This window comes from Balaenoptera borealis (genome assembly GCF_965194805.1).
Source record: "Balaenoptera borealis genome assembly, chromosome: 1".
Lineage (NCBI taxonomy): Eukaryota > Metazoa > Chordata > Mammalia > Artiodactyla > Balaenopteridae > Balaenoptera > Balaenoptera borealis.
Genome location: NC_138860.1, coordinates 6934322 through 7006410, shown reverse-complemented (window position 1 = coordinate 7006410; position 72089 = coordinate 6934322). Strand labels below are relative to the sequence as shown.

Below are 72089 nucleotides of genomic sequence, written 5' to 3'. Positions count from 1 at the left end.
ATGGCTATCAGTGCGGACCACAGAGACAGGCATGAAATGCTAAGGCTGCTGCTGCAGCCTCCAAGAAGCCTGTGTGCGAGCACAGGTCACTCTCCACACCTCCTCTCCCAGGAGCCTGTGCAGCCTGCCACTGCCGGGGTCCCGTGATCCAGGGACAACTTCCCCTGGAGAATACACAGCACACCTCAGGCTGTTGCAACATCACATCGGCCTCTGCCATTGCAGGCTCACCCTGTATTCCAATTATGACTACTATACCCCTCCCTCCCCACGGCCTGAGTGAGCAAGAGTGCCCTAATCAGCCACTGCTTTATCCCCGTCCTGTCTGGGCAGGGAACAGACACCCTCAGGCGACCTACAAGCCGACGTGGGGCCAAAACCAAAGCTGAACCCCGGAAGCTGTGTGAACAAAGAAGTGAAAGGGAAATCTCTCCCAGCAGCCTCAGGAGCAGTGGATTAAATCTCCACAATCAACTTGATGTACCCTGCATCTCTGGAATACCCGAATAGACAACAAATCATCCCAAAATTGAGGCAGTGAACTTTGGAAGCAACTGTAGACTTGGGGCTTGCTGTCTGTGACTGATTTGATTCTGATTTTTATATTTATCTTAGTTTATTTTTAGTGCTTGTAATCATTGGTGGATTTGTTTATTGGTTTGGTTGCTCTTTTTAATTTTTAAAAGTTATTTATTTATTTATTTATTTTGTAAATTTATCTTTCTTTTTTTTCCTCCCTTTTCTTCCAGCTGTTTGACTGACAGGGTCTTGATGCTACGGTCTGGTGTCAGGCCTGAGACTCCAAGGTGGCAGAGCCAAGCTCAGGACATTGGACCACCAGACACCTCCTGGCCCCACGTAACATCAGTCAGTGAGAGCTCTTCCAGAGATCTCCGTCTCAATGCTAAGACCCAGCAATCTCCAGTGCTGGATACCCCATGCCAAACAACTAGCAAGACAGGAACACAACCCCACCCATTAGCAGAGAGGCTGCCTAAATCATAATAAGGTCACAGACACCCCAAAACACACCACCAAACGTGGTCCTGCCCACCAGAAAGACAAGATACAGCTTCATCCATCAGAACACAGGCACCAGTCCCCTCCACCAGGAAGCCTACACAACCCACTGAACCAACCTTAGCCACTGGGGGCAGACACCAAAAACAACGGGAAGTATGAACTTGCAGCCTGCGAAAAGGAGACCCCAAACACAGTAAGTTAACCAAAATGAGAAAACAGAGAAATACAAAGCAGATGAAGGAGCAAGGTAAAAACTCACCAGACCAAACAAATGAAGAGGAAATAGGCAGTCTACCTGAAAAAGAATTTAGAGTAATGATAGTAAAGATGATCCAAAATCTTGGAAATAGAATGGAGAAAATACAAGAAATGTTTAACAAGGACCTAGAAGAACTAAAGAGTAAACAAACAATGATGAACAACACAATAAACGAAATTAAAAATTCTCTAGAAGGAATCAATAGCAGAATAACTGAGGCAGAAGACGGATAAGTGACCTGGAAGATAAAATAGTGGAAATAACTACCACAGAGCAGAAAAAAGAAAAAAGATGAAAAGAATGGAGGACAGTTCCAGAGACCTCTGGAACAACATTCACGCACCAACATTTGAATTATAGGGGTCCCAGAAGAAGAAGAGAAAAAGAAAGGGTCTGAGAAAACATTTGAAGAGATTATAGTTGAAAACTTCCGTTACATGGGAAAGGAAATAATCAAGTCCAGGAAGCGCAGAGAGACCCATATAGGATAAATCCAAGGAGAAACACACCAAGACACATTAAAATCGAACTATCAAAAATTAAATACAAAGAAAAAATATTAAAAGCAGCAAGGGAAAAGCAACAAATAATATACAAGGGAATCCCCATAAGGTTAACAGCTGATCTTTCAGCAGAAACTCTGCAAGCCAGAAGGGAGTGGCAGGACATATTTAAAGTAATGAAAGGGAAAAACCTACAACCAAGATTACTCTATCCAGCAAGGATCTCACTGAGATTCGACAGAGAAATTAAAACCATTACAGACAAGCAAAAGTTAAGAGAATTCAGCACCACCAAACCAGCATTACAACAAATGCTAAAGGAACTTCTCTCGGCAGGAAACACAAGAGGAGGAAAAGACTTACAAAAACAAAGCCAAAATAATTAAGAAAATGGTAATACAAAATTAATGCACAGAAATCTCTTGCATTCCTATACACTAATGATGAAAAATCTGAAAGAGAAATTAAGGAAACACTCCCATTTACCACTGCAACAAAAAGAATAAAATATCTAGTAATAAAACTCCCTAAGGGGTCAAAAGAGCTGTATGCAGAAAAATATGACACTGATGAAAGAAATTAAAGATGATACAAACAGATGCAGAGATATAACAATGTTCTTGGATTGGAAGAATCAACATTGTGAAAGTGACTATACTACCCAAAGCAATCTACACATTCAGTGAAATCCCTATCAAACTACCAATGGCATTTTTCACACAACTAGAACAAAAAATTTCACAGTTTGTATGGAAACACAAAAGAACCTGAATAGTCAAAGCAATCTTGAGAAAGAAAAATGGAGCTGGAGGAATCAGTTTCCCTGACTTCAGACTATACTACAAAGTTATAGTAATCAAGACAGTATGGTACTGGCACAAAAACAGAAATATAGATCAATGGAACAGGATAGAAAGCACAGAGATAAACCCACACACATATGGTCACCTTATCTTTGATAAAGGAGGCAAGAATATACAATGGAGAAAAGACAGCCTCTTCAATAAGCGGTGCTGGGAGAACTGGACAGCTACATGTAAAAGAATGAATTTAGAACACTCCCTTACACAATACACGAAAATAAACTCAAAATGAATTGAAGACCTAAATGTAAGACCAGACACTATAAAACTCGTAGAGGAAAACACGGACAGAACACTCTGTGACATACATCACAGCAAGATCCTTTTTGACCCACCTCCAAGAGAAATGGAAATAAAAACAAAACAAACAAAAGGACCTAATGAAACTTAAAAGCTTTTGCACAGCAAAGGAAACCATAAGCAGGACGGAAAAGACAACCCTCAGAATGGGAGAAAATATTCGCAAATGAAGCAACTGACAAAGGGTTAACCTCCAAAATATACAAGCAGCTCATGCAGCTCAATGTCAAAAAAACAAACAACCCAATCCAAAAATGGGCAGAAGACCTAAATAGACATTTCTCCAAAGAAGATATACAGATTGCCAGCAAACACATGAAAGGATGCTCAACATCACTAATCATTAGAGAAATGCAAATCAAAACTACACTGAGATATCACCTCACAGATGGAATGAGTTGAATTTAAAAAGGTTTTGGCATTTAGATGGTTACCCGCATAATACATTAATGAGTTAATTACATTTTCCTGAATCACACAAAGGGATTTGCACAGGTGAGTCAATATTAATTTTGGAGAGTGGACACATTATTGCTGAGTATTAGAATCTCACCTGAGTGTATCTGTGAGAATTATTTGTGGATATGGAGATGCAAATCATGAAAATACTTCAAAATGTCATATCAAAGAATAAACAGACTGATCGAAGAGAATACAGAGCTCAGAGACAAATCCAAGAAACTTATAAAATCTGTCTTGCAAGTGCATTATATTCATAAAGCAAAATTATCTAACTATTATAAATATTATATTTCACTCAGGAAGGTTATCAAATTTAAAAATTAGTTTCAGGTCAGCTCCCCTACCTTATCACTGGCACAAAAGTTATGTTCCCCTATTATGTAAATAATATCATCATTTATACTCAAGATAATGTTTGTTGCTTTTAATTCTGTTTGTCCATCCCCTAAGAAGTTCACCTTACTGTGTAAATTCCCAGTAACAAGACATTTTATATGATTAAAATTTTAACTGTACTTTAATGGGGAGAACTTCAACACTATCTAATCCCCCATCTTGGCAGGAACAAAACCCTAATTTAGGCTCTTTGTGTATCCCATTCTCTTATTAGAGGAAGAACCAGAAGAAATCCAGAGATGAGACTTTCTAGCTTAAGTTGAAGGATTGGCTTTCCAACAAGACACTATTGTCTTTTTTAACATTAAATTACAAATAATGAGAGTAGAAACAGCATGTTTATCATGATCACATATTGTACTATATAAATAATTTAAATAATATCAAAATACCTTATTTTTATCATAATTGAAAGAATTACAACTTGTTAAAAACCAGTAGGTATCTGGGCGAAAAAATTGCTGTCCTTTTCAAAAGCCCATGACAGGAGGTAATGCACATCAAAAATTGCATTTAGAACCTTTTGTTTTTTAAGTAATAGATTAGAAATATTCATGATTTATCACGATGTTGCTTTTACTCTTTATTTATATTGTGTGTGTATATATGTGTGTGTGTGTGTATATATATATATATAGTATATTAGTATATACCATTAAATTAGGCATTGTAATTTGTTGGGGGTTGTTATTGTTGTTGATAAAAAGGAACAATCTACCTATATGTTATATTTAAATTATTGTCCTCTATTTCTGATTCTAACACATTCTTCTTGCTAGTTTTCTTATCATTCAATAACAGGTCAGGGTGAATTTGGCAATATATTACCTCTGTTATATAGAGTTAATGACTACTTTCCTAGAGGAATATTTTCATATATACTTATTTAATTTATTTATATATTTCTGTTTTTAATTTATTTTTAACTATTATTTTTAAAACATATGAATACTTCTTCAATTTAGATAAACATTGAGATCTTCAAGCATTATACCAAAATATTCTTCTTAGAATCTAAATTTAGGCTCCCCTTTAAAATACAATTTCATAAATTCCTCTTACTTGATATATCCTCAAAAGCTGTTTTAAAAGTATAGAGTGTTCAAGTTCATTTTTTTACTCATTATGTCTTAAGACCTCTTCTCCTCCTTATATCATATAAATCAAAGATTAATCTGGCACATTCCACCAGTAGCTTCAATAACACTATGCAGTGTTTAAAACTTATTAACATGATGTACCATCTGTTCCCAATTTAAATATCACACATTGAAATTTCTAAATTTGTACATCTTAAGATATTCTTATTTTTAAAATGTTTCTAGAATTTTCTTCATGTTCTTACAATCGCCTAAACACAATTTTATTTTTCAGATCTGAGCTGTAATCTGAGTGAAATTATATTACAAATATGGGACAATGTGAATGAGGTGTTGAGTAAAAAGGGCAGAGATAGAGTCAGGCAGAATTCAAACTTGAATCTTGACTCTCTCATTTATTTCCACGGCAGTGTGTATAAATTCTTTTAATATCAGGTAGAGGTATTTCCTCCACTGCACAATATTTACAAGGAGAAAATAAATACCAAACTGGCAAACTTGTAAAAATTAATACTAATAAAATAATAATTAACAGTATTGTTATCACTATCAATCTAATGTTTTATATTTTTTAACTTTCCTCATAACAAGTCAGTGAGGTGGAAAACAATTGGCATTTCCATTTTACAGATGATAAAACTAAAGTAAAGAGAGGTAACTGCCTGATGTGATACAGTAAGTGATAAAGGGCATTCCAATTCGGATAGCCTGGCCCAATTATCTCATTGCCACTAAGCTTAAAGAAGATAACACATGCCAATGCATGTCTGATCAGTGCTTTGCACACTTTTCAATGTTTCATAGTTAATATTATTTATATTACTTCTCATGAATTATAAAAAATATATTAATTTCAACATTATGAAAATGTGGGTTCTGTAATAATAAGATTTTTACGTTTACATTCTAAAAAGGACTTTACATGTATTACAGTTTTGGTTCGCTTCTCTGCCATCACATAATTCTTCTCATGTTTCCAAGTTAATGGCAAAAAAAAAAAATGTATTTTGGACTTAAGATTCTAAGTTTAAATGAAAAATTTTAAGTGGAAAACTATTCTGTAAAAGCAAAAATGTAAAAGATAAAAGGAAGAAATTTCGGAAATGCAAACCAAAGGGTCATTTTAGTCAGAAATTCTGGCACAGAATCCTTCCTATCCCTTGTTTCCATTTTCACTAAACATTTTGCTGGGTTTTAACTTTCTGGAGAAACTATAACAAATGAAAAATTAATTCTATGTAACAACAACAACAAAATCAAAGAACTTCACAATTCTTCCATGTGTGTTTATCTGTATCTGTATGTGTGACATTAAATAGGTTTGTCTTGAAACTACATCCATCACCCAAATTTTGTTGATTGATTCAAAAGAATTCAGCAATTGTTATAGAAGTATGTACACTAGAATGCTGTTGGCTTACATATTAATCATTTAAGATACATATTAAAATGGTAAATTCTCATTTTCCACCTCCAGAAAAATGTATAATTTGTAATATTAATTATACCATACTTCTGTAATATAATTATATGCAAAGCATATAATCAACAACCTGTTACTTGAACATTTTATATTCCAGATCTCAAAACATTTTTTTCCCATCTTTGGTGGTTTCAATATTTACTCTTTATGTACTCTTATCCAATAATTATGTTTTCTGTCCGACTTAGCCAACACTCTGTTGTCATACGTGAAGTCTTGTTATTATCCATAACTGTACCATCTCCATAATATTGATTTCTAGTATCTCTCCTTTTGACCACTATCATCTGTCTTTCCAGATCATCCCTCTCTTCCTCTTACTTCAAAAATTACTTGAGAGTATGGGGACAACCAAGTCTATTGATTCAATCATCTTTGACCTTTTTTCTCTACCTCCACTTGAATCCTTTCTCTCTTATTTACCTACTTTATCTCCTCTGGTCCATCATTATAATTGAGAGCTACTCTCCCTATTTAGTTACAGTTGTTAAATTACTGTCTCCAATATATTCTTCCCCCTGAAATGTACCTTAAATTTACCCCCTCCTGTTCACCAATATAATCTTTTAAAGGTTACCTGTTATCATAATATTACTAAATTCAGTGGTCAATCATCAGGAGACTTCTTACTGGACTTATCAGAATCATTTATCACAGTTGATCACTCCTGCCATCTTAAAATATCTTCTTCATTAGTTTCCACCTTGTTTTGATTTTTTTTCTTTTACTTTAATGCCACTTCTTATATTATTTTTATTGGTTTCTTTTCACCTCTCTGAAGTTGGAATTCAGATCTGCCTTCTGTAGCTATACTTCTACCATATATGTTATTACACATTTGGACAGCTTAAAACACCATCTTATGCCCATGGGTCTCAAATATTTGTCTTTAGGCCATACTTCTCCTGCAAACTACCAATCAACATATGAAAATACCCATGGACGTCTCCACTCAGATCTAAGTGAGGCATCTCATTCAACATCTCTAAATTATTAGATAAATGCAACTCAAAATTATAATGAGGTATCACCTCACTCCAGTCAGAATGACCATCATTAAAAACTCTACAAATAATCAGTGCTGGAGAGGATGGGGAGAAAAAGAAACGCTTCTACACTGTTGGTGGGAATGTAATTTGAAATGGTGCAACTGCTATGGAAAACAGTATGGAGATTCCTTAAAGAATTAAAAGAGAGTTGCCATATGAGCCATAGATCCCATTCCTGGGCATATATTGGGAGAATACTCTAATTTGAAAAGATATATACACCCCAGTGTTCATAGCAGCACTATTTGCTATAGCCAACAAATGAAAGCAACCTTAGTGTCCACTGACAGAGGAATAGACAAAGAAGATGTGGTATACATATACAATGGGATTTTACTCAGCTATAAAAAAGAATGAAATAATACCATTTGCAACAACATGGGTGGACCTATAAATTATCATATTAAGTGAAGTAAGTCAGACAAAGACAAATGTCATATGATATCATTATATGTGTAATCTAAAAAAGATACAAATTAACTTATTTACAAAACAGAAATAGATTCACAGACAAACTTATAGTTACTAAAGGAGGGAAGGGATAAATTAGGAGTTTGGGATTAAAGTATACACACTACTATATATAAAATAGATAACCAACAAGGACCTACTGCATAGCACAGGGAACTCTGCTCAATATATTGTAATAACCTATAAAGGAAGATAATATGAAAAAAAAATAGGTATATATGTATGTATAACTGAGTCACTTTGCTGTACACCTGAAACTAAAAGCTCATCGACCAGCAATCGTGAGAAAAGGAGAGTACAAATGCAGAATATTGGAAATGCATTTGAAATTAAAAGACCAGCAACTTAAAACAACCTTGTTTATGTATAGACTGCTATATCAAAACCTCACAGTAACTGCAAACCAAAAATCTACAATAGATACACACACAAAAAAGAAAAAGCAATCCAAACACAATGCTAAAGTTAGTCATCAAATCACAAGATAAGGAAAAAAAGAAGAAAGGGGAGAAAAAAGACCTACAAAAACAAATCTAAAACAATTAACAAAAGGCAATGAGAACATACATATAATTACCTTAAATGTAAACAGATTAAATGCTCCAACCAAAACACATAGACTGGCTGAATGGATACAAAACCAAGACCCATATATATGTTGTCTACAAAAGACCCACTTCAGATCTAGGGACACATACAGACTGAAAGTGAGGGGATCTAAAAAGCTATTCCATGCAAATGGAAATCAAAAAAAAAAAGCTTGAGTGGGAATACTCATATCAGACAAAATAGACCTTCAAATAAAGACTGTTACAAGTGACAAAGAAGGACACTACAAAATGATTAAGGGATCATTTGAAGGAAAAGCTATAATTGTAAATATATATGCACCCAACATAAGACCACCTCAATATATAAAGCAAATGCTAACAGCCATAAAAGAAGAAATTGACAGTAGCACAATCATAGTGGGGGACTTTAACACCCCACTCTCATCAACAGATAGATGATCAAAGGCCCTAAATGACACATTAGACCAGATGGACTTGACTGATATTTATAAAGAATTCCATCCAAAAGCAGCAGAATACACATTCTTTTCAAATGCACATGGCATATTCTCTAGGATTGATCACATGCTAGGCCACAAAGCAAGCCTCGGTAAATTTAAGAAAATTGAAATCATATCAAGTATCTTTTCTTACCACAGTGTGAGATTACAAATCAACTACAAGGAAAAACATAAACCACAAACACTTGGAGGTAAACAGTATGCTACTAAACAATCAATGGATCACTGAAGAAATCAAAAAGGAAATTTAAAAATACCTAGAGACAAATGAAAATGAAAGCACGATAATCCAAAACCTATGGGATGCAGTAAAAGCAGTCTAAGAGGGAAATTTTTAACAATACAATCTTATCTCAGAAAACAAGAAAAATTTCAAATAACTTAACCTTTCACCTAAAGCAACTAGAGAAACAAGAGCAAACAAAACCCAAAGTTAGTAGAAGGAAAGAAATCACAAAGATCAGAGTGGAAATAAATGAAATAGATATGAACAAAACAATAGAAAAGATCAATGAAACTAAAAGGTGGTTCTTTGAAAAGATAAACAAAACTGGTAAACCTTTAGCCAGACTCATCAAGAAAGAAAGGGAGAGGGCTCAAATCAATAAAATTAGAAATGAAAAAGGAGAAGTTACGACAGCACAGAAATACAAATGATCATAACAGACTACTACAAGCAACTGTATGCCAATAAAATAGACAATCTAGAAGAAATGAACAAAATTATAGAAAGCTACACTCTCCCAAGACTGAACCAGGAAGAAACAGAAAATATGAACAGACCAATCACAAGTACTGAGTTGAAACAGTGATTAAAAAACTCCCAACAGACAAAAGTTCAGGACCAGATGGCTTCACAGACAAATTCTATCAAACATTTCGAGTAGAGTTAACACCTTTCCTTCTGAAACTATTCCAAAAATTGCAGAGGAAGGAACACTCCCAAACTCATTCTATGAGGCCACCATCACCCTGATATCAAAACCAGACAATGACAGCACTAAAAAAGAAAACTACAGGCCAATATCACTGATGAACATAGATGTGAAAATCCTCAACAAAATACTAGCAAACCAATTCAAGCAATATATTACAAGGATCATACACCAAGATCAAGTGGGATTTATCCCAGGGATGCAAGAATTTTTCAATATCCACAAATCAATCAATGTGACAGACAACATTAACAAACTGAAGCATAAAAACCATATGATCATTTCAATAGATGCAGAAAAAGCTTTTGACAAAATTCAAAACCAATTTATAATAAAAAAAAATCTCTAGAAAGTGGGCATAGAGGGAACCTACCTCAACATAATACAGACCATATATGAAAAACCTACAGCTAACATCATACTCAAAGGTGAAAAGCTGAAAGCGTTTCCTCTGAAGTCAGGAAGAAGACAAGGATGTCCACTCATGCCACTTTTATTCAACATAGATTTGGAAGTCCTAGCCATGGCAATCAGAGAAGAAATAAAAGGAATACAAATTGAAAAAGAAGTAAAACTGTCACTGTTTGCAGAAGACATGATACTACACATGCCACCAGAAAAGTACTAGAACTCACAATGAATTCAGTAAATTTGTAAGATACAAAATTAATACACAGAAATCTGTTATAGTTCTATACACTAACAACAAAAGATCAGAAAGAGAAATTTAAAAAGCAATTCCATTTACTATTGCATCATAAAGAATAAAATACCTAGGAATAAACCTACCTAAGGAGGCAAAAACCTGTACTCCAAAAACTGTAAGATGCTGATGAAAGAAATCAGAGATGACAAAAACAGATGGAAAGATATACTGTGTTCTTGGATTGGAAGAATCAATATTGTTAAAATCACCATACTACCCAAGGCAATCTAGATTCAATGCAATCCCTATCAAATTACCAGTGGCATTTTTTTACAGAACTAGAAGAAAAAATTTTAAGATTTACATGGAAACACAAAAGAGCCCGAATAGCCAAAGTAATCTTGAGAAAGAAGAACAGAGCTGGAGGAATCAGGCTCCCTGACTTCAGATTATACTACAAAACTGCAGTCATCAAATGAGTATGGTACTGGCACAAAAACAGAACTCTAGATCAATGGAACAGGATAGAAAGTTCAGAAATAAACCCATGCACCTATGGTCCATTAATCTATGACAAAGTAGGCAAGACTGTACAATGGAGAAAAGACAGTCTTTTCAATAAATGGTGCTCGGAAAGCTGGACAGTTACATGTAATAGAATGAAATTAGAACATTCTTTAACATCATACACAAAAATAAACTCAAAATGAATTAAAGACCTAAACGTAAGACTGGATACTATAAAACTCTTAAAGGAAAACATAGGCAGAATGCACTTTGACATAAATTGCAGCAATATCTTTTTTGATCCATCTCCTATAGTAATAGAAATTTAAAAAAATAAACAAATGGGACATAATTAAACTCAAATGCTTTTGCACAGCAAAAGAAACCATAAGCAAAATGAAAAGACAACCCACAGGATAGGAGAAAATATTTGCAAACAATGCAACTGACAAGGGATTAATGTCCAAAATTTACAAACAGCCCATGCAGCAATATAAAAGAAAAATAAAAAATTAACAAAATGAGAAGACCTATATAGACATTTCTTCAAAGAATTATTAGAGAAATGCAAATCAAAACTAACGTGAGATATCACCTCACACTGGTCATAATGGCCATCATCAAAAAGTCTACGAACAATAAATGCTGGAGAGGGTGTGGAGAAAAGGGAACCCTCCTACATTGTTGGTGGGAATATAAATAGGTACAGCCAGTATGGAGAACAGTATTGAGGGACTTTAAAAAACTAAAAATAAAGCTACCATATGATCCAGCAATCCCACTCCTGGGCATATATCCAGAGAAAACTATGGTTCAAAAGGATACATGCATCCCAATGTTCATTGCAGCACTATTTACAATAGCCACGACATGGAAGCAACCTAAATGTCCATCAACAGAGGAATGGATAAAGAAGATGTGGTACATATATACAATGGAATATTACTCAGTCATTAGAAGGAATGAAATAATGTCATTTGCAGCAACATGGATAGACCTGGAAATTATCATACTAAGTGAGTAAGTCAGACAGAGAACAACAAATATCATATGATATAGCTTATATGTAGAATCTAAAAAAAATGGTACAGATGAACTGATTTATGAAACAGAAACAGACTCACAGACTTAGAGAATGAACTTATGGTTACCAGGGGGAAGGGTGTCGGGGATGGATAACCTGGAAGTTTGGGATTGACATATACACACTACTATATTTTTAATAGATAACCAACAAGTACCTATTGTTTAGCACAGGGAACGCTACTGAATATTCTGTAATAACCTAAATGGGAAAAGAACCTGAAAAAGAATAGATACGTGTATATGTATAACTGAATCACTTTGCTGTACACCTAAAACTAACACAACATTGTAAATCAAGTATATTCCAATATAAAATTAAAAATTAAAAAAAATACAAAATACATAGTGAATCAACTATATTTCAATAAAAATTTAAAGATATAATTAAAAAAATAAAAGAGGCATCTCAAAGATGAAGTCCAAAAGGGAACATCTTATTTTAATCAAAAGCATGGTCTTCCTTCAGTCTTTCCCACTTTAGAAATGACAACTTTATTCTTTCATTTACTAAGTCCCAAACTTAAAGTCCTCTTTAACACATATTCTTTTATACAACACTGTAACTCTGTCTCTTTAAACTTGTGTGTGAGTATGTGTTTATATATGTGTGTGTGGTGTGTGTGTGTGTATGTGGGATATTGACCACTGCCCACCACATCTACCATTAATGTTCTAGACAAATTAACTAGTAAGTTTCATTGGATTGCTACCACAGATTTATTACTAATGTCCTTTTTTCTACTCTTAACTTTTATTCTCTGTGTTCAACAAATCAACCAGAGTTATCCTTACCAATAGATACCAGATCGTATTCTCAGTCCAAAATGGTTTCATTGCTTTCCATTTCAGGGAGAGGAAAAGGCAGTCCTTATTTGGCCATATTTCTGCCCCTGCTAATTCACTGACATGTTTTACTGCATACCCCCTCCCTTTGCTTGCACCAGACAAGCTGGCATCCTTGTTACTCTGCAATATGTAGGGTATGTGGTAGCGTCAGGTTTTTTGCACTTATTCCATATCTCTAGATGCTATTTCGCTAGATATTTGGATGACCTACTCCCTTACTTCCTTCAAGGTCTCGGCCTTATCGGAGAATCCTTCCCTCACTCTTTTCTATGTGCCAGTTATCACTTATTACCTATAAATGCCAAACCATCATTTATTGCTTGGTCTATGAAAATGAATCTGGGTCCCTTAAATATTTGTCCTTGTCTAGTCAGTAGTCTGCTAAGCTTTGTTAATAAAGAGCCCTGGAGACACACGGAGGGACGGAGCTGTGCTTCCTAGTTCTGTGGTCCTCCTAGCTGCTTCCTGATGCTGGTGCGCTCCAGTCTGTGGCCCCCAGTGTGTTCAGCATCTTCACTACACCAGCTTGGTGGCCAGCCACCCTCAGCAGCCAGCACCTCCCCCCAGATCATCCCTAGGGGGATTCTTCACCTCTGGTGAAGTTTTTCCCAGCACTCTAGAGGACAGATTTCCAGGAAATTCCACTGGTGAGACACCAAGGTGACTGGTTTGCCATTCGATGGTCCATCACCATACCCTCTCCAACAGAGACTGGATCACAGCCCTGTCCAAGGCGAGAGAAGCCTCTTTTGTGCTCCATCTCAGCCCTAGTGGGAGTGGATGCTACATCTACAATCGCCGTATTCTCTAGAATTTTCTTTACTTCCTAGTAGCCGATCCCTTGCAGTGACTCTAATCCCCTTTCATAGTGGCTACTTCTTAAAGTCGAACCTTTGCTATTCAAATTCCTGAGTGGTTTCTGTCTCCTAATCAGAAAGACTTTTCTTGACCACATTATATAAAATATCAATCTTGAGCCATATGGTTGTTATTAATCTAATTTCCTCTGCTTTATTCGTCTCCAAGACAATTACCATCATTTTTCTATATATTTGTATATTGTCTGCCTCCTCTCCCATGTAATGGAAAGTCCATTAAATATAGGCACTTTGTTGTTTTTATTGCTGTACCCATTGAACCTAGAACAGTGCCCAATAATCAATAGGTATTCAAGATATATTTGAGAGAATAAATTAATATTGTCCAAGGATAATACTTAGAAAAATATGTAAATCAGTCAGATATTGTAATCCCATTCTGATGGATGTTAGTGATAACACATGCAAAAATTTGTATAATATTTTAAAAAATCTATTGGTAATATTTTATAAAATATTAAGGTTTTTCTAAGCATGTAACAAGATGATTATTGTAAAGTGGGAATTGTTTTCTTTTTTGATAGCTATTCCATGTAATAACAGACATTGATAGAGAATGTAAAAAATTAATAACTTCTTGATAGAAACAAATTTAACCCATAGCATGATTTAAGATGTCAACTTTGATTCTTCAAATTATAAATTTCTAAAAGGCTTACTTTTTCAAGGATGTGTTCTGATTTTTATTACTAGAAAGAGTTAACTGAGAGAGATGTTGTGGTCACTGTGATTTTACATCAGCTTGTTAATATAGAAAACATTTCTTAGAAAATTTGGTTTATGATTAGATATACTAGTGTCATGACAAAGTTCCTTGGGAGTTCCCAACTCTTAGTGGTTGGTACTGGTCAAAAAAATTTCCTGATTTTCAATGTGAGTTTAGCCACAAGTGTCATGGGCCTGGAAAGAGGCCCCTTTCTTTATCCTCTACATTTATTAGACTTCCTTTCACACAATTACATAGAAGAGATCACATATATCAGCAGTTTAATATAGACAAAGTGCAGTCATATATATATATAAATTTAAAAATAATGCATTTGTCTTATCTTCAATAGCATACTTAAAAAAGAGATTTCTTATTAAGTTATTTTGTTTATAATGTCAAAGCAACTGAGTTTTGGAAATCCCTAGATTACTAAAAAGGGTAGGTTCTTTTCTTTTTTCTGTTTGATACTATGTAAAATAAATTGAGAAGTCAGTCATTTTTGAGGATTCATCCTAGATGTTTATGCATAGCACTGATGCATTGAATCATCTCACCAGAATATACAAGTGTGTATTTATTTCTGACACTTCTGGTTCCTGGACTTAAAAGTCTGAAATTTAAAAACAAATTAACTTTCAAAGCTTCAAAGGCAGAATGACATTCATCCTCACTCTACTGCAGCTACAACAGTAGGAATTGAAGAAGAAAATGGTAAAGCAGATGTCAGGGCCCCTGAGCAATGTGGATTCAGCAGGCTACTTAGTGGAAAAAGACTATTGGGTCATAACTTTAATAACTTGCACATATCTGGATTTAATTAGTCCTTGGCAGATTGGATGACCTCTTTAAAGCAGTTAAGGAATATTTCCATACTGTCAGCCCATTGAATAGTACCCATGAGTGACATACACTGCCTCTTTTCCTGGAAAAACACGACTTATTCCAGGATGTACAAGGAACAGTCCAATTAGTCTCTGGCCTTGGTAGTTGCAGGCTTTTACAAACTTGCCAAAGTTCAGTTTCTTCTGAGCAAATCCTCTATGTATTCATTACCTCAATTTATATTTCAGTTTCTAAATAGCCTTTCCAATACATGTCAATTTGGTAATCTTCTCTTTAGATTTTCTGTCACTATAGAAATGAAAACAATTGTTATTTCTATCATTCATCATATTATATTGTTATCTTTATCATATAAACTTTGAAGGTTAATATTATTGAATTTACATAAAATATAGCTGGGTCTAAGTATGTGTAGAATTGATTTTCCATGATCTTTTCTGTCATAACTTGGCAACAGTGATACCATTTTCATGCCTTTTTACAACAGTGATTTTAATCGCTGCCCTTGCCAAGTCCATATTCAATTTCATATTTACCTCTTTACCATTTCTCAAAACAAAAATAATGCATACTAAAAGTAAACATAACAAAAATAACCAAAACAACAGACAAGCACTGTAGAAAAAATATCTTAAAATATCTTGTTGCAAATATTTCTTTCACTAAACCTTTCCTTAATGGACTTTTCAATATTCTCTCCAGTCCCTATACTCTAAGGAAGATTTCTGAAGTTACTCTAAATTTTATAGAAAAAAATTAAAAATAAAACCTCCCCAAAGTTCTTTAAAATAAGTGTGTGCTTCTAAAACAGCTCTATATTTTCTGAATAGATATTTTAATTAGATGACTGTAAGTCTCTTCAGTTTTATCTGTACTAGCAGCTTGGTTCTTCAGCAGGACTGCCTGCTGCCTTTTTCTTTAGAGTTTACTCTGCTCACTTTAATTTGTTTCCACAGATGAAGTGCAAAAAGGAGAATATTTTATAAGGAAAGAGGTATTTCTGTGAATATCTGAGAAAGAGCAAAGGAAGAAAGAACACAAATGTTCAGCAAAAAATGACGGCCGGGCACGTTCTTGTTAATGTTGAGTGTTCACATAACATTATCTAGTTTCTGATGCTTCTTATGCTATTTGCTCTGTAATGACATTAATATCACACCTCTCTGCCTGTCTCTTATAATAATGCCTTTGTCTCTGAATTGAAAAATTAACACTGTCATTTTAATATAGAAAACTCCACACATCAAACATCATTTAACGTGTATGACTACGTATTATAGGCACATTTCTACTGACAGTACATGCCACATGACCACTGAGTAAAATTAAATATATATAATTTAACTTTCCATGAAAAATTTTGCACCAAAGGGTGTTTGAGATTTTGTTTTGATTTGTTTTTAATATTATATAGATAAATCTGTAAATAATAAATAAAAAGATTCACAAAAGAACTGTGAAATAAAGCCAGAATAACAGTTATAAAACTCCTTGATATCTAGAAAATACATTTCCAACCCTTATATTTGACATGCAAACAACCTATGAAAGTCTGTGAAAGATAAAACTGACTTGGTTAGAAATAATAAGCCTATAACTAAAGATTGCACAAAGGATGTTTCACATGCATATATATCATTTTCTTTATAAGCTCATATCACTGTGAATTGAATTACATAATAAATAATAATTGAGCACCAATTATAAAGCCCAGAAGAGTATTTGATATTTTGGAAATATACAACCCCTACTTCCTAAGGCTAGTTGGGGATATGGTCCTAAATTTTATAGAACAAATCAGTAAAAATAGAAGATAGTTCATAACAAACACATGAATGATTTGTGTGGCTTTGTTTAAAATGATAGGGATTTAGTGGCAACGAGGATTTTAATTTAGCTAAATGTTCAGCGTTGATTCTTTGGAGAAACAAAGATAAGACTGGGACTGGAACTTGAGAAAGACCTGAAAGAAGGAAAGACATCCTGGGAGAGATGAACAAGAATGTGGCTGCCATTCCTCTTGGGAGATACCTCTGATGTATCCACTTATAAAAGCACCCCCTTCCCCAACCAAGGACCTACATTTTTACTTAGGAAATTCTAGTATTAATTTCAGATAAAGGGGTTACATCTATGTCTCTAAATAGATAAGTAATGAAGGAATGTGTTTTTAGGCCTTTCCTTAAACACTGATAATTTTCTGTCCTGTGACTCTTCTTCTTTTAAAATTCATGACCAAGTATGAACACTTTGTTTTTGATGGTTCCTGATACATACAGCTGAATAAATGAGATCCCCAACTATCCTGAGGTGTCCGTCATACCAATGATAATATTGACAATAATAATAATAATGAGGAGGAGGAGGTGGTGGGAAAAAAGGAGGGAGGAGGAAGAGGAGATATGAAGGAAAAAGATGTGAAAGAAGAGGAAGAAGAAAGTGAGAAGGACCACAATTCCCATATATAGCACATCCTACTATGGATCTACATAAATGATGATTCGATTCTCCCAAAATCCTATGAAGAAGGTGCTACAATTATCCTTTTTATTATGAATAAATCAAGATAGCATTTTAAGGACATTTGGGTGAGTTAAAAATCAGGAAACAGAATGTCTGTCTAATTCTACAAGCCTTACCCCTGACAGACATATTTTCCTTCAAAAAGGTAAATTTCTCCAACGTTCTTTATTTTGCTGACGACTGTATCTGTATGACCTACAAGAGCTTGTATATACATAATACGTTCTGAATAAAAATTTCTTGGGCAAAATATAATAAAATAATGGCCATATTGTGGGGAGAAAGTCAGCTTTCACCAAGGAATGAAATTATCTGCTTCATAGCCATCATCTGTAGGAAGCAAACAATAGTCCTTTTTGCTTTTGAAAGACCTCAACCAGATCCATTCTTGCCCAAAAGGAAGGGTAGACCTGACTTTCTTTAAATGTTGTTAGTGATTTCATACATGGCCTCTAGACACTTAAAGTTCAATTGAGCTTTTTCCTTATTGTCCACAAAGGATTTGTATAAAACCAACAAACAGGAAACATAAGGGTGGTGTAGACAGGAATGTGTCAGAGATAGAAGCAGCAGCAGCAAAAGAGATGATTGTTTAATGCAAAGGACATTACACCAGAGAAGTGACCTTATAGAGAAAGACTGCTGTGAGGGTCATGGTCTGAGTGCTCAGAAGCGATGCTGAATCACACTCCTCTATGCCTGAAACCAGTCTCTGTAGGTGGGTAATTTCATAATGTCAGTATTCATGGTCTATAGATAGCTGACAAAAATACCATCTTCATAAAGGTGGGGATTGTACTTTACTCAGCATCTACCACCCTCACCAGCACATTGACCAGTGGGGCAACCCCACCCAGGACTTCCTTGTGGCATTTTCTGCTGTTTCTGACTCTTACATCCGTATTTGAGATCTATGTTGTATGCCCAAAGTTGGAGGAGAATGGATTCTAACATCACAAAATAATTTCCCAAATCTATCTGGCTATCATAAGATGAGACTTTGGGGTTCCATAAAAATTCTCAAAGCTATTCATTCACTTGATAGTTTTCAAATTATTGAGAATGCAGATAGTTTCTAATTATATATTTATGTTCATAAAAATAATCTGTGTGGTAAATTTGAGAGTGTAGATAAATGGTGCCACAAATTTTAAGGGAAAAAAAAACAACTGGAAACTTAGTAAAAATATTTGTATTTGCAAAAGAGATGTCATCAGGAAATTGAAGATTGATGTTTAAAATACACATCATCCTCTGTGTACCTAGAATAAAAAAGAAAGTGTCTTGTTGCTATCCCTATTTTGTGAACACTGTGATACCCAATGCTTCTTGACTACATCAAGTATTGAATCAAGACTAAAGTTCCAGTTGAACTTGGCCTTTCAGTATACAGAATTTTCAAATTAAGATTGGTTCACTTGACACACAAATTCTAAGATTTAGAGCTTTAGTCTATGTTTCTGGCTTGTAGGTTTAACTTAAATTTATTCTATATTTCACAATCTATTTATAAAAACAACCCAGGCAAAAAACAGGCAGAGGACCTAAAAAGACATTTTTCCAAAAAGGAAATACAGATGGCCAACAGACACATGAAAAGACGCTTAATGTCACTAATTATCAGGGAAATGCAAATAAAAACCAGAATGAGATATCATCTCACATATGCTCAGAATGGCAATTATCAAAAAGACAACAGAAAACAAGTGTTGGTAAGCATGTGGAGAAAAGGGAACCCTCTTGCACTGTTGGTAGGAATGTAAATTGATACAGCCACTATGGAAAACAGTATGGAGGTGCCTCAAAAAATTAAGATAGAACTACCATATGATCCAGCAATTCCACTTCTGGGTATTTTTCCAAAGAAAACAAAAGCACTAATTTGAAGAGCTATATATTCAACCCTATGTTCATGGCAGCATTATTCACAATAGCCAAGATAGGGAAGCAACCTAAGTGCTCACTGATAGATGAATGGATAAAGAAGGTGTGATATATATATAAATATATATAGATATAGATATATAGATATAGATATTGTTATATATGATATATATAATGGAATATCACTCAACCATAAAAAAGAATGGAATCTTGCATTTGTGAAAATATGGATGGGCCTAGAATATATTATGCTAAGTGAAATAAGACAGAGAGAGACAAATACTATATGATTTCACTTATATGTGGAATCTAAAAAAGAAATGAACAAACAAAATAGAAACAATCGTAGATACAGAGAACAAGCAGGTGGTTGCCAAAGGGGAAACAAGTGGGGAAATGAGTGAAATAGGTGAGGGAGATTAAGAGGTACAAACTTCCAATTACAAAATAAATGTCACTGGGATGAAATGTATGCTGTGGGGAATATAGTCCCTGACAATGTAGTATCTTTGTATGGAGACAAAGGTAGTCAAAAGGTAGATATTTCCAATTATAAGATAAATAAATAATACGGATATAATGTACAACACTATGAATATAATTAACACTGCTGTATGTTACAAATGAAAGTTGTTAAGAGAATAAATCCTAAGAGTTCTCATCACAAGGAAAATTATTTTATTTATTTTTAAAATTTTGTATCTATGTAAGTGATGCATGGACTAAACTTGTGGTAATTGTTTCATGATGTATGTAAGTCAAATCATGATGCTGTACACCTTAAACTTATATAGTGCTGTATGTCAATGAAGTCTCAATAAAACTGGAAGAGAAAAAAAAAATTCTTTCTCTAAAATTTTACTGACTGCTGCATTTTAAAAATATCTCCTTCCTATATTTTCTTCCACAGCTCCACTCTTCCCTGGATTTTTTCCAATTTTAAGACTGGTTATTCTCAGGATGTCTTGTGGTTTTCTATTTCTTCTCTCAGCCCCTAAATGTTGGCTTTCCTTGGTAGACCATACTCTATTTTCTAAACACTGTCCCTGGAAAATTTCATCTGTGTAAATGAGTTTAATTCCCATCTATTTTCTAAATCTATATTCATCTATATCAAAAAAAAATCTATATTTCTATTCCAGAATGCTCTTCAACCCCTGGACATGTATACAAATGCAACTGTTCCTGGATATTTTTAGTGGTGTGACCTACTAGCCTCACAAAGTCAGCTGTTCTGCAAATAAATTATTTTTTTTTTTTTGCATACCCAAACTTAGTGAATGGACCCAGTATCTATTCTTGACCTTAGTCAGGAGCTGGTGACATATTGAAGATGTTCTCTCTCTCATTCCCCAGACCAATCACTATTTTTTGTTACTTGTGCCTTATTTCGGGTTGGTGCTCTTAATCAAGACCACTGTTGGTATTGTCTAAGCACTTTTCTTTCTGTCTACATCAATCATCTCCATGTCATTTCACCCTCCTTATTCAAAGCCTGTTATCCTAAAATACAACCTCAGGCTGCTGCTGAAGATATCTATTTGGAATACAAATCTGAACATGGGGATCTTGTGATCTCAAGTATCTGATAGCTTCCTAGATTTTTACAGGATGGTTTCTAAATTCATTATCGTCGTACATGAAACACTTTGTTATCCTTACTTGCCTACCAATTCAGCCTGAGATTTTATTTTCTCTTCCTTCCACATCTTACACATTTGCCCATACACACACACACACACACACACACACACACACACACATTTTGGGTAAATAGCCCTGAGCTAATTCAGTTACTTCATACCATTACAAATGCTTTTCCTTCTGCTTTGTCAACCTGGCCATCCACCGTGAAGAGCTCTATCTCTGAAAAACTCCTCTGATCTTGCCCACAGATTTAGGAACAGCTTTACCTATGCAATCACTGGATATATGTAATTTCCTGTGCATATATCAATTAAAACCTTTTACAGTGCAGTGTTTTTTTTTTTCTTATATGTCTGTCTTATGATGACACTATTACATCTTGAATGTAAGAACCATGTTTTTCTTCTCTTTTCTACATCCTAGTAAAGTATCTGGAAGACATAGGAGCCTCAGTAATAAGTTTTTGAACAAAGAACTGAATAGGTCTTAGATAAAATAAATTATTATAGTTTACATTTAATTTCATGAAAATACTTTTATACATTTATAAAATATTTTGTACTATTTTTATAATAAATGTTAACTTTTTAATGTGTATAGCTTTCTGTTGTTGTTTGGTTAAATCTGACCATGCAGTGTTTCCTGGGATACATACATTATATACTAAGTTTATTCATTCTCATAGAGTTTTCTAGCAAGGACACATTTTTTTTTTCTTCTTTTAAGTGTTCTCAATGCACTGGAATAGTAGTTTATTTTTAATAATTAGCATATATTCTGACACATTGTAAATTCATGAGACGGCCACATGAATGCCACAAGTTTTTTTTTTAATTATTTTCTTTGTAATCTGGTGTATTTACAATACCATTAAACTAATAACCTGAACTCTGCATTACTGAAAGGTGAGAACTCCCTTGAAGTATGTCCTTGGTTGAGATATTTTTGAGACTAATGGATAAGAATAGCATAATATTTGAGGATTGTGAGCAACTTGTTCCCTGGAAAAAAATAAATGTATTTCAAGGTTGAATTTTATACCAAAGAGTTTTATTTTTTTAAGATGCCAAAGAACTTGGTGTTTTCCTTTTGTAAATTAATGATTAGATAGCTAGCAAAATGGGGAGATAAAGAAATTTAGAAATGGATGTGTGTGTCTAGCAAATCTGTAAAATAATTAAAAACCAAATGATGAGTACAAGAAATATCTCAACATCACATTGTAGAGAATCTCTAATTTTATAAACAAAACTAATATTCTGTAATGAAAAGCAGTAAAAATGCCTTGTTAGTATGAATTCTGAGAAATATTCCAAATTTGCCTGATAAGAATAATTGTTATATTATATACTTTAAATATATGAGATTGATATTAAACCATTCATTTGTTAAAAGATGACTAGTCGAACACACTGAGATTAGGTAGGCAAAAATTAATACTTGTTTTCAAATAATTTCACCCATCTTACTATAATTTTTTTTTAAAAAATGCATTCACAGTGAGTTAGAATGATTCCTGTAATTACAGAAAAGCAATTTTAGATCACTGAGTTTTAGATTTGGAGATTACCTAGTGTCCCCACTAGCATTATGGAGTGCGTCCTGTGAATTCTCCCCGGGGACAGAGAGCTGAATAGGTAGGCCCTCACTTCCTCTTTAGGTAGACACAGAAAATGATGCTTTCATTAAAAAAAAAAATCTATTTTAGATATTTTTCTCCTATCCTCACATATGATTTCCTCCAAATAAAAAGTTGAGGACAAGGAAACAATGGAGGACCTTCAATCATTCAACCAACTTTATAATATGATGAGGATATCAAATCAGAGGTGTTAGATTGCTTACCTCAAATCAGATAGCTCCCCAAATCTTGGATTAAAGCAAAACTATGTAACTCCTAGTTCAGTACCCTGTTGGAATGTTTTATGAAAGATACACTTCAGTCTTTAAAACTACTCTTCTCTCAGTAAATGTATTCATACTATTCTTGACTTTTCTTGCAAGATTCATGATGTCAAGAATAGTTTACACTATTCAGAAAGTGATGAAGAAGCAGAGACATGGTTTACACCTTGGTCAGTTTGGGAGGTATATGGGAATTTGACTTTTTAAGAGTCTAAAATGATGTAATGTAAGCAGATGATTTTAATTATTTATATCTCTTTTTTGTATTTTTTATAGCTTTTTATTTAATTCTTCTTCTCCTGTATCTTCTCTCATAAAATCCTATATAGTGACTTGCCATTATTCCTCTTAATCTCCTCTAAAGCTATCTACCTCATTTATCTTCCTGATTTACACTTTCTATTTCTTTCCAGACCTAGCTTTCCCACTCAATAAACTTGCGAAAGTCTTCAATGAGGGATAATAGAACAAAGCAATATTTATATATTGATAAAACATATACATGGTTAGTACTCACCTAAACTATTGATTTACCTTTTTGCTAACTCCTGTGTGTTGGTGGTGAGGGAAGGTGTGGGAATGTATAAGCTGCTCAGCTAGAAACTATCAATGAAAGAATAATTAGACTAAAATTGTTCAGAAGAGATTAAGAAGAAAAATAATGAAATTGTTTGAGACTGTTAAACTAATATTAAAAAAAGGCTGAATGATTTGTTTTTGAATTCAGAGAAAGAAAGGGCTGACTGTTTTTTAATAGAGACATGAAATAAAACAAAATACCTGGGGATGATTTAATTAAGCAGTATATGCTTAATATATGTATATGCATAGTATATGCTTAATTATATAATATAGAATATGTTAATAGTTTTTATTGAAAAAGTAGGGAGAACTCCTCTGAGAGGAAAACTACCTTTAATAATTTTAAGGCATCTGCGTTAGAAATGTCCTCTATATCTTTAACTATTTTTTTATTTGTATATTAACTCATTCAACATTTTTGTTGAGTCATTATGAGAGGCTGGGGAACGTAAGACAGCAAAACCTCAGTCCTCTTTCCTCAAACGTTCATTCTGCAGTGGGCCGGGCAGACAGGCCCCAAGGTACTTACACAAAATGGAAAGGGGGAAGATGGAGACTGGTTTACAGATGAGTTACCCTGTCAAGTATCCTAATGTGTTTCCTATAATTCCCTGAAATGAGAGGAGATACTGAATTTAAGAGACAACTAATGACTTACTGTGTAATCGGACATATTAGATTTAGGTCCCTTACTTGCAACATAGAAACCAATGTTCTAAGTTTCTTTTTTCTTCAAATTGCCATCCACTCTGCTTTGTAGTGAAAACTTCTCAAACTCTTTGCTAATTCATCTGCAACAGCTTCATCTTGCCTTCCTTTCTACACTTTTAGCTCCCTTCTAATCAAAATGTAAGCTCTCTCCCCTCTGCTGCTACTTGTTATTGTTTTTTGTTAATGAGTAAATAAATTTCATGTTTCAATCTACTACTGATCCGTGATAAATGAGGAAAAATTGAAAGAATGAACAATGTTTAGGCTGGCAGGGGATAATGTTTAGTGTATGGAAAAAGAGATCAGGCATATTCCACACAATTCTGAGAAATAGAGCTAAAAAATGTTAAAATATCAGGATTATAGGATTTAATCGTTTGGCAAATATTGAATGCTAGTCATTGTGCTACATGCTTTTGAAAATGTTATTTATTAAAGATAGCTATTATTATCCACGTATCACAAGTGCAAAAATACTGCGTTGGGCTTCCCTGGTGGCGCAGTTGTTGGGAGTCCACCTGCCATTGCGGGCGACATGGGTTCGATCCCTGGTCCGGGAGGATCCCATGTGCCGTGGAGCAACTAGGCCCGTGCGCCACAACTGCTGAGCCTGCACTCTAGAACCCACGAGCCACAACTACTGTGCCCGTGTGCTGCAACTACTGAAGCCCGCGCACCTAAAGCTCGTGCTTTGCAACAAGAGAAGCCACCGCAATGAGAAGCCCGTGCACCGCAACGAAGAGTAGCCCCCGCTCACCAAAACTAGAGAAAGCCCACGAACAGCATCAAAGACCCAGCGCAGCACCCCCCCCAAAAAAAAAATTACTGCATTGATTGCTTTTTAAAATTAATCAGTGAACAAAGCTAAACAGCTTAAAGATATTAGTAAGAGAATTAGTCTTCTTTCCAGTTGAAGCAAAGGTGATTAAAAAGATAAATTTATAAAGAAAATATAAGTTGTTTATTGAAGAAAGTATATAAAAGAAAGTTATATTTTTTATAATACTAAAATATGCTAGCCCTATTGACTGAAAATGCAATGGTCTCTTTCAAAACAGAGTAATGTTTCTGTCTGAATGCTTTAAGATAGGTTTATGCAAAATATATCAAGGATTAGTTGATATTTAAAATATGTTCTTATTTCCATGTGTATTATTACCTAAACATTTCCTTGTTTCAGAAACACACATTTATTAATAATAAAATCTTACAAGGTAACCAATACTGATTCATTAATATAATATCATTGTTTATGAGGATTTTGAGGTTCTGTTTTATTTTTAAAAAGAAAATGAAAAATAAAGTATAATTTTTAAGCTTCAGTCTTTCAGAGAAATAGTATTCTCCTACTTTATTTCTCTTATAAGACTTTTTTATCTGAATAATTTTCATCACTTCTCAGTTGATACAATCAACCTTTGCTTACCATCTTCTTCCTAAGTATCTCATCTTCTTCCAAGTTTCCCTAGCTTAAGTTAGGAATTTCTCAATTTTCACTGCAAACAAAGCATTCTCATAACCCCAACACTCATATGAATTACACTTTGCAATAGATCTTGACTCCACTTTTCCTTCATGTCCAACATCTTTCTGAACTACACCGTATATCAACCTGCTATTTCCTTTCCATGTTCATTGTAGCATATTAATAAATATGTATATTAAAGCAACTGTTTTCTAAATAATTTTCTTCTTTAGCCTCTCCCTCAACAAATCCATTCTAATATGTTCATTGTATCCTGTCATTTACCTGCTTAAACAATATCAATGTCTCTCTGTTACAAAGAAGACCAACATCAAAATACTTACATCAATTAATGCTCTCCAAATCAAATCCATTCTTTTTAACCAATCTCTCACTAGTCCCTAAAATAAAGCCACCTTTCCAACTCAATTTACCCTATAAAAATGGCATATCTGAATCTAAGCCTTTTCTGAATGTCTTGAATATCTGTCTTGAATATCTATCTGTGGTCCTTTGCTTAATCAAGTACAAACTTCAAGTGCTTGAGTATTACTTTAATTACCCCCAATTTTTATAATATAAAACTATACTATTCTACCTTTGTCTGACCTCAGATTACATTTCTCATGTGTACCAAGTATTTTGCCATTAATTATATATTACTTTGTAATATTAAATGGCTAACTGAAGCCTTACCTACCCTATCAGATTGAATGAATGGACTGCATTACATTTATTTTATTTTCACTGTTACAGAATATAATTTATTTGGTACCTAATCAACAAATAATAACTTGCCGAATTATTGTTTAATGATGCCAGTAAAATTAATCTTATTAACTGCATGCTTTTTTTTTTCCTTTAGAATACTTTATTGTGATAGATTGCCACCCAAAAAGCTGTACGTCATTAACATCTACAACTAGATGAGTTTAGAGATAAGTATACATCTGGGAAACCATCACCATCGTTATGCCATAAACATATCCATCACCTCCAAAAGTTTCTGCCCATTGACCCAGGCCAGACAGCCAGCCTGCGGTCCCCAGCAACCAGCTATCTCAGAATCTCTGGCCGGGCTGACTGGTGAAGGGCTTACTGTCATTTATGTACATATTTTCCCTCAAAAAAATTGATATGGAAGGGGATAAAAGATTATTTTTGAGATAAATTTTATACCATAACCTAACTGATAAACATATACAGTTGACCCTTGAACAACTTGGGTCTGAGCTGTGTGGATCAACTTATATGAGGATTTTTTCAAATCCTACAGTGCTACATCATCTGTGGTGTGTTGAATTTTTGGATATGGGTGTGTCTGTGCCCCTAACCCCTGCCTTGTTCAAGGGTCAACTGTATATCATATTAAAATGCTATAAAGTCATATTTTCTTTATCAATCTGTTTTCCTATTCTTGCTTATTTTTGTTAACATTGCTTTCTAAGTCACATGTGCTTTTGAAATCATTCTTGTCTCTGTAGCCTTCACTCACATCCAGTGAATTGCCAAGATCCATAGTTTCTATCTTCACAATACTGTTACTTGCTGTCCCTATCTGGAGCCCAAGACAAAAATTCATCAGTTTGAATGTCAATACTATGCATTTACTCTAAGCTCAATTCAAGTCCTTGTCCTTTAGATATTTTATTCACATTAATATATGCCACTGCTCATTTCACTTCATATTCTAATCCATGCATCCATCAAATTTCTACCTATTATTTGGACTCTATTTGAAATTCTATTCCTATTGTGAAGCCATTCCCAGTGGTTAGACCAGATGGGAAGAATCCAATATTTAAGTTCACATTTGTGGTAAATCCTAATAATGGCGCTTGGTATCTTCAACTGTCCTTTCTGTTCCCCCTCTATCATTTTATTGCCTAAATAATGTTGTGAAGCAAACAATCACAAAACCTTAGTTGCATATAATAATAATTATTGATTTTGCTCACAAATGTGTTCTGATCTGGGCTTGGCTTTGTTAACTTCTTGCTCATGTGTCTACAGGCAGGTACATATCTGGATGGGTTCACCCACATATCTGGTGGTTGGCTAGTCTTCCTGACGCTGGACTGCCTCAAATGGAGCAACTAAAGTGACTCACCTCTCCTCCAAGTGTTCTATTCTCCAGTGTGCTAGTCTGTAGCCATATTGTAAGTGGTAATGAATTTTAGTCATTAATGTAATTAATCTACCACATCATAGGACCTAAAAGGCCAAAAGCTTTGTTGCTAACACAGTATAGTAATCTGGTTCTGTGTCCCGGATACAGTTTAGGTTATCTGAATGAGATCATCTTTTCTCGTTCACATGCAGACAAGCAGGCTCCCACTGATGTGTTCTACTGTCTCATCACCAGTGAGATTGAAGAAGTTCTTATAAACGTAGGAAAAGACTGATTGTTCTGTATCCATGGTAATATGTAGCCCCCATGTAGTTCAATGAATAATGACAACTTGCCTCAGTGAATATACTTTGCAATGTCAGTCCCTCACCTCTGAATGCCAGTCGGTAAGCAATAGAGTCACACCAGAGAACGCCTCCGAGTGCCAAGAGGTGAACAAAAAGAGTCTCACCAGAGTAACCACACATCTACAGATGAGGCCAACTCGTCCCTCTAAAAGTCAACCAACCTCTGAACTCCATATGTGCCAAAATTCCTATGTAAAAATGTCACCTGCTCTGCTTAGAGCAGCATTGGTCTTCCTAAGCAGAGGAAGCAATGCATTCAGCGTTGTTGATGTTGAGTTGGGGTCTTGGCCACATGAGTGAGAAGCAGTCCTGCTATGCCTCTGGCTGTAGCAACATCAGTCTCCTGCTACATCTGGATAGCAACTAACTGCATGGATCTGAAGACATAATCTTCAAATCTTTTAAATAACATTTGTTAAATATAGACAATATGGATAATCAGTGATTTAATGATAGTAAATTAAAAAGCTCAGTATTATATCCATTAAAATAAATTTCACATATTTTATCCAAAATTGTTTCATGTATACTAAACTTTACATTCAAGTAAAAAGAGTATTCTCTGTGAATTTATTATTTTTTCCCACTTCATCACAGGTAACCAAACTCTCTGTAGGGGTCCAGCACTCCATATCTATGAAAAATAAAGCAAATACTTTATTTGGCTTCAGTTATACTTTAGCTTATCTACCACTAAGAACTTTATCTAAAATGCCAGCATGAACTTTAAAATGCTTTATCCTGAACTGGAAGTGCAGTGTATCCTGATTTGAGTTGGTGAAATTTCTGAAAGGCAATCTGCAGTGGTCATTGTCTCTTTCATACTTTCACTGGGAAATTAGATAATGTTGGCTGTTCTAAGTTGTTTCTTGATTGTCATTTCCTTTTAAAAAATTATTATTCATATAGACTTGATTGATAGGTCAAATGTTATCTTTACTTCTTTTTTTATTGTATGGCTGCTATTTATCTTTGCTCCTTTCCCTTTTCTATTTTTTAATCTATCTTTCAATCAGTTCTCCTAGCCAGTCTTCTCTTAAACTCTAATGCCTTCTTGCTGAATGCCCTAGTTTCCAACCCCACACAAGTTAAATCCTGTTATTTAAGACATCCATGAACAGAATTAAGAAGCAAGAAGTTGTAGGTACTCTCCCTCAATAATAAAAATAAGTGAATGAGATTCTCTGTATAATTCTAGTCCATTTTAAGTACATAAATAAAAATGTATAATAAAAGAAATGTATAGCAATAATGGAAAATAAAATTAAATATGTCAACTGCACAACTCAGTTCTAATTCTCATGAAGTATGAAAGAGAAACTTCATGATTAATATTTGTCCTAATGTAAATTAATGCCTAGCATGTCTTTTTGTTGCATTACAGTTCATTTTATTTGATTTTCTAGCTAGTTTTACTACATGGGTACTTTGCAGAGATATACTAGAAGGGCCTAAATTAACCATGACATAAAATAAAGGCATACATTTTGTATCTCTCAAAGGTATTATAAACATGAACTTACTGTTATTTGATCTTAAATGAGATCTCTTATTCTGCTAACTATGACCATAAGAAGTAGTTTCCATTAAATTTTTTAAAACAAAATTTAAGGTATCAATATTACCTCTCATATTTACTTATAGACATAATATAAATCCATAAATACATAAATATTCATAAATGTATAAATATAGGATTGTAGTAAATTGTCTAGTGTGAATTCCTGCTTTAAATTCAAATAAAATGTGATACCTAAACATTTTATTTTTTATGATTTTGAGAAAATGATATATTTGGAAGGTCATTGGGCATAAAATATAAACGACTGGCAACTCTGTTTTATGTTGCATTGGGGTCAGGAAAATGCAATTGAAAAAGGCAACTGTCTTTGTCCAAGTCGCTCTGAAGGAGTGATCAATGGCAAAGTATGAGGCTAAGTCTATCTCTTTTTACAAAGCAGGAGCAAATACTGTCTCCTGCCCTAGAGGCGGCAGGAGCAGCAATGGTAAGTAAAGAAGCCCGTAACAGACAGTGAGATCAACTCAGCTGGTGATATCCTAAAAGGCCAGAAACTGGCAAAAGCAAAATGACAGTTTCTGTTTGGCTTGAGAGAAAACTTGCCCCTCTTAGGCAGAGCTTGCTTTAGATTTCTGGTTGCGAAGGCTGAACTATGTTTTGAGAACAGATAAATCCAGTAAATAGGACAATGTTTGACTCTGGGAATGAGAATACAAAACTAATGTAAGGTTTCAGAGGGTAAAACACAGGTGAACTCCTAAGTAGCAACACCAGTGCCATGGACTTCTGTATCACAGAGTGGACGATTACTAAAATGAATTACAGCAATTGTTTGATATTTGATTAGACTGCTTCCATGGTAACAGCGTGTGTTTGCATTATTTACATTCTGTAAAAGAGGGTATTACATTCAGTTTTCTGTTAAATCTTAAGAGCAGCTGATGAGTCTTAATTTTAATCAAAGTGTCTCTTATGAAAATAAGTAAAAAAAAGATTGAAGGCTACTGAGAGAACAAAGAATGGACAATGAAAGCCCCCGGCAAGCAACTTACTATTGACAGAGGCATTCAGCCTTTATGATCTTCGGGTAGCAATTCATTGAAAGAAGATAGGTTAGAACTAGAGCACATGGGTTATTTTTATAGAAGTCAACTTTAATGTTTTGAATCAAAAGTTGAATCCAATATAAGATAACCTTGTTTAAAGTTGATGCTTTGAGGCCAAATACTGTGTTATGCGTTTTCTAGCCGTTATTTTGTCACCGGGTGGACGTGTGTTGTAACAAAATAGCTTCAACCGAGGTCAAAGGAAGGCCCGGACCAGCAATCTCGGTTCCACGGTAGTAAACAAAGAATTGCAAACTACCACATTAAGCTTAAGCACAGGGCAAAGTTTATTTAAGCATAGGTACACTGAGAGAGAGAGCTGTTTCTGCGAATCGAAAGCAGCATTTCTATACAAGCTTAAGGGCGCTTTTAAGAAGCACTTTGCAGGGAGGCGGGGGTGAGTGACAGGGGATCATTATTTGATTGACGGTCCCGAGCTGTATAACAAGTTTACTGCTGCGCATGCTCTCATCCTTGAATCGCTAAGAAACGCCCACTCAGGGGGGGCAAAACCACAGGTAGATTTTATTATAATTATGGTATAAGGAGTTTGGGTTTACTATAGGTTATACACCTGTCTGGTCTGGGCATGCGCAGCCTAGGGACGTCCCCTCGTATTACTGTGGTCCCTCTTTATCAGGATAAGCTGCCCACCACACGACCATAGTTTCAGCCCGATCTGAATGGGGTCAAGGGAGAGTCCCCAGATGGCTGGGTGTGTGACTCGATTTATTCTTCTTGTTTGTCTCACCACTGTTACCTCCTTGCTGCTAATGTCTGACTAACTACCTAACAATTTTATTGAATCCTCAGGTCAGTTCTGTGTAAGTTGTAACCAGAATTATGTTTACTTTTCAATGAAGAGTGTGACGCACAGAGACATTTTCTAACTTGTCTAAAAAGTAGCATTGTTGTTAAATGACAGAGCCAGAATTTAACCTACGCAGTGCCCAGTGTCTTTTGAAGAATATTCTATTATTGCTCAAAATATTCACTGATCCCCTGCCCTTTTGAATTTAGGAGGGGGTCTTATAACTTGCCTTGGTTAAAGAATTTGAGTAAAAATGTCATGTGCCACATGCAATCAAAATCTTTAAGAGCTAGCCCAGGGACAGCCGTGCATCTTTCCTCTTTACATAAGACCAGTGAAATCACAGATCAGGGTCATTCAGTCAGTCAACCTGGATCCCAACATGAAGGCAGTGGGGAGCAGAATTTGTGCCAGTCTGAGATGAACCCACAGGATGAAAACACTCACGGTTATAAGCCTCTAAGAATTTTTACTGTTGCTTACTGAAACATAACCTAGTTATCTCAACTGATGCAGCTCAAAACCATTAACTATTTGGCTTTTCAATAAACAGAATGCACACACAGAGAACAACCCACTGTGCCCAGAGAGCGGGGTCCACATAAAAACACTGCAGCCCTCACAGGAGTTCTGTAAATAGTGATGAAGTTCCAATGCCCAGGTGAGGGGAAGACAGAGCCTTAAGCAAGTAATCCACCATTCTGTAAATCCATCAAAGAATCATTTTGCAATGTTTATCAGTAATTTAGAAGTCTTCTCATTATGGTAACAAATGATCATTTATAGAAGTCTCTTGTCATTAATTGGAACTCAATGATTTCATTTTCTGAATAGGCAATTATGAATAGTCTTCTACTAAATTGTAATTCTCTACTTCCCTCTTATTTAAAAAAAAAACAAACTGTAATTATGGGTTGTAATTTTTGTAGTTAGCAGTATCTTTCCAGTTTCTACTTGCAACTAGAGACAATCTTGTGACACACTTTTGGCCAAACTACGGAAGTGTAACAAGGAGGAGCTTTGAAGAAAACATCTTAAGGAGTATATATCTTTTTGACTTTAGAAAATAAAGTCAAGTCCAGTTAGTACATCTAGAGATGATTATATAAGTCAGTTTTTCTCAGAGTTCATATTCTCCAGATGATATTTATTTCTCCTTTAGTGTCATCGTAATCCCAATTTAGACTTTCTACCGTCTTTAGACTAAGTGTTATGTTTAATAAACTCCAAAACACACAGCACAAAAAGAAGGATTACTGAATAATCATAATAAACATTCTCATTTAAGAAAAGGACAAGCTTTTCACAAAGATGTTGCTGAAAGTAAAGAAGGAAACTCCTGACCCTCCCAAAGCTGAAGCCAAAGCAAAGGTTTTGAAGGCCAAGAAGGCAGCGCTCAAAGGTGTCCACAGCCACACAAAAATGGAAGACCCATATGTCACCCACCTTCTAGAGACCCAAGACACAGCAGCTCTGAAGGCGGCCCAAATATCCTTGGAAGACCGCCCCCACTATGCCATCGTCAAGTTCCCCCTGACCACTAAGTCAGCCACGTAGAAGGTAGAAGACAACAATAAGCAACAGACTTGCGTTCATCATGACCTCAACCCCAAGAGCACCAAATCCAGCAGGCTGTGGAGAAGCTCTATGACATGGAAGTGGCCAAGGTCAATACCCTAATCAAGCCCGATGGAGAGAAGAAGGCATATGTTCCACTAGGTCCTGACTGATGCTTTGGATGTTGCCAACAAAATTAGGTTCTTCTAAACTTATTTACAAAACAGAAACAGACTCACAGACATAGAAAACAAACTTACGGTTCCCAAAGGGGAAAGGTGGGGCGAGGGATAAATTAGGAGTTTGGAATTAACATATATACACTACTATATTTAAAATAGATAAACAACAAGGACCTGCTGTATAACACAGGGAATTCTACTCAATATTCTATAATAACTTATATGGGAAAAGAATCTGAAAAATAATAGACATGTGTATCACTCTGCTGTCACCTGAAACTAATACAACATTGTAAATCAACTATACTCCAATATAAAATAAAAATTAAATTAAAAAAAAAAAACTGAATCCAACTGGCTAATTCTAAATATAAATTTTTTCATCATAAAAAAGAACAAAAGGGCACACACATACAAAAAGAGGAACAGAGAGTGGGCCCAACTCCATAGCATATACTATATTGTGCTAGAGTGAAATGCCAAGGTCTTCTAGCTGTGAAGTGAATGCTTTCACCAGAAATCTATCCACTCTTGTAATTTTCTCTGAGTGAATATTTTTTGCCCTTCCGTCCATGTTTATATCTAAAAAGAGTGTAGAGGAGGACTTCACTTTCCAGAGCTGGATGGTGTTAACAGGGAGGCTTCTTTTTCACAGGTATAAGAACTGAGCTGTATTCAGAGGTTGAGAAATCATAGATTCTTATTTGTCAATCTTCTTGTCAATAACTTCTCAAGATTTCATTAGCTGTGTAAGTATCTTTTCAAGCAATTCAGAACTAGTAACTGCAATGACAATAGTTATCTGTTCATATTTTTAATATGGACCTCATTTTTAAAAAGAATTTCTCCTTGCTATTAACAGATGTGCTCCTTCTACAGTGGTTAGAGAGTAAATTAGTTTTTTTCCCCTTAGCCCAGTCTGAGAATAAAATTTATAATACTTAAAACTGAGGGCTATATTATAGTAGAATGAGCAGAGTAACAACTTAAAGTAAGAGAATAACAAAATCTTCACTATCTTCTGCCCTATTTTAATTCAGTCTGTTCCAGACTTTATGGTTTGCCATTTACAATGACCTACTCTGAGATCCAATTTCAATATTATGAAGGACTTGTGCATCAAATGTGATACAAAAATGATTTTTTATTAATATCAATAATGGAATGTATGTTTATGTAACAGAATGTTATGCTAATGCCTTGTCAGGTATGCCTAGATTTGGGAGCTGAAGTAATTACATTAGTGTTTTACGTCTCTATTTTGTGGGTGCCCTTTGCATTTCTTGCATTGAATTTGATGATAGCTTCTCTTTAAATAGAGTGAAAGATGGCTGTCATGAGCTTCACATTACTCTCTATATAGAACTCCTAACCTAAAATCAAAATGACTTTTCACAAAGCCTACACATTAATTCCAAGAAACACTGTGATTACATGTCTACCCTTGTATAAGGTGTTAGGAGTGACATAATTTATGACCTGTTCAAACTACAGAAATTGTTGCCTCTTTATAGATGAGCCTCAGAAAAGGTTAGGGAAAACCTGTTTTCTTTTTTGTTCAGCTTTATTGAGGTGTAATTGACATATAAAATTGCGAGCTATTTAAAATGCACATCATGGTGATTTGATATACATTATGAAAGGATTCCTCCCATCTAGTCAATACATTCATTACCTCACATATTTATCTTTTTGTGTGTGAGACAACATTTTAGTAATAATAAATAAATCAAGCGATCACTGGTACAAGGAAGAATATCAAGGCACCAGTCTATAAACAGGGGGCCAAGGTCTGAACATTAAGGGCAGTGGAAACAGGCTTCAAGAGGCTGAACATGACTGGACCTTTAAAATCTAAGGTCTTGCTGTCTAACTCAGTTTGTTGTTAGGATGCTTTACCTAGCTCACTGAATATGTCATTCTATTGTCTTCTGGCCTCTACTTTTCCTGATTTGAAGTCAGCTGTTTTTATAGTATTGCTCCCAAATATGTAATATGCTGTTTTCCTCTTGCTATTTTACCTATTTTTTCCTTATTTTTGACTTTTGCCAATTTTACTATGATGTGTGTATATATGCATATTAATTTTCTACTGCTGCTGTATGTAACAAATTACCACAAACTGAACGGCTAAAAACAACACAAATTAATTATCTTATAGTTCCTGAGGTCATAAGTCTGAAATGAGTCTTACCAGGCTGAAATCAAGGTGTTGGTGGTGTTTTATTCCTTCTCGAGGCTCCAGGGGAGAATCTGTTTCCTTTTTTTCCAGTTTATAGAATCTATCCACAGTCCTTAGCTTGCGGTTCTTTCTTCCATCTACAAAGTAGTTCACTCCAGCTCTGCTTCTATTACCATACATCTTTTTTCTTACTCTGTCCCTTCAACCTCCCTCTTATCAGAGCCCTTGTGATTGCATGGGGTCATCATGGATAATGCAGGGTAATCTTTACATCTCAAAATTCTTAATTCAAGCACTTCTGCAATCTCTTTTGCCATGTAAAGTAACATATTTATGGATTCTGGAGGTTAAGACATGAACATCTTTAGGGAGTATTATGTCTCGAGTATCACAGTGTGGTATGCTGCTTTTATTTTATTTTGAATTTCTTGAGTTTCACGGGGCTGTAAATCAATGTTTTAAACAAATCTGGGATTCTTTTTGGCCATTATTAATTTGAGCATTGTTTCTACTTCTTTTTCTCCTCTCTTTTGAAACTATAATTTCACAAACGTTGGAACAATTGATATGTTCTAACAGATTTTTAAGATTTTGTTCCTTTTCTTTCAATCTTTATGTCTTTGTTCTCCAGAAGGGATAACTGGATAACTGATCTATAATCAAGTTCACCACTTCTTTCTTCCACAGACTCAAATTTGCTGTTGATTCTACCTTGTGAAATTTTCATTGCCATTATTATAAATTTTGTCTCTAGAATTTCCATGTGGTTCTTTCTTAAAGTTTCCATTTTTCTGTTAATTTTCTGTATTTGTTAACTGGATAATGGAATAATTTTCTTCCCTTTTTTTGGACACATTTATAATGTTTTCTTTGAAGACTTTTCTTTAATAAATTATTGTCTGGCCCCATTCAGAATCAGCTTCTGGTCACTGCTTTTCTTCCTGAGTTTCACATTTCAGTTTCTGTACATGTCTAATATTTTTGTTTGTTTTTTAAAATTTTTTATTGAAATATAGTTGATTTACAATGTTGTGTTAGTTTCAGGTGTACAGCACAGTGAGTCAGATATATATATATACATATATATATGAATATACATATATATTTTTCAGATTTTTTTCCCTTATAGGTTATTACAAAATATTGAGTATAGGTCCCTGTGCTATACAGTAAGTCTCTGTTGATTATCTATTTTATATATAGTAGTGTGTATATTTTAATCCCAAACTCCTAATTTAATCCCGCCCTTTCTACTATTTTTTTGGTTGGAAACTGGACATTGTAGATAAATTATTGTTGGACTCCGATTGTCATTTGTGCTATGAGAACTGCTGGTATTTACCTCAGTAGGCAATTATTTCATCTTCACGGCAGTGTGCAGCCACAGATATCTATTCTCATTTTCTTCCTGGCTCCCTAGTGGTCTTCTCTATACCTGCACAGTTTGGAAGTCACCCGCTATTCATAAAGGGGACATTCACCTCAAGTCTCAAAAGGTTCCACCTTACGGTGCTCAATCTCTGTATTCCTTGAAAAATGCATTCAAAGGTGCATTAAATTTGCAAACCCCCCAGATCTTCTGTCTTCCCCAGTATCCTCTGGGGCCCCTTACCTACTTTTCCTGTTCAGCACTCACTGAAGAATATGAGAAGAGTTGCTGTTGCTGCTACTACAGTCTTGTGTTAATCTTTAACTTTCTGCAGCTTTCTCACTTCCAGAATCTCTCCATTAATATGCTTTCTTCTATGCCACATACTCTGGATCAAGACATCCATTTCTAGGGGTGTGGAAATGGCCTGAGACAAGAAGCCCACAAATGCAATCTCTGTTACTTGAGGCAGTGCTTCTCCTTCATGAGGAAACACTTCTCAAAATATCGTCTATCTTTGGTCATTTTCTAGGGTCATGTAATAGTATTCTTGTCCAGTTTTATACTTATGCTCTACTTATGGGAATATTATGGGAATTCATGCCACCCATTGCTAGATGTATTTGTCCGAGTTGCAGGGTTTTTTTTTTTTTTTTTTTTTTTTCCTCCTTCTCTTCTTTAACTGTACTGATTTCAAATAGGCATTTTAGCAAGTATCAATTTTACCAAACTTAGTATTATAGTAAGTGAACCTAATTCCAGTTTAAATATATTTTCATTTGTATTTATGGAGGAAAGCTTAGTTAGTGTTGGAAAAAAACCTTAAACTTTAAGCTATTAAACAAAATACAGGGTGATTATGATTTTATATGCAATACCTTACATAATTTCTTAATTTTGAATAGATAACTCTTTTAATCTTCTTGCTTATACTTATCAACCTGGAAGCTAGGATTCTGAACTATTGAGATGCTTTAACATGAAGTGAAACAACCAAATATTAGTTGATTAAAATGTTTTCATCTGAAAGGGGGTTTTCCTTTAAGACATCAGGGATAAAATGTTAACAGTTATACAACCTGAAAATATCAGGACTATAGTTTGAAGGCACAAAAATAGGCAAAGTTGGGACTGAAGGATAATCATAGTAATTTGTATTATTTGTTTACAATCATTCATTCCCTCTTATTCTTCATCATGCTTCTCTGTAGGTATAATAGACCTTCCCAAACTATTGAGTTGCAACTCTTGAACATTTCACATGCTTTGACTAATGAGGTATGAAAGATGTGACATTTGTTGTATCTGAGTGAAATGCCTTAATGTATTTTATAGTTTGTGGAACTTCTGCCTTTCACCGTAAAAACAAAATGACCTAGATAGTCACTGCTCCTCCAAATTTTGTTCCAGGGTGAGAACTCACATAGAGCTGAGTCCAGCCAAGCCCAGAAAAACCAGGAGAGACCAGAAGAAGACTTGTAGTTGACCCACATCCTTTTTGTAATGTGAGCAAAGAAAAAACTGCATTTGTAAGCCACTGAGCTATTGGTGATTTCTGTTACTATAGCAAAAAACGACCTAAAATAGCAGTCTCCTATATTTCCTTGAATATTTAAAATAAAGAGAGTGCAATCTGCTTCCTACCTTAAAAGGTAAATAATAAGAATATTATAAATTAAATGTATAAATGAGAATTTGGAGTAATGGCATATTTGAGTTCAGATAAATCATCACTAAAATTGAGGTAAAATTATTAAAGATTAATATTACTATTGGCTTATAATCCCCTTACATAATTTAAGGAAATCATAACAGTATTATCTAGATTTCTATTTCATTTTTACTGCAGCTGATGATATAGCATATTTATATAGTTTCACTGAGAATTTGTATAAGTCTAATAAAGCTCTGATAATTATCAGTCCCTTGTTTTAGGAACAATAATTTATACTCAAGGTGTATCTGTGGCAGTGAAATAAAACAAATTAAACATAGGAAGCAGGAAAAAATTGCATATCTAAAGTGAAATATTGACTTAGGATATTTCAAACTAAACATTACTAGAACAGTATTAGCTCAACTTTTTTGGTTGTAATTCCTTTGTTTATGATATTGAGAAGTGCTGTGACAGCCACAGATAGATTCATTATTTAAGGACAGATGAAAAACTGCACAGTATGAAGGAATAGATTCTCAGAAAAAATTCAGGGGATATAATTTCTAATCATGTCTCTGTCACTGACAAGTTCACAGTAAAATGTAAATAATCACTACAAGAAAATTGCATATACTGTTCAACTTGATTCTGTAATTGTTAATTACACAATTATATTTAAATTGCACAATTAAAATTCACAACAAAATTTGAATCATTGAAAAAAGTCATTACTACATATTATATAAAATATAAAATTTAAAAAATATAAATATATAAAAATATAAAAATTTAAATTGCGATATTAAAATTCACAAGAAAATTTGAATCACTGGGAAAAAATGGTTACTACATATTATAAAAAGTATAAAAAGAGTATATATTTTTGGCGTTTGTGTAATTTAAAAAAATGAACCTCTCTCATTTGATTCTCCATGGATGTTTTCTATACTAATAGAGAAAAGAAATCTTAGGATCTATTTTTATGCAGTTCCACAGAAGATTTCATTTCAAATTCTCTAAACAGTGAGTACTCAGGCATTTTGGAGAGAGTTTCATTCTTTGAGGGACTGTGTCTGAGATCATTTTACTTGCACTGTATTATCTCTACAAATTAAAAGAAAGCAAGCACCAAGTATTGCACCTCCTGCCGTGGGGTGGCAAATACAATAGCAAGAAAATAAACTGCCTTCACTGTGCTGTCTTTTGATGTACTGCTTAACAGTAGCTGGCCCTCCTCTGATCACTGGTTAACTGCCTTTAGAAGCAGTTCAATGCAGTTCAGAAGGGGGACTCCTAGGAATTTTATAATTGGGGCAGAGTCCAAGGACTCTACTAAGTGTGATACCTTAAGGAAAACAGGAGACACTTAGAGTATCAGAGGCTATTTATGACAGGAAAAACAAAAAAAAACCCAAAAAACCAGAGAATCAACCCAAAGTGATCATTTTCTAATACATTTTCCCCTCAGGTATACGATATCATGGGTGCAAATAAACTTCAATAGCAGTTTTTCATGATCAGGCTATTATGATCTTCTTTTTATAATTCATTTATTTTATATGGAAAGCTGCAAACAAGTTTACCCACAGTTTCTGCATACCCATAGGCACTGGTGAATAATACTATATTCTTTCCTTACTTTTACCCCAGACCTTCTTTTTTCTCCATATCTCCTAACCAACGTTGTCGCTCACAATTTGAGAAAAATAATCAGAAAATGATAAAAAATAATATAAAGGATAAACATTTTTACTCTTAGGTAATAAAATATTGATATCATACATTTTGCTAGGCTCCTGCTAGGAATTTTGAATATAATATTTTTCTCACTTTTTCTCATTTTCTAGTTTGAGAAAATCAGAGCAGAAGCAAGGTTGACCAGCTAGTAATTGCCAAATTCAGGTTTTAAATCTCAGTATGTCTGATTATAGGATCCATATCATTGTTACGTTAAACAAATTACTTACAGAATGAAATATTTTATCACGTATCGTGATATAATGATGGAATGACTGAACTTCTGGATCTATCTATATACAGATATACACACATATTTATAAATTATATTGTGCCTACCTATAGTAAAAATAATAATTTTTCACTTTAAGAAAAAAGATTTATGAATTTCTGATCATATTAAAGTAAATATTAGTAAATATAGTAAATATTACAGACAGTAAATCCATATTGATGGTTTTGTTCATTGCTTTGTAGGAGAGGAAGCTCAGACCCAAGATTATGACCCTATTCAGCTATTGAAAAGTGAATTGTGGCATGTTTCTCATGCAGCCTTGTCTGGTGCAGGTTGCCTAAGTTTACCTTTAAAATTTTTCACACCCTGATTTCCTTTCTTATATACCCCTTCCAAATGTGGTATCGGTTTATTTTGTTTTATCTCATGTTAGAAATAATACACAGGAGTATTTTTGGGATCTAGGGGAAGGCATAGATCCTTTTAATCCTCATATTAAACTTGATACCAAAAGTATAATTTATAAAAGTACTCATATATTGTACTTCCAAATTAAAAGCATTTTCTCTGTTAAAGGACAAATTAAGGGAATGAAAAGGAAAATTATACACTGGGAGAAAATACATACAAACTACATATCTAACAAAGGACAGAATCTAGATTATGTAAAGAGTTGTCAAAACTCAAGACTTAAAAACAATCCAATTAGAAAATGGGTAAAGGATAAGAAGGGACATTTTCCCACAGATGATATACAGATGGCAAATGAGTATAGGAAAACATGTTCAACTTCATTAGCCATTAAAGAAATACAAATTAAAACCACAATGGATATCACATCTACCAGAACGGCTTTAGAAAAATAGTGACAATACCAAATGTTGGTTAGAATGGACAGAAACTGGATTACTCATACATTACTGATAGGAATGTGAAACATGGACTTTCCGGAAAACAGCTTAGTAGCTTCTTAAAATAACTCACCATGCAACTACCACACAATCCAATAAATGCACACTTGGATATTACTCCTAGAGAAATAAAAACATACATCAACATAAAAACTTGAACATAAATGTTTATAGCAGTTTTATTTATAATAGTCAAAAACTGGAGATGACCCAGATGTCTCTCAATGGATAAACAGTTAAGCAAAGTGTCCTACAGGGAATGATGTCAGCATCATGGCAGTATGAGGAGTCCCTCCTATTCGATCCCCCACTTAACAGCTAAAATTCAGCCTCCATCCCTGAACAAATGTACCTCTGTGGGAGATGTTGTATCCAGCACCATATGCCAAGGGACCTGGGAGGGGTCTCACCCACCTCTGCATCAGGTAATGGGCAGACAGACCTCATATAGGCTGCAGAACCAGTAAGAATCTGTGAACCAGCTCAGACTCTCTTGGCCACAGTCAGGGACAACTAGAGAGTGCTGACTTGGCCAGATACCCACTGGTAAGATAACTTTTGTAGAAGTCCAGGATTACTGAGGTCAGCTTCCAGTACTTCATTAGAACAAAAAGTTATACAAGTTTGGACACATTGGAGAGGGTAAGAGGAACTTTGCCAGCACTGCCCCTCCCACTAAGGAGGCACAGCGTGAGGCTGAACTAGGCAGTGGTGACTTTTCCCCTGGGGGAAAGGGAGAGCCTGAGTGAGCTCCTGGTTTCCCTAGTTTGCAGGACACTGCTAGAGAAACTCATTTCTCTCCTGCAGCACCAAGTATTGAGGTGGGACCCCCATGACTAGGAGGAGGAAAGGGATCCTGTAAGAGGAAGAGAAGAATACTATAAGGTATTAAGTGGATGTGGTTCCTATTGTGCTGTGAACTCTGGCAGGAAACCCATCCATAGTCACTGGGAAATCCTCACTCAAGGATACACTTACCAGGCCCTCATGGCAACCACGATGCACTAGTTACCAAACCCACACACCTCCCACTATGAGACTGACTCCTTGTGTGTGCTCCTGAGGGCTGCATTGACAATGAGTGGTAGAAAGGGAGTGCACGCGGAAAAAAGGCCAGGGTCTGTGGTCAAGGGAGAAACCACAAATGAACTGAGTTGCCACCTTCAGAAAAACAAAAGAGAGGCTTCCAGCAGCTGGTCTGGTGAGTAGTAAGATCCGGAGAAAATATACAAACTGAAGAATTCTGCCACAAGAAGGAGCAAGAAACATGGAGCAAGTGTATCCAAACAAGGTAGGAGAAAGCCCCAGATATAAATTGGACAAATGGCAAGTATCTCCCACCTGAAGGCAACTAGTGAAGATTAGAAGAGGTGACAGAGAAGACTCGACTATAGGATGTCTACAAGAGACATACTTCAGCTTTAAGGACAACAGAGAATCAAAGTGAGGGGATGGAAAAAGTTATTCTGTGCAAAAGTTCAACTCATCGAAAATATAACAGTTTTAAAAATATACACACCCAACATCAGAGCACCTATTTATATTAAGTAACTACTAACAGAACTGAGAGGATAGGCAATGATACATTAATAGTAGGGGATTTCAGTACCTCCCTTTCAACAATGGATAGATCATCCAGACAGAAAATCAACAAGGAAATGTTGAACCAGATGTATTTTATACACACACACACACACACACACACACACACACACACACACACACACATACTCATCCAGTAGCAGCAGAATACACATTCTTCTCAAGTGCACATGGAACATTCTCCATGACAGATCACAAGATAGGCCAAAAAACAAGTTGTAGTAAATTTAGAAAGCTTGAAATCATACCAAGTATCTTCTCCAACCAATGAGAAATCAAGAGTAAGAGGAAAGCTGGAAAATTTACAAGCATGTTGAAACTAAACAACATACTCCTGAATAACCAATAGATCAAAGAAGAAATCAAAAGGGAAATCAAAAAATATTAAGAAAGAGATGAAAATGGACACATCACACACCAAAACCTATGGTGTGTAATGCAAAAGCAGTTCTTAGCAAGATGTTTATAGCAATAAATACATATATTAAGAAAACAGAAATAACTCAAATAAACAACCTAACCTTACTTCTTAAGGAACTAAAAAATGAAGAACAAATTAAGCCCAAAGTTAGTAGAAAGAAGGAAAGAAAAAAAAATCAAAGCAGAAACAACTATAATATAGACCAGAAAAAACAATTTTAAAAGATCAATGAAACAAAGAGCTGACTTATTCTAAAAGATAAACAAAGTTGACAAATCTTTAGCTAGACTAAGAAAAAAGAGAAGACTCAAATAAAATCAGAAATGTCAGAGGAGACATTATGACTGATACTGTACTATGACCATAGAAATACATAGAATTACAAGAGACTACTATAGGTAATTATATGCCAACAAATTGGATAACCTAGAAGAAATCAATAAATTTCAAGAAACATTCAACCTACGAAGACAAAAAGTATGATGAAATAGAAAATCTGAACAGACTTGTAATGAGTAAGGAACTGAATTAGTAACCAAAAACTCCCCAATGCAGAAGAGCCCAGGACCAGATGGCTTTACTGGTGAATTCTACAAAACATTGAAAGAAGAATTATTGCCAGTCCTTTTCAAATGCTTCCAAAAAACTGAAGATGAGGAAACACTTCCAAACTCATTTTATGAAGCCAGCATTATCCTGATACCAAAGCCAGATAAAGACACTACAAGAAAAGAAAATTATAGGCCAATATCCCTGATAAATATAGGATGCAAAAATTCTCAACCAAATGTTAGTAAACTGAATTCAACAACACATTAAAAGGATTATTTACCATGACTAAGTGGGGTTTATCCTGTGGATGCAAGGTTGATTCAAAATTCACAAATCAATAAATGTGCTACACCACATTAAGAGAATGAAAGATAAAAATCATATTCTCATCTTCACAGATGCAGAAAAAGCCTTTGACAAAATGTTATATCCTTTCATGATAAAAACACTTAACTAACTGGGTAAGAAGGATCAGACCTCGATATAATAAAAGGCATTATTATATGCCTCTTATTATTATTATTATGACAAACCCACAGCTAGCATCACACTCGATGGTGAAAGGTTGAAATCTTTTTCTTTAAGATCAGTAATATGAAAAGTGTGCCCACTCTCACCACTCTTATTGGACATTTTACTGGAAATCCTAGTTAGAGTAATTGGGCAAGATAAAAAAAATAAAGAGCATCCAAATAGGAAAGAAAAGAGTGAAATTTGCAGATGATATGATCTTACATACAATCATTAAAACTCAACAAAAACCTGTTGGAACTAATTAACCAATTCCGTAAAATTGCAGGATATAAAATTAACATACAGAAATCAGTTGTGGTTCTAAACACTAACGATGAAACTTCTGAAAAAGATACAAAGAAAACTATGCCATTCACAATAGCATCAAAATAATAAAATACTTAAGAATAAATTTAACTAAGGAAGTGGAAGATCTGTACAATGAAAATAGCAAGACTGTGATTAAATAAATTGAAGATGACACAAGCAAATGGAAAGATATTCCATGTTCATGGATCATAAGAATATTGTTAAAATATCCATACTGCCCAAATCCATCTATAGATTCAGTGCAATCCATATCAAAATTCCAATGGCATTTTTCACAAAAATAGGAAAAGCAATCCTCACATTTTTATGAATCTACAAAAGACCCCTATTATCAAAAGAAATCATAAGAAAGAAGAACAAAATCAGGGGTGTGACTTTTTTCTGATTTAAAACTATACTAGGAAGCTATTGTATTAAAACAGTATGATACTTGCATAAAAAATAGATACATAGACCAAGGGAACAGAATAGAAAGACCAGAAATAAACCCACAAATATATGGTCAACTAATATTTTATTTGACAAGGGAGCCAAGAAGACTCAAAGGGAAAAGGATATTCTCTTCAACAAATCATGTTGGGAAAACAGGAGAGCCATGTGCAAAATAATGTAATTGGACCCCTATAATACACCACCACAAAACTTAACTTGAAATTTATTAAACACTTCAACATAAGACATGATATAGTAAAATTCCCAGAAGAAAACATAAGGAAGAAGTTTCTTGACAACGGTCTTGTCAATGATTTTTTTGGATATGACACCAAAAGCACAAGCAATGAAAGCAAAAATCAACAAGTGGGACTACATCAAACTGAAAAGCTTCTGCACAGCAAAGGAAACCATCAACAAAATGAAAAGGCAACATACAGAACGAGAAAAAAAAAATTCAACACCACTAATCATCAGGAAAAGGGAAATCAAAACCATAATGTGATATCATCTGATACCTGTTAGAATGTCCATCATCAAGAAGACAAGAGGTAACAAGTATTGACAAAGGTGTGGAGAAGAGCAAACCCTCATGCCCTATGGGTGGGAATGTAAATTGATGCAGCCTCTATTGAAAACAGTATGGTGCTTCCTCCAAAAATTAAAAATAGAACTACCATAAGATCCAGCAATCTCACTGCTGGGGATATATCCAAAGGAAATGAAAACAAAATATCAAAAAGATAGCTGCATTCCCATGTTTACTGTAGAATTATGCACAATAGCCAATATATGGAAACAACCTAAGTGTCTGTCAATGAATGAATGGATAAAGATGTTTTAGTGCACACAAACAATGGAATATTATTCAACCATGAGAAAGAAGGAAATCCTACTATTTGCAAGAACATAGATGGAAATGAGTGCATTTTACTGAAATTACCCAGACAGAGAGGATAAATATTGTATGATCTCACTAATATGTGGAAGGTAAAAAAAATTGAACTAGTAGAAACAGAATAGAATGGTAGTTATCAGTGGTAGGTCAGGGGGAGGGGGGTGAATTGGGGAGATGCTGTTAACAGGTACAAGCTTGCAACTAGAAGATGAATAAGTTCTGGAAACGTAATGCACATCACAGTGATTATAGTCAACAATACTTTTATCACATGCATCAAAAGTTGCTAAGAGACTAGATCTTAAATGTTCTCACCACAAAAAAGCAATGAATAATTATGTGACATGATAGAGGTGTTATCTAACATTACAGAGGTAATCATACTGCAATATATACATGTATCAAATCAACACGTTGTACACCTTAAACTTACACAATGTTATGTATCAATTTATCTCCAAAAAAAGAGTACACTTAAAGCACAAAACAATCTAGTGTAGAGGGTATGGAGTGAAAGGCTTGGGTGTTCTTTGATAATCTTTAGTTTTATTACCTGTAAAATGGATCAATAATACTTCAATACTTCATATAGTTGTTGTGAGAATTGTTACGTGTGCCTATGTGATGCTTAGCATAAAAACTGATCATAATATGTATCCAGTGACAAGTAGTTATTATGATTTACTCTGACAATTTTACATGTAGTTATGGAAATATATAAAGTAACAAGGGAACAATTACAAATGCATCTATTCACTGGTGTAAATATACTATGTTATACAAATACCTATAATTGCCTAGGGAATATGGTATTGAAGTGTTTATAATGGAGGAGGTTAATAAGGCTGAATTATTTAGGGAAAGGAATTGGGAACCAAGTCTTGGAAAATATTATTTATATAAACGAAGAAAAGAGAAAGCATTAAAAAAAAAAAACTGTTTTGTAGCCTTACAATGAAGTATAACTAAGCAATAAAAGAGTACAGACTATGAATATACGGAACAATCTGGATGAAACGCCAGAGAATTTTGCTGAGTGATAAAGGACAATCCCTAAATGTCACATTCTGTATCATTCCATTAAACAGCATCTTTGAAATGGCAAACTTACAGAAATAAAACATATTAGTGGTTGTCAGGATATAAGTAGGTGGTGGAGGTAAGGAAGTTGAGAGACACAAAAAAGCAACATGAGGAATCCTTGTGGTGATGGAAATGTTCTTTGTGATATTGTCCAATAGTTTTGCAAGTTATCATTGGGGGAACTAAGTAAAGATGGCTCAGGATCTCTGTGTATTATTTCTTACAACTGCCTGTAAATCTACAATTATCTTAACATTTTTAACAATTAACTAAAAATACACAAGCAAATCAAATTGAAGAGGATTAAATTCTTATTTTAGATTTGTGTAAAGCACAACAGTTTCTAGTAATCATAACTCTATGCATTATCTCTATACCACATCAGACATTATATCCCCTGCTTGAAGCAATACTGAATTGCTCTCATTTATATGAACACTGAGTTTGCATCAGTGATAATTTTTCTACCTTTCTTCCTAAATATATTCTATTACTTCAGAAATGATGGGACAAAATGTTTGAATAGAATATAAAACAAAATAAGTGTGAACATCCATAAGGTATAATTGTTTACCTCGTTTTACAAATATATATCTACGTCTCTTACTAATGGAAAACAAAGGAACTAGATGGCCACATCAATAGTAGAATTAAGAATAAAATTGCAGGTGTCAAGCTGTCTCTAAATTTAACAAAAGTATTATGAAACACAGTATTTAATGCAAATCAAGTAAAAGTATCTTCAAATGAGAGAAAAAGAATGATTTAAGATGTGATTTTAACAAAGTACAGATAACTAGAAAAAAGCACAACATTCATTACTTTAAATAACAATTTGTAATTTGTTGGAATACGTTGGAAGCATGTATCTTTGGAAAATAATTTTGATGATTCAAACTCACAATTAAATCCTTGATTACTATTAAACAATTCAAACATTTATGTCTACAAATCATCCACATCAAATCTTAAAAAATAAAATTCACGATATTAATCTGAAACTTAAGCCAATCTTTTGAACAGTCTTTCAAGGGGTGTTGTTTCAGTTGGGGAAATAATTCTATAGTCTCTCATAATGCACCATTTTTTTTAGGATATATTTCTCTGAGCTTTATGAGGATGATTTTGCTTTAAAAATACACCCAGACAGACTTCTCTGGTGGCGCAGTGGTTAAGAATCCGCGTGCCAGTGCAGGGGACACGGGTTTGAGCCCTGGTCCGGGAAAATCCCACATGCCACGGAGCAACTAAGCCCGTGTGCCACAACTACTGAGCCTGCGCTCTAGAGCCCAGGAGCCACAACTACTGAGCCTGTCTGCTGCAACTACTGAAGCCTGCACGCCTAGAGCCCGTGCACCGCATGAAAGAGAAGCCACCGCAATGAGAAGCCTGTGCACCTCAAGGAATAGTAGCCCCCCGCTTGCCACAACTAGAGAAAGTCCGCATGCAGCAATGAAGACCCAATGCAGCCATAAATAAATAAATAAATAAATAAATTTATATATATAAAAAAATACACCCAGATGAACATTTATAATCTAAATACTTAACACACACATCTTCAGTTTAAAAACCAAGTAGACTTTGCTTCCTAGCATACAGAAAATGCAATCTTATCTACACAAGTATACAACAAGGTAATCTTGGGACTTTGGATTTTTAGTTCTGCATGTAAGGAGCTTGGAAATCACCATTTCACCCTCACAAGTAAAAAACTGAACAGACTGAAAAATTGACAGCTTTTCTCGGATCCATATTAGAGGTAAGAACACGGCAAACCACAGTCTCTAAGATTGGAGAGACAGGCGAATAAAGAAGTCAGCTTACCAGAGCAGAGACTCCGTAATGGAAATCACTGGCGGAACCAGACCTGGGCCAGGAAAACCTGCACTGTAATTGACCAAGTGCTGGAAGCTCCGTGCAGACAACTCTGAGAGTTAAAATCTTCAGGGGGACCCAGTCATGGCGGCCCCACAAATTTGTGAGATTTACCTACAGGAGCTCCACCAGGTTCTCACAGTAAATATTGGAGAAAATTCCCCGTGTACTTCCAGCAAGAGGAGGGGAAAAGGAACCATTCTGAAAGACGCCAGAGCACTTTGCTCCTCTTAATAAGCCCTGCCCTCAGGGGAAACTAGTTAACCAGAGCCTAACCGGCTGCATGTTATAAGAGCCTAATTGACCTGGGGGAAGGGAAATACAGCAGGTCCTCTGTATCCAGGGATGCGAAACCCACAGACGCAGAGGACCTACTGTACTTTGCCATTTTGTGTAAGGGACTTGAACATTTGCAGATTTTGGTACCCCTGGGGTGGGGCTGGGGGTCCTGAAACCAATCCTCCCCAGATATTGAGGGATGACTACCCAGCTTCAGTCAGCTCCAGCCATCCCGTCCCACATAAGGAGGGAGGAAAAACTGAGAAACACCTGGGAAGCTCACAGCCTGGAGGCATAAACTCACTGAGAGGCTGAGACCTAATCACAGGACCATAGGACGCTGTCCCTCCCCCTCCACCTCACACCTCACCACCGAATTACCAAAGAGATATTTATAGCAGTTCCTTTTGCATTATGGCCAGCTATCAAGAAAAAATTACAAGGCACACAAAAAGGAAGAAAACACAATTTGAAGAGACAGAGCAAGCATCAGAATTAGACATGGCAGGGATGTTGGAAATACCAGACTGAAATGTAAAACAACTATCATTAATATCCAAGCACTCTGATGGATAAAGTAGACAGCATGTGAGAACACATGCATGATGTAAGCAGAAATGGAAACCCTAAGAAAGAATGAGAAATCTCTGAATTTTTTTTTTTACCAGTTTTGCTTTGAACCAAAAAGTGCTTTAAGAAAAATCATAAAAAATAAGAGACAATCTTTCTTTTCTCAAAAAAGGCAAGTTATCTGCTAAATGTGAAAGAAAAATTAAAAAACAGGTGATCAAGTTATCTTCTATCATGACTATTTTACGTTTCTATTCAGAAGCCTGGAATACATATAAGAAAATAATTATATTTACATGTTAAGAATTGACTAAGTGGTATAAACAATGAAATTCTGAGACACTAAAAAGGTACTAATTAATTGTAATTCTTAAAGCTATAATATATCCATAAAAATTTAGTAATTAATTTTCTCCTAATGAATATCCATCTAAATTTATATTACATGCAAATGTGATATAATTTAACAATTGGCCTTATATACCAAATAAACATATTTCTCTGACAGGATAATATTTAATTTAGAAAAAATATAAATTTGAAAAGAATCTAATGAACCGATTTAAGACAAAATATAATTCTTAGTAGATCTAAGCACTGTGTTAAGTATTTGGAATCTAATATTAATATTATCTGTTTTCTGATATTATTAAACAGGCAAATTAATAAAGGAAATAGACACATTGAAAAATAACAACTATTATAAAATTAGCTGTACTATATAGTAGTATAATATAATAAGAAAATGCATCTGATTATACTTCTGTGAGTATCATAAAATATAATATAGGACAAGATATTTCAAGGTGTTTATCAAAGATGTAGAATTTTATTAGCTGAAAACTAGAAGAAAATTATCTAGGCCATGGAACTGTTGAAACAGAGACATTAGTTGTGAAGGAGCATTGCATGTGTAAGAAATAATTGAAATTTTTCAGGTGACTAGAGAATACATTTCATTAATTTAGTGATACAACTAAGACAGTTATGTACACTGTATTTCAGAGGTGTCCAAAATAGGCTGAATGCCCCCAAAAGAGTATTCTAAATGATTCATAATGGTAGAGGGAGAAAGCTCATATTTTTATTCAAAAATAAAACAAGTATTATTTTGGGATATTTTGTCATAAACTAATTCTAAAATACTTAGAGAAAACCAAAGACTAAACATAGCCAAAAATGATAATTCCAAAGAACAAAGGTGGGGAGAGAAACTTGTCTCATTAGGTTTGAAACATGCAATGAAAATTATAGGTATTAAGTCAGTTCTGATTTTGTGTAGAATTCGACAAATTGATTAAAATAACAGACTATAGAGCAAAGAGTCAGATGTATACTTTTATGTAAATTCCTTTTATGATAAATATTTCTTTGCAGACAAATGTGTAAAGGATGAGCATTTCAATAAATTTGCTGGGGCAACTGATTTTCCATACAAAGAAAAAGTGAACCCTGATCATACACAATCCACCAAAAAATAATTTTAGGAAAGAATATGAGTTCAGGTAGGAAGATTTCTTAAGTGACACATAAGACATGGACATAATAAAGGGAATATTTGACTTTATAAATATAAAGTGCTTTTTATATAATAGTTCATAATAATCAAAGACATGATAAAGACAAGCAGCAAACTTGGAGAAGTCATTTGGAGCACGGACGATAAATAAAGGGTTAAATGTAAAGAATAGGTATATTGTCTGAATTAGTAAAAGAATATACACAATCTACTAGAAAACAAAAGGAAAAGAACAGAAATTTTGAAAAGATGAAGCCAAAAAAGCATCCATTTAGAAAAACATGGTATTAACTATTAAGGAAATGCAAAGAAAAACCATTATGATGGGTTAATTACTTCCTCAGGAAAAAATATCCAAGTCTGATAACACTAAGTGGAGCAACGAGGGCCCTCATTTTCTACTGGTTTTGATAATATAGACAAGTAGAACCTGTTTGGATACAGTCAGGAATTATTAAATAATTATAAAAACATTTATACCCATGAATATTAGTATGTTGGTCTACATACTACAGCTTAGTAAGTAGTTGATTGCTGGCCTACATTCTGATAGGGCGCTGCCTGTGACATTACAGTGGTTAAATATTCTGAATACCATTCCTGCCCAAACTTTATAACAGAAAGCCTGTTCCCAGGTGAATATCTGTAAACAAGTCTTGCCATTTCCCAGGTGAAGATCTGTAAAGTCTTGCCATTGTCTAAAGCAGTGTCATAGTTCATCATTGATGCTATAACAAAAATACCATAGACTATGTAGCTTATAAACAATAGAATTTATTTCTCATAGTTCTGGAGGCTGGTGGTCCAATATCAGGGTGCCAGCATGGGCAGGTTCTATTGAGAACCGGTTTCCTTGTTCATTGATAACACCTTCTAGCTGAAACCTCACATGGCGGAAGGGAGGAAGGAGCTCTTTCAGGACTCACATGCAAGGGCACAAATCCTATCCATGAGAACTCCCCCCTCATGCCCTAATCAAATCCCAAAGACTTCACTTCCTATACCATCATCCTGAAGGTTAGGATATCAACAGATGAATTTTGGGGAGACACAAACATTCAGACTATAGCACATAGACATGTCCAAAAATTTTTATAGCAGTATTTTTTAATAATAGCAAACTTTGGAAACAAAGAATTGTCTAGAAAAGAACAGAAAATTAAATTATTGTATATTTATCTATTGTCATACTAGACAAAAGAAATGTCACAGAAAAATGTGAACAGTGTGATATTTATATAAACTACCCTAACATGGAATGCAGCCTGATACATTTAACATTCTATCACGAGTGATAGTGTCATCCATGATGTGATACTTTTTCCTAAATTAAGAATAACTTTTGATAAAGATCCAAATCAAAGTACAAACTTATTTCAATATAAATGCATTCCTGGAAAATTCAGTGTATGTTAAAGCTGTGCAAAAAATATTTCTATAGGTTAAATTAGGTTAGGATTTAGGACCAAATAATTATAAACCATTTTTCACCTGCATAGAAAATATGTATATGTTTTCTATATGTAAATGACTCTCCTGAGCACTTCAGGAAGGCTAGAACTAGAACTCCTGGCCCTGGCCAACTGAATATCAATAAGGACCCCCAATCATTGTAACCAAAAAAGTACACCTTTTCCAACATGACCTCACATGATTACCAGCCCCATAGAGGATCACTACACTAGTTACCAAGTAAAATCTAGGTGATTTAGGCTTTTTTAATGAATAGAATATGGCAAATAGTGATCCAGCTAGAGTGAAATGTCAGTACCCAAGAAAAGACCTATGGATAGGCTAAACATTAGACTTCTTTCCTCGGACACTTTTTATTTTGGGGTTGCCGTGAGAATAAAACTAGAGAAGATATTTTACAGTTAACAAAAAATATGTGTAAGTTTGCCTCTCTGAGACTAATTTGTACTGGGCATGGCTTGACATCCATGGTTTGGTAGCTTGGAATGTAGGCAATAATACATCCTGAAGTTGTTTGAACTAAATCATGTCTCTCTATATTATCCTGAGACTTGGAGTTGCCAGGGTAATGGCAGGATGAGCGCTCCTTCTGGCAACAGCTAGATTTTCCACCTCCTGGGATGCAGTAAGTCTGGTCTGATAGTTCTAGGAAATTGTATGTATTCCGTAAAGCAAGGTTAAAAACTGAAAAGAAAATACTATGACATTATTTTTCTTCTTTGACAATAAAAATTACTTAAGGAAAATAGAGGAATGAAAATGATCAAAATGAAGACTGAAACATGAAAAAAATTCACTTTTACACCACAGTAGTATCAGAATACATGCAGGAAAATTATAAAAACGAAAACTGAAATATGAAAAAAATGACTGCTACTCCCTAGGGATGACAGAATGGCAAACCGTCAAGAACATAAGTCTCTGATGACTTATTCTACACCAGCCCTGGACAGCTGACTTCTGAATTTTTAACTGAGAGACTTAAGCCTTATCAGTTTAAGCTTCTGTTATTTGAACTTTTATTTTTTCACTCATTGCTAAATTGAACCTTAATTAATATAGAATTCCATACCTGGACACAGCTTATTATAAATGACTATAGTCTATATTAAAAATGCTTCACTTAAAAATCTGTGGCATTAACTTAGTAGGTAACAAGGACTTAAGTTTGTAAGCTGACAAAGTGATAATCTTTATCGCTTTGCAGAAATATTTGTAGAAAAATATTTGATCAAAACTTCAGTCAGCAATACCATGGTGCTCTGGTCTGGATGTTGACTGCTTCTACTAGATTATTGCAAAATCCTAGAAATAGTCAGTTTATAAACAGAGATGAAAGGAATATGTCTGCTCAGGGTAATCTCTGTTTTACAATCTAAGTTTTGCTGTTTTAAAACCATCTATATCCCAAAGAGAAATGATGATAATCAGTTGCTCATAATGGTGTCCGTAACATCACGGTCCTCATACATTTTCTAAACACCTACATAAATAGTCCCATAGCAGGCATCAGGGCCAGTATAGCAGCAAAGATCTGATTAAGAGTGTCATTTGCCTCAGATGACCACAGAAGAGCTACCAGTCAGGCTGTGGTGATGGTGGCCATGATACTAAGCCCAGTAAGTAAAAGACCAGGGTCTTCAGGCTTTATGTCTGTATAGTATTTGCCTATGGTTGCCCATTTGCAGAACTGCCCAGAAGCAAAACAACTGAAGTCTGTTAATTTTGTGGAAATTTTTATTGCCACAGAGATAAAAAGTCTAACCTGAAATATTCCATAGTTGTTTAATCCCTGAAGAAACTCTTGGGCTCTCAAAAATACACCAGCAGGATAGAGGCCGTAAAGGCTTTGTAGCCACCAAGACAAGCATGTGCTCAACGCCCACTTCTAATTCTTCTGTGTGGGTTACTGAGGATAAAGACCTTCCCAAAAAGCAGAGTCATGGTCCCTGGAGGATGCTGGTGAAAGGAACTTCTTCCCAGAAAAGCAGCAGGCAGTGCCAAATGGGCTAAATGAGGAACCTCGTCCCCTGCACAGAAAGGGATCTTCACAATTTCAGCTCAGTGGAATTTGAGGAAACTCTACCTAATGCACTGTGGAAACCTAAATGGGAGAGAAGTCCAAAAGGGAGGGGATATCTGTATGTGTATGGCTGATTCATTTTGTCGTGCAGTGGAAGCTAACACAACATTGTCAAGCAACCGTACTCCAATAAAAATGAATTTTAAAAAAAAGGGCTATGGATCAGTGACTGCTCTGTTTCCCACACTCCTTTCCGCCAAGTAGGTCTTGCCAGGTGAAGTGTTTTTTTCTTTTCTTTGTGTTAGGGACAATAATAGGTCCTTTATTATAGGTCACAAGACCATGAAGAGTTACAGCTTTTGATGAGAAGGCTAAATATAATCCTGAGATCATGAACTTTGAGCTGAAAGCAGTAACTGGATTGTGCGCCTTCCTTAGGGAGGTGAGTATAGGCATTTACGGGCATCCAAATAGACAGGCTACGACAGAGATTGATAGTTGTTCCACAATATCTGTTCTCTTTTATTCTATGAAAAAAACCTCAAATTTTTTTGTGGGCATGTGGCTGCCCAAAATAAGAGTCCATTTCTTAGTTTTCTTAGCAGCTGGATGTAGTCATGTGACAAAGTTCTGGCCAATTGTATGTGAGCTGAACTTCCACGAAGCATTCTTAAAACCAGGGGCAATGCCCTCCTCTTCCCTTTCTGACTTCCTGATGGCTGAGGGTGGGTATGAAGCCTGGAGCTGCCACAGTCATTCTGAAGCACGAGCGTAACTGTCAGAGCTTAGTTAGGACAGAACTGGAGGGTAGAAAGCTTTTGGTTCTTTGACAACCTTGTATAACTGCCATAATCAGCCACAGAAGAATAATTTCTGGACAGGAGAGATTTTTTTTTTAAAGTGGTTTTCTGCGATTTCCAACCTAATAGTAAACAGTATTCCTTTTGGTTTCTCATGATTCAGATAGTTTCTGAAGAAATTCTTTTAGAAATACCAGCAGGAGATAGCTACTTAAAACAATTTGACATGTGGTAGTTCTATTTTCAGTTTTTTAAGGAACCTCCGTACTGTTCTCCATAGCGGCTGTATCAATTTACATTCCCACCAACAGTGCAACAGGGTTCCCTTTTCTCCACACCCTCTCCAGCATTTATTGTTTGTAGATTTTTTGATGATGGCCATTCTGACTGGTGTGAGATGATACCTCATTGTAGTTTTGATTTGCATTTCTCTAATGATTAGTGATGTTGAGCATCCTTTCATGTGTTTGTTGGCAATCTGTATATCTTCTCTGGAGAAATGAGGTGTGGGATAGGGAGGGTGGGAGGGAGACACAAGAGGGAGGGGATGTGGGGATGTATGTATACATATAGCTGATTCACTTTGTTATACAGCAGAAACTATCACAACATTGTAAAGCAACTATACTCCAATAAAGATGTTAAAAAAAAAACAACAACAATTTGACATCAGTTCTTATTTATAAACTTCAGCTACCATTTACTTGGAGCATTTATTCAGGATATATAAATGAGGAGTGACAGAAACCCTGTGGCTATTACTAGTAAGCAGTTTTGAAAAGTTCTGATTTTCACTGTATTGTGCTAAACCACAAAAAGCTCTATCGCTGAGATACTGTGTCATCCAAAGTGGAAGAAAAGTATTGGGCTGAAGAGGATTTGTGTGTACTTTTATATTTTCCTCATTTAGTAAAATGTACATTGTCTTGACTATTAATTTTGTATGATGAGTTCCAAAAACAGAATACAAATATGTAACAAAGTCATGGTATTTTTATTAAAATATTTATCTACTTTCCAGGGGTAAATAAATGATTAAAGCATAGGACAATCCTTATACCCTCTCCACCATATTATTCTACTCAACCACATTTCTTCTTTTTGGCCTGCCTGTTTATTTTTTAATTATTATTATTTTTTTAATTATTTTTCTAGTCTCAGATTCTTACTCTAGCTTCAGGGTGATAATGACTCAAAATGGAACTGACAATAGCAGGTATTATATTTAAAAACACTTAATAGAGCACAATATAAAATTTCATAAAAAACTCAAATGCTTCTCCACTTATGACTTAGATGGCTCAACTTCAAATTGGATAGGGCAGAGCAGTTTAATAAGCAGCCTTGTGAACAAAATCACTATAAATATCACTGTTTTGCTTGCCCGGAAAATTCATACTGCTGGTTTTAAAAGTTCTTCTGGCTCCCAGATGAAATTGTTTTTGAAAGTTCAAGTAAGTCTTTTCACAACTCAGAGGCTTCAAAATAATAATAATATGATGAAGAGTGGGAGAAAAAAAATATAGGTATATTATAGTCTGTTCTTATTTCATTTATATCTGTGTATACTGATTGGGTGCATATACCTAGTTTATAAATAAGATTCTTCCCCTGGAATTTTTGGTAGCCAACAGTGGATGTGATTTGTGATTTTTTGAGACTTTATTTGATGTAGTTTATAAGTGTTATAGTAATGGCATATAGAAGTCAAAATTATGAAACCATACTTTTAAATTCAGATACACTTAATATTAAAGTTGAAACCAAAAGTCAGACAATTTTCAGTAGCAGATTCCTTGAGAGAACTGGAACCAATATTTTTAATACAAGTGATTTGATGCCTATATGCATGTCCTTGTAGGAATTTGTATTTATTAATTTTTTTTAATAAGAAATTTATTTTGAATTTATTCATTAGCCTTATAATTGTCAATCTAATAATTAAATCTCAGATCTCATACTAACTAAATCATCCAATAAAATACTGTTCATATTTTCTTGGTATTGGAAGAAATGCTTACTGCTCTTCTATCAAGTGTCAGTTGTAGCGAAAATTTAAAAATTTTGACAATAGAAAATACATTTTTAAAAGACCATACAGACCTTCCATTTTTGCTTAATAAATGGAGACATGGGATTCCCTGGAATTGCAGGCTCTCCTTGAAGGAATATAATAGTATTTCTTAAACTCAAGGTTAAGTTGAGGAGCATAAAAAACGAAGATTCTCTGGCAACAGCCATACTGACTGACTGAAATTTTTATTCCATGGACCTGAAATCTGCATTTGCATAAGCTCTCAGGGTTATCATGAGGTCCACTGAAGTTAAAGAATAATCATATTAAAATGCAGGATCATCTTTTGTTGTTGTTTTTTCTCTTGTCATTTCATTCTCTTCGGACCAGCACCACTTAAGCACTGTAATATCTCCCAGGAGAAGACGGATCGGGTCACACACTTTGCTGCTCATGTGCTGTGTGTGCCCCTGTGTTAGTATTTCCTCTTCTTTATTCCCTCCCCTCTACCTGCTATTACGCATTTATTACGAAACACACTGAAAATAGGATGTAACTTGACTGTAGCTGGGGGAAACCTCTCTGATCCTAGGGGCATGACAAAGAAGGCTTATTTGATGGTGGAAGTTTAAAAAGAATATATAGTATTTCATATCTTACCTCTCTATTCCTAGTATGTTACTTGTACATATACTCATCAAATTTCCTTTTAAAAATATCTTAAAGTATCACAAGTTGTCATAAACTCTTACACTTATCACTCAACATAAATTTATCAGCACTGATGCATTATATCTTATCTGAATGTTACATCTTTTAACTTGAGGTCTTTGAATTAATTTTAAATCTCATGTTTATATTCTTATTTTTAAAAATTAAACCTTAATTCCTAATAAAAGATTAATGCAGAGAAATCTATAATTCAAAAAGAGCCATGCACCCCAATGTCCACTGCAGCATTATTTACAGTAGCCAAGACATGGAAGCAACCTAAACATACAATGACAGATGAATGGATAAAGAAGATGTGGTACATATATACAATGAAATATTACTCGGGCATAAAAATGAATGAAATAATGCCATTTGCAGCTACATGGATGGACCTAGAGATTATCATACTTAGTGAAGTAAGCCAGACAGAGAAAGACAAATATCACATGGTATTGTTATATATAGACTCTAAAACAAACAAACAAAAAGAACAAATGAACTTATTTACAAAGCAGAAATAGACCCACAGACATAGAAAACAAACTTATGGTTAACTAAGGGGAAAGGGTGGGGGAGAGATAAATTAGGAGCTTGGGATTAACATACACACACTACTATACATAAAATAGATAACCAACAAGGACCCACCACATAGCACAGGGAATTATTCTCAATATATTGTAATAACCTATAAGGGAAAAGAATCTGAAAAAGAATATATATATAACTGTACACTGTGCTGTACACCTGAAACTAACACAACATTGTAAAACAAATATACTTCAATAAAAAAGACTAATGCTTTTATAATTTATGCCATTTTAATCTTTAAAGATTTTTTTCATCCTATTTTTTTTCTATAATTTTTCAACATTTTTTTCTCCATTTATAATTTAAAAAATACTTTGCCATCTTTTATGTTTTCCTTTTATGTGTGCACATTGATTTTTTTTTTTTTTTTTGGTCCTTGTTTTGTATTTTGGTTTTTGTTTATAATAAAGGGTGGCAAGAAAGAACACCACAGCAGTGGTGGCGAAGAAGACAGATGACACAGAGAATTAGAAAGTCTTTCTTCCCTCAGGTTTTCTCAGCACACAGCTCTTTGGTTTTTTCTTAGTGGTTTTACAAGACAATAATATAACTTAAAAAAATCACTATGACTGTAGACACTCACTGTTCATCCCCACTGTATTTCTTCTTGCAATTGGAACATCTGTTTATTAATAAAGTGATTTTTCTCAGATATTTCAGCCTGTCTAATCATTACAAATACAGCATCATTGTCATTCTCCATTCTCTTCAATAAGCACAGTGAAGATTTTAAAAACTGGCAAAGTATCTCCAAAAAGGTCTTACATGCAAAATATTTTAAAGACATGTTCTATCAAACATTCAATCAAAGATATAACTGATGTTATTTAAATTACTAGACCTCTTGCGAGGGAGGAGAGACAAATCTAGCCAATTTTGCTGGTTTGTTTTTCTTTCCCTTTTTAGTAGTTTAGTGGAGAAATGGTTCAGCAGGTTTGAATTGAATCAAGAGGAAATTAGGCTGACTCCAGCTGCTGAGAGATTAAGGATTCAAGAGAATCCTTAATATTCATGAGGTTACTTCCCTGATCAGAGGCTTCCACTGTTACATGATCCCTAATGCTTCCTACCCCGATCGGTATACATAAATAGATGATTATGGAGCATAGTGTTTCTCAGTCAGGATACTGGTCGTGGTCCCCCCAGACCATCTGCGAGTACTGAAAATTTGGGAGTTTGTGTGTGCTCTACCGATTTATTACTAGTAACATTTTTTTTGCCAATAAACCCATTCTGTATGTGCATCGTGCAGTGCTACTGGTGCACACTCAGACCCATTTATACAGATGAAAGGAAAAGATGAACTTGTCTGAGGCTGAACTGCTAAGCCGAGCCTTTCAGGGCACAGGTGAGACCAGTCAGGACCTGAAACCCACAAGGAAGGGAGACTTAGGCTCTACTGATTGACAACCATTTTGATAGAATGTGGGGCGGTAAAGCAGGATCGGAGACTGAGGTTCTCACGGGCCAAATAGTGGCAACTTCTAGGCCAGAGCCCCAGTCCTTGATATATTAGAGAAGCAATCGGAGCTGGCTCCACCAAGCAGATTAAAAACCTGTCACCCACAGGTAGAATGCTGGTTGTTTCCCAGATGAAGTGGTGCTGCTACAGCTCTTGTCCCTGTAAGACTCTCTCAATAAAAGCTACACCTGGATTATATGCTATGTCATCATCTGCTACTGTTTGCTTGACACAAATATCCCCAAATGTGCATACCAACATGCTAATTCAATCAGTGCTTCTAGCTGTCAGAAACTGAAATGAATGTCTGACAATGAAAAGCTAATATGATAAATAACCATGCATTCATTCATTAAAATGCTATAAAGACATTAAAATAATATTAGACACATACTTATTGGATTCTAAGTAGAATCAGATTCTACAAACTATTAGAAAACTGGTTTGTTTTATGAGTCCATTTATATAATTACAGAGAGTTATATACCCAAATACTAACACTTGCCTGTACACAGATTTCCATTTTACCTGTGTTTTCTAATGTTTTACAATAAGCATGGAATGCTAATAGAAACTGATAGGGTATGTTCCTAATGGTAATTTAACTAAAAAATATTTTTAGGGCATTCACTTTCCTGGTTTGCCTAAGATTATTCCAGTTTTAGCACTGAAAGTCCCAAGAAGCCTCATCAGCTTCCAGCAAACCAGGTGGTTGGTTATCCTATATACACAGCTCCGTTAATAAACATTCCAGGTACATAGAAGGCACTTAATAAACACTTGTTGAATCACTTACTACTAAGTTAATGAAATAATCATCTCTGGAAACTGAAGTAACATGATCAGAAGTAGATCCAACAAACCCTATTTAAGACCAGAGATTAGTGTAACATGTGTGACCCAGAATATCTGGCGTCCCCAAGACGTCTATTTCTCATTCTTCTCCCAGACATATAGCTACATCACTTTTGCCAGCCTGCCTTGCAAGGTAAGGTCTGACGGTGTGACTGAGTTTGGGGTAATACAATGTGAACATTAGTGATGTGCTCCATGCTGGGTCCTGGCCCATACAAACCTTTTGTAAATTCTGCCATGTTTTATTGCCCCATCTTTTGCCAGAGGCAGAGTATCTAGTACCTACATGCAGTGTATGTAGCTCTAGCAGAGGGCTCTGAAGTTCCAGGTAATGGCCAAGCCCAACTTCAAGGGAACATGGGTCCCTGAATGACTGCAAAATGCCACAAGCAAACCAAGAAAAAAAAAATAGACTTTACATGAGAAAAAAAAATGAATTTTTGTTAACTTTAGTTACTGACGTTTAGGGCTTAATTCAGAAACCACAGTTATTTATCAAATGCAGTAACCATGTTACATAGTATCTATGGTTTGTTGCATGTGTTCTTTTACACAAGTCCATTTTAACAAACTATATAATTTTCACAAAAATGTATATTCATCCATTCTTAATAAGCCATTTTTCTTACTATTTTAAAAATATTTCCCCATTAATTGAGGGTAAATACTTTTTAAAAATAAAATCCTAGTTAAACTTAAAAGCTTTTGTACATAAAAGGAAACCATAAACAAAATAAAAAGACAACCCTCAGAATGGGAGAAAATATTTGCAAACAAACAACTGACAAGGGATTAATTTCCAAAATATACAAACAGCTCATGCAGCTCAATATCAAAAAAACCACACAACCCAATCAAAAATGGGCAGAAGATCTAAATAGACATTTCTCCAAAGAAGACATACATTTGGCCAAAAATCACATGAAAAGATGCTCAACATCACTAAATATTAGAGAAATGCAAATCAAAACTCCAATGAGGTATCACCTCACACCAGTCAGAATGGCCGTCATCAAAAAAATCTACAAACAATAAATACTGGAGAGGGTGTGGAGAACAGGGAACCCTCCTAAACTGTTGGTGGGAATGTAAACTGGTAAAGCCACTATGGAGAACAGTATGGAGGTTCCTTAAAAAACTCAAAATAGAGTTACCATATGATCCAGCAATCCCACTCCTGGGCATATTTCCAGAGAAAACCATAATTTGAAAAGATACATACATCCCAATATTCATTGCAGCACTATCTACAATAGCCAGGACATGGAAGCAACCTAAATGTCCATCAACAGAGGAATGGATAAAGAAGATGTGGTACATGTATACCATGGAATATTACTCAGCCATAAAAAAGAACAAAATAATGCCATTTGCAACAACATAGATGGACCTAGAGACTGTCATACTGAGTGAAGCAAGTCAGACAGAGAAAGACAAATACATGATATCGCTTATATGTGGAATCTAAAAACAGGGTACAAAGGAACTTATATATTGTACAAAACAGAAATAGAGTCACAGATGTAGAAAACAAACTTATGGTTGGAGGGGGGGAAAGGGAGGGGAAGGGATAAATTGGGAGATTAGGACTGATATATACACACTACAATATATAAAATAGATAACTAAGAAGGACCTACTGTATGGTACAGGGAACTCTACTCAGTACTCTGTAATAACCTATATGGGAAAAGAATCTAAAGATAAACAGATATATGTATATGTATAACTGAATCACTTTGCTATACAGCAGAAACTAACATAACATTGTAAATCAACTATACTTCAATAAAAATTTTTTAAAAATCCTAGTGAAATTTCTGATGGTCCAAGTAAGTATGTCAGAAAAGCATTACTTTCTACCTTTGTAAGTGATGTTTCATAAGGACTATTAACAACTAGGTATCACCCAGCTTACAAACACACAAACATGTACATGCTTACTCACAAACACGAATAAGTTTTTCATCTATATAGAAACCTAAAGAAGTTTCTAAGCTTTCACTGAATTTATACTTACAGGATTACTGGAACTTGCCATTGTCTTAAGAACAAACTGGCTTTCCTAATCAGAATAGATATTTACTTTCAATTGAAATATGTGATTATGTGATCTATGAGAACAGTTTACAAGTAATGAGAGTTAATATTTCCCTTTTCTGCTTTTACTTTTTCCAGAAAGTAAAAATAGTTGGCCGTGTATCCTTATTTCCATACACCTATGAAACTGACCTTGTAAGTATATTTTAATTTAACAATGAGAAACTTAATTCAGGTTTATGTCTAAAGAGTATAAGTGGAACTGTTTCCACCTTATCTGCCCAATTAGATCAACATAGACAGTTAGACAGGATAATTTGTGCAATTTTTATCTAATGATATACAGAAATCCATGGATTCTCAGATCTTGAAATGTTTACAACATTGCCCACTTAAAAAGAGCAGCTATATCATTAAGGTCATGATAAATTAAATGAGACAATTTAAATGTATTAAATGAGCCACATTGCTATCTATATATCGTATCATAGATGCTAAACTGAATGACTCCTCTTTTTGTGTATCCCTTGAATTTGGTGTTGAGATTTGATTTCCATAAAGGCTAGCTATTTTGCCCTTTGTCAAGTTCTCTAGTCAAAAGGTTGTCTGCCTCATTTCCATAAATAAAAAGAACGTGCTGTTAAAGTTTAACTAGATTATCTTAAGGGCAAAAAGTGAATGTAACTGTGAACTGTGGTTTTTCAAATAGCTAGATTTCCAACTCAATGATTACTTGATCAACAATTATAAGTGTTTTTATGTACCATTCCCCTTTTTGTTAATTTTTTATTGTTTTTAATGATTGAAATTAAGGAAAATGTGTAAGTAGTGATTTTCAAATCTGAGCTCTAATGAAATGATTTAATCAAGTAAGATTGAACACAATGCAATAATAATCAAGATGAATAACTTTACAAGTACAGCTATGGTTATTTTTATTGTTACGTAAATATATTTTATATTTACCAGTAGGAACAGCTGAGATGAGTTGTATTCTTTGTCTAAGAATCCTTTGTCTAAGATCCTTTGCTGTCCCTTCTCCGGGAGAGGCATTTTTTTTTTTTCTTTCTTTCTTCCTCTGAACTTCAAAGGAAATTTGACTTTATCTTGGGAGCCAGAGGGTTGCCTATTTGTCCTACAGAAGTAGATCAGTTTTGTTTTTACTCATCTCCTAGAATCAATTATGGGTTTTTTGTTCTTTTTCTCTCCTGGGTTTTGAAAGACAGAGAATTTGCTGCTTCTCCCTCCATAGCTTAAGAATTTTACTTCTTAGGAGAAAAGGTCATAGGTATACGAGTGGGGCTTTGTGCTTATCCTCTAGGGACCACCCATCACCTACCGAACATCTGTTCCACCCAGGGAAGCTCTCTATGGACTCCTGCACTGCCCAGTCATTTTCATAAGCACTCAGTGGAAAACCACAGAAAAGAGCTTTGTGAGGGTTTGGAACCCTCATCTTGACATGATACACCCCAATTTTTGCAAACTCACATGACAGCTCAACCTTGGCTATAACGTGTTTTTAAAATTTTAGCTGATTTCTTCTAATTTGGTTTTAAGATAGCTAACTTTTAACAGCTAAGCTTTTAATTTAAGATAGCTAAGCTTTTAATTTGGTTTAAGATAGCTAAGATAGCTTTCTCCCTTTCTCACTTTGCTCTGGCAAAATTGAAATGTACCCTGACACTATTTCAATGACTTCTCCCTCTTAGGAAGTCAGGGTATTCCGCTGTCCTCTGATGTGCTCAAGATAAGTTATAATCAGAAGCAGGCACACAAAGAGGAAAGACCACATGAGGACACTGCAAGAATGTGGTTGTCTGCCAGACAAGGACAGAGGCCTCAGAAGAAACCAACCCTGCTGACACCTTGATCTGGTTAGATTACTGGAAGCAACATCATTTAAAATGTTGTATGCCTTAAATCTCTGGTTGCTTTTTAGTTTTGTTCTTTTTCTCTGATTCTAGCAACTTGATTATGATGTGTCTTCACGTGCTTTTCTTCATGTTTCTTCTGCTTGGAGTTTGTTGAACTTATTGAATATGCAGGTTTGATAGTCAGAATAATGAGCCCCCAAAGATATCCAAATCCAAATCCAAAGAAACTATTAATATGTTATGTTACATGGAAAAAGGAGATTAAGGTGGCAGATGGAGTTAAGGCTGCTAATAATCTGACTTTAAGGTAGGGAGATTATCAAAGATCATCCAGAAGGGGCCACTGTAACATTAATATTAAAAACAAAATGGAGAACAGATTTAAGAATTTCCTGAGCAGACAAAACTATTTAAGCCAGGTAAGCAAAAGTAAATCTAGTTTATTTCATGAACATAAATGAAACTTACGTTATTTCTTGTAAATGTCTCTGATAATCATAAAAGCAATTTTAGTCATCTTCCTAAAAATAGTATGAGATAGTCATGTTTAACCAATCCCCTGCCATCTGGAAACCCCCATGGGAATAGCCAGTCATTGTAGAGATTAAACAACTTCCTCATTTTCATTTTATAGTCATCCTGCAACTTCATGCCTCTGAGCTCCAAAACAGTTTTTATTTTCGAAAGTTCCCAGTTTGTGAACTGTTCTTATGTGCAAAATAAACCCTTACTAAATCCTATTTATTAATTTAGTGGCTTTATTTTTTTTACTATTTCTGGATTTGGGGCAGTAATTATGAGAGTCCTTAAAAGCGGAAGCTGGAGAAAGAAGAGTCAGTATCAGAGTGATGCAATGTGAAAAACCTTCACTGGCCATTGGTGGCTTTGAAGATGGAAGAGGGGCACCAGCCAAGGGATGCATGTAGCCTCTAGAAGCTGGAAAAGGCAAAAAATAACCTGATTGTAGAGCCTCTACCTGATTGTAGAAAAAAAAATGTGATACTGCTTACACCTTGATATCAGCCCAGTGAGGCCAATTTTGGGATTCAGATCACTACTAATTTAAGACAACAAACTTGTGTCATTTTAAGCCACCAAGTTGTGATAATTTATTACAGCAGCAGTGTGAAACTAATACACTGGGTTTATACTTCTTCAAAAATACAACCATTTTTCTTCAAATAACATATTCAACTATATTCAATATATTTTCCACTTTCCTTCCCCTACTCTCTCCTCTTCTTCTGGGATTCCAGTTGTATGATGTTAGTCCAACTGATATTAACCCACAACTCATTGGTGCTCTGTTCACTGTTTCTTTTTCTTTGTTTTAGTCTGTTTCTTGTCAGGGGTCTATTTGGATAGTTTCTTTTGTGATGTCCTTTAAGCACAGTAATTTTTCCTTCTATAGTGTTCAATGTGCTGTTACCCCATTCAGTGTACTTTTCATTTAAGATATTATATTTTTCACCACTAGCAGTTTCATGTCTCCCCTCCTCACGTTCATGTTTCTGTCTACTTTCTTAAACATATGGTGTATACTCACAATAGGAGCATTAAAATCCATGTCTGTCTGTTCTATCATCTGGGTTATTTCTAAATATGTCTGTTTTTGTTGATTTTTATCCTGGTTATGGGTCTATTTGTCTACTTGTGTAGATGACTGGTGATTTTTTATTGGGTGCTGGCCATTTTAGATTTTACTCTGGTTGGTGCCAAATTCTTAAAATATCATGGACTTTATTCAGGTTTAGTTAATTTACTTCTAATATATTTAATTCTTTTTTAAAAAGTTTTATTGGAGTATAGTTGATTTACAGTGTTGTGTTAGTTTCAGGTGTACAGCAAAGTGACTCAGTTATACATATACATATATCCACTCTTGTTTTTCTTTTAGATTCTTTTCCCATATAGGCCATTATAGAGTACTGAGTGGAGTTCCCTGTGCTATACAGCAGGTTCTTATTAGTTATCTATTTTACATATGGCAGTGTACATGTCAACCCCAATCTCCCAGTTTATCCTCCCCACCTTATCTCCTGGTAACCATAAGTTTGTTTTCTATATCTGCGCCTCTACTTCTGTTTTGTAAATAAGTTCATTTGTACACTTTGTTTTAGATTCCACATACAAGCGATATCATATGATATGTACTTCTTTAGAGAGCTCCTGTTAAGCTTTGTTAGGGGAGGTCCAGAGCAGCCTTTACTCGAGTGCTGATTTTATACATCAAGTAAAACAAAAATATTCTGAACATTCTATGAGGTGCCACATGATTGAGGAGGTTTTTCTCTCTGGTTGATTGAAGCACAATCTAGTCACTAACTCGTGAGAGCACCAGTGACTATCCTGCCAACTTGTTCTCTGTCCCTCCTTCCCTGGCCGAGGAAATTTCTTTCCATTCATGCATAGTTCAGAACTCTGCTCAGGACCCAAGCAGACAGTTAAGTGCAGATCTCCTGAGCTCCACTCTTTGTGCAGTATCTTCATCTCCACTACGTTTCCCTCTAAATTCGACCCATCTAAGCTTCTCTGAACTCTGTCTCCTCAACTCAGCAAGCCCCCCAAACTCTGTGTGAGTTCACCCTCTCTGTTTTGTAACATGGAAATTCTCTCTAGGCAATAACCTGGACAAATTGAGGGTTTACCAACTTCATGTCCCTTTTCTCCAGAATCAATTTCCTGTGTTGCCTGTTTTCTAGTATTTGAAACTGTTTATCATACCTGTTTTTGATTTTCTTTTTAAAGGAGAAGGGCAATTCCAGCTCCTACAACTATGTGGTAGCCAGAAGCACAAATGCAGAATATTTTTCTTTCTCTGTCCTCTATTCAACCAGGAAATATAAACTAGTTTCAAATAGCCGAAACAGAATGAAATTAAAATAACAAATCTAAATGTTACCAAAAGTCTTAGTATATACCAAAACCAACAAAACAATTCCATTTTTTAATAAAAGTCTAGATTAGAAATTGGAAAAATGTACTACTCTAAAGTAACACATATATGCTAATTTATATTACAGAATATATTTTATTAATAAGCCCCAAGAGTACATCTATTTTCCAAGAAGAGCATAAATGATATACAGTGATACATTAAAAAACATTGAATTATGAATGAACAAAGAGTTCACTTAAGAGTTCACTTAGTCTCCAAATAATTTAAACCATCTCTATGTAAATAGAGAAACTCTATTAATATTGATTATTATCTAAAAGTAGACATCTAGTGGGGGCTATCAGCAAAATTATTTTATTTTGCAATTTTAATCACTATCGTGTAAGATAAATCTATTATAAAATAATAGCTATTTTGTACAATACATTATTGTAATAGCCGTAATGAATAAAATAAAAAACAATTGTAAATAAATTGTGTTTAAAACTTTTTCATTTATAAGGCTATTTTTTTTCTTAGGAAAATGGGGGCAAATTAACTACTTAAGCAATATCATTGACAAAGTTAATAATTATTAAAACAAAAACTAAGCTTTAGTGTTTCTTAAATTGTATTAAATACAATTATTACATTACATAAACACAGGTAATAATCTCACCAATAAGATAATCTTACAAAAATGACACATTAGTTTTGTAGTTACCTCTCTTCTATCTTATCTGACTTGAATAATCAAAAGGTTATAAAAAATTCATAAACTCAGAAATTAGCAGTGCAGACAGAAAAGTATAATTGTATATGAGACATTTTCCTATCAATATTAATATACAAATTGTTTATAGAGAAAAAAACCTTAACTTGTTTGAATCTTTCTATACTCTTAATTTCATTATGACTATATAAGAACCAAAATGAAGAGACAATCAAACTAACTCACTGGGATTTTAAGTCATACTACTTTCTAGCCATTGGACCTACACTGTAGCCAGTTGATTGACTCTTTTGATATTAAAAAGACAAAGAGCCATGGAATATAATGGTATACCACTATACCATGAATACTTTATCTGTAAAGGTTTCCAATGTTTTGGCAATATCTAAACCTTTGTCAAATATTTAGTGCTATAAATCTCATCTGAGCAGGAAGAGGAAATAATTTATTCTTACCATCTACCTTGTTGATGAGTAGGCTTTTTTTTTTTCCCTTTCTCTTTTCTGTTCATGAAAGTCTGTATTTTCTAGTGAATTCTAAATTTATTCACTAAAGGCAAATATTTGTGTTTTCAGACTGCTTGAAATGGAATTAGAAAAATTATTTTGGAAATCCTGAGGGGGAAGGTGGGGAGGCATGAGGAGAAATGAGCCCACATAAAAAAAAAAACAAAGATTATTCTCAAGACTGAATATTCTTTACAGGGTCAGATTTGTCTTTTCCTTGACAATACATAATTTGTGCCAGATTCTTTTATAAATACTTTCCCTTCAGGAAAATGTTATCTTCGGCCAAAATACAATTTGTCTTTCTATGGCATTATTTGAGGGAAGTTAGTAAAGCTTTCATGAATGAAAATATATCATTCTCAGAGTTACACAAGTTTTACTATTCATACATATTCTCATTCCTATTATCTCATTTACTTAAAAAACACTGCAGCCTCCATCCTGGTGGTGTTTCCATCCTTTCTCTTAGATCACTGTCTCTGGGGGGAGCAAGCTGCCATATTTGAGCAGCTCTATGAAGAGGCTTCATGGTGAGAACCTGGAGTCTCCAGAACCTGGAGTCTCCAGTCTCTTCATGGTGAGAACACCAGAGAGGATGGAAGCCTTGCCAAAAATCACAAGTGGATCTTTCTGCCTCAGTTGAGTCTCAGGTGACTATAGCCACATACTAGATAGATTTTAACCTCATAAACGACCCTAGCCAAAACCCCCAGCTAAGCTGCTTCTGTATTCCTGACCCTCAGAAACTTTGAGATTGTAGGGGTCTGTTGCTTTAAGCTCCTAAATTTGGGGATATCTTTTATGAGTCAGTAGATAACTAATATAACTCATAACTAATTTATAAAGAAGCTGAGGGTGAGAAGAATTAATTCACTTCTCAACATTACTCAGGCAGCCAGTGACTATGTTAGACACTCATTCTTGCCTAAAAATATCAATTTCTCCCACCGTATCACTTACTAATATAAACCCAATGAAATTGTGCTTCAGAGAAAAATAAGCCTTTGGCAAAACCCAGGCAATGATTCTTAATTAAGCTAATACATCATGGTAATTCTATTTCCTTTACGTTGACTGGTTGAAATTTTAGAGAAAAGGATGTGGCAAAATACTAGCAAACAAGAGGATGTCTGATGAAGAGCATCTGAGTCAGGATTTTTTTCTGATTAAAAAGAGGTGCTAGTGTAGAAAAGCTTCTTTTACTTTTGCTTGCCATTGTCATACCTGCATCCAATACCTGAAAGCACAGCAGATATCTTAGGGACATTGAGAAGTGGCAGACTTGTTACAGATTAAATGTTTGTGGTTCCCCAAAATTCATATATTGAAGCCCTAACTGGAGTATGATGGTACTTGGAGGTGGGACCTTTGGGAGGTAATTAAGTTTAGATGAAGTCGTGAGAGAGGGGTCCCCATGATGGGATTCGTGTCCTCATAAAAAGACAAGATGAGAACTTAGAGACATTTAGTTTTGTGTATGTGTACACATTTAAGCTTGTGTCTCAATTTTAAATCATAAATACAAACGTGGCTTCATCCTTAATTTTTTTTCAGTGTGGAAGATTAAGATAAAAGAAAAAAAAAAACCCCATAGTCATGAGGACCACAGGGACCATGAACATAAGCTGTGTTACCTACGTGAAGTTCACAGGGAGTGATAATAAAAAATAGAGGAGGAACTATTTGGACTTCCAAGTCCACTGACTAAATGATGTAGCATTTTGGGAAAATAATCTATTCCTAAAGAATTTATATTTTTGAGTGTAATTGATAGTGAGTATAAATTAACTCATTTAATAGGCCGTGGTGTCCTTTAATTGTTTTTCTTAGTGGTAAGTTTCATTAACACACAAGCAGTTATCTCTCATGCCTCTCCAAAGCTCTGCTCCTATGCTGAGTTTCCTTGCAGTATCAAATTACCACAAACTTGAAAAACAAAAAACAAAAAACAAGTAAAGCCCAAAATATGAATTGACATTAGAACTATAACATAATTCAAAATGGATAAAATATTCAATACAATCCACTATGTTAAATAAATACATGAATTAATTAACTCAACCTATGGATTGGTTTTCTGAGCTAGAGACCAGGACAAATGTAACAGTGTTAATAACGAAAGATCTAATATTAAAATAAACCTGTACTAAG

The 72089-nt window shown here is 34.7% G+C and overlaps 1 pseudogene across 1 annotated transcript; it reads left to right on the top strand.

The window, feature by feature from the left end:
* The first annotated feature begins 26352 nt into the window (after positions 1-26352).
* LOC309608888 (large ribosomal subunit protein uL23 pseudogene) lies at positions 26353-34145 on the top strand (annotated as a pseudogene). Its single transcript has one exon. The product of its transcript is annotated as a large ribosomal subunit protein uL23 pseudogene (transcript).
* Positions 34146-72089: the final 37944 nt, after the last annotated feature.